The sequence below is a fragment of the Sus scrofa genome, chromosome 7 (genome assembly GCF_054392235.1).
Source record: "Sus scrofa isolate SSC_HxYL_T2T_F1_AM1 chromosome 7, Sscrofa_HxYL_maternal_Yorkshire_Landrace_v2.0, whole genome shotgun sequence".
Lineage (NCBI taxonomy): Eukaryota > Metazoa > Chordata > Mammalia > Artiodactyla > Suidae > Sus > Sus scrofa.
The window spans coordinates 120116387-120188475 of NC_139389.1; positions in this window are offsets into that span (position 1 = coordinate 120116387).

The following is a 72089-nucleotide window of genomic DNA, read 5'->3' on the forward strand; positions in this document are numbered from 1 at the left end:
AAAGAAAGAAAGAAAGAAAGAAAGAAAGAAAGAAAGAAAGGAAGAAAGAAAGAAAGAAAGGAAGGAAGGAAGGAAGGAAGGAAGGAAGGAAGGAAGGAAGGAAGGAAGGAAGGAAGAAAGAAAGAAAGAAAGGAAGGAAGGAAGGAAGGAAGGAAGGAAGGAAGGAAGGAAGGAAGAAAGAAAGAAAGGAAGGAAGGAAGGAAGGAAGGAAGGAAGGAAGGAAGGAAGGAAGAAAGAAAGAAAGGAAGGAAGGAAGGAAGGAAGGAAGGAAGGAAGGAAGGAAGGAAGAAAGAAAGAAAGGAAGGAAGGAAGGAAGGAAGGAAGGAAGGAAGGAAGAAAGGAAGGAAGGAAGGAAGGAAGGAAGGAAGGAAGGAAGGAAGGAAGGAAGGAAGGAAGAAAGAAAGAAAGAAAGAAAGAAAGAAAGAAAGAAAGAAAGAAAGAAAGAAAGAAAGAAAGAAAAAGGAAGGAAGGAAGGAGGAAGGAAAGAGAAAGAAACTAATATTTTTGAGAATCTCTTCCTTGAGTTTTTACTTGGAGTCACATCATGGGCCAACTACAATATTCCCCAGGAGGAAAAAAAAATTAGTAGTTATTAGGTATACATTTTAGTTCATATTCACAGATGCAAGAAGCTCTTATAGTCTTTTTTCCCCCTTTTTGCATGAAAATTCAGGAAACAAAAGAAACCCTATCTTTACCAACAAACTCTAGAGGAGACATTGTATTAAGTTCTGAGGTCAGGTAAAGTTACATAGGTAAATTTTTATGAAATAGAAAAATGAAAAGGAACATGTATTTGCACTGTAATATCCTATAATTCTCAAATGAAAAAGCTAAAAACATATTGATAAAGAACAAGGAAAATGAAAAATTATAAGCAGCAATACTTAATCTTTCTTTGTAGAAACAGTTCCTTTTCAGTTTCAATTGACACAAATATAAAATGCTTTTCTTTAACTGAGTATCCATATTGATTTTGCTTTATGATCCATGCATCTTCTCTGTGACTTCGTTCCCCTCACTAAGACCACAAATAAGTCAAAATCTATCCATTTTCTAAAGTAGTTTCAATTTTCATGATGGATCAACACAGTTTTTGACCAGAATACCAACAGTAATTCTCTTCTTTGTCTCTTTTGACAAGTAATTGTATTAGCTCTATAAAAAAACAACCCTCATTAATCCACATTGTTCTTTTCAAAACCAGAGACTTAAGATTTTATGTTAGATGTTGGCTGACCATGCATCTCAAATACCCTTTTATTATATTGAAAAGGTTCATAGGACGGTACTCATAAATGAACTCTACAGCTCAGAAAACAATGTGGCTAAAAAGATAGCATAGAAGCCTGGGTGAGACTTGAATTAACTAGGCATTTTAAGAATGCCGAACGTTTACATTTTCAGCACATCTAATTAACCTTGTAGGTATTATATTCCAGTCAATTCAGGGAAACTCAAACACAGGCATGAAAAAAATCATTGCCCCTGTGAAATGGTGAGTGTTTCACACTTAAACCCCTACAGGCAGTTTCCTTTTTTTTCAGAATTAATAGGCATCAAGCTGCATATTAGAATCCACTGGAAACTTTTCCAATACTTCTCCCTTTTCCTTCATGTCTTTTCACTTTTAACTCCCAGTAAGGATGGGGAATGGAGACTATGAACAATTATAGGAGAAAAATTCTCAACCACAGTCTTTTCACTTCATGGGCCTTTTTACATAAAATCCAATCACTTACAGATTTATTTCTCCAGAAAGCAACACCAGTGTTCATTTTAATGAGAAAAATTTTCACAGTAAAAATTTTACTCAACACATTTATCTTCCAGCAAAGAGTACAAATAATATCATCACACACTTATAGGAAGCATAATCTGGTACTTCCAAGATTAACTCTTGAAAACTTAAATGATCATTTGGAATATTTCTCTCATGTGTCTGTATACTTTTAAAATCAACTTGGAGTTAAAAATTAGACATTAATATGGCATTCATGGTTTATTATGTCATGAATTCCAATGTAAAGAAATGATATTTTCTGAAATTATATATAAAACTATTGAGTTTGGCATGCAAATAATTCAAAATAAATCCATTTCAAATTTAAAAGGATAATTTGATCTCTTCAAGCAAAACAGTAGCCCAAAAAGTCACTCTGATGCTTTTGACACTTTTATTTTATTTTTTTTCCTCTTTTTGTCTTTTTAGGGCCACACCCACAGCATATGGCACTTCCCAGGCTAGGGGTTGAATTGGAGCTGTAGCTGTTGGCCTTCGCCACAGCCCCGGTGACACAGGACCTGATCTGCATCTGTGATGGACACACCACAGCTCAAGGCAACACCAGACCTTAACCCACTGAGAGAGGTCAGGGATCAAAGACACATCCTCAAGGATACTAGTCAGGTCCGTTTCCTCTGAGCCAAGACTGGAACTCCAAATGAAAGAACTTTTTTTTTTTTTGGCCACCCTGCAGCATACAGAGTTCCTGGGCTAGGGATCAGATCTGAGCTGCTGTCCTGACCTAAGCTGCAGCTTTGGCAACACTGGATCCTTTACCCACTGTGCCTGGCCAGGGATCAAACCTGTGTACCAGCACTCCCGAGACACTCCCCATCCATTGCCCCACAGCAGGAACTCCTACTTTTGACACTTTATTTTATTTTTTTGTCTTTGTGTTTTTCTTGAGCCGCTCCCCGAGGCATATGGAGGTTCCCAGGCTAGGGGTCCAATCGGAGCTGTAGCCGCAGTTCTATGCCAGAGGCACAGCAACGCGGGATCCGAGCCGAGTCTGCAACCTACACCACAGCTCAAGACAACACCGGATCCTTTAACCCACTGAGCAAGGGCAGGGATCAAACCCTCAACCTTATGGTTCCTAGTCAGATTCGTTAATCACTGAGCCACGACGGGAACTCCCAGGAACATCTACTTTTGACACTTTAAAATAACCAGCTAAGAACAACTACATGACCGATTCAGCTGGCTATGCAAAAATAATTGTCTTTACAATGGTCAAAACTTAGTCACAAAATGCACCATAATGAGGATAAAGAGCCTCTGTGTACACAGCTAAATAAAATATAAAACAATTTTCCAAAAAGAAAATGCAGAATTTGCACATACGAGTAAGCAGAGGAGCCTACTTCCTCAAGACTGATTTGTTGTCTTAATGTTTGCACATTTTATCAGAGTTTTGGCATTGCTATTTTATTTTGCTTTTGTTCTGGAGGTTTTATTTTGATTTAATCATCAGTAGGGATTTTTTTAACCTCTTTGGTTACCTACAATTTAGTCCAGAATCTAACGTTACTTTTTTTTCTTTCTTCTTCTTTTTTCTCTAATTGACCTTAAAGATATCTAGGATTAAACATATAATGTTCACTTTTCTCAGAAACTGTGAATCACACAAATTCTTTTAGACAGAAACATAAAACAGAGGAAAAAGAAGAAAAGAGTGACTATATAAAACCAAAAGTGAGCAAGAATTTTCCCCCAATCATTATCTCTTTAAATTTTAGACAAAAATATTTTCTAAAAGGGAAGCTATGTCTGCTTCATCTCTTTGGCAAGAGTTTTCCTTTTCTTCTTCCTTCATTGTTTTTCTAACATCCAGAGTGCACATCAGAGAAGTAAACACTATATTCTGCAGATACCATATTATACACACAGTAATTTGTATGATAATTCTTTTCTTGATTGCAATTCACTCTTTAAAAATGCAAATTGTATAATTATTGCCAAAAAAAATGTTCTCCGTGTGTAACAACAACAAAAAAAGATGCACAAAAGTACAATAAATTTGTCAGAATAATGGATTTACAGATGAAAAGTATAGAACGTACTACATCAGACAAGTCCATTATGGAAGAAAAACATACTGGGTTGAAAATCTTTGGAGTTAGAAATTTTTAGATTGCTGATTACTCCCCAGAGCCCCACCACTACTCTTCAAAAACTGTTGTAGAGGATAACCACCCCCCAAAGATTATCCAATTATGTCGATTAGATCAAAGTAATGTCAGAAAATCTAAACTTGAAAAAGACAATAAAACAACAAAAAAAGGAATTCCCGTCGTGGCTCAGTGGTTAATGAATCCGACTAGGAACCACGAGGTTTCGGGTTTCGATCCCTGGCCTTGCTCAGTGGGTTAAGGATCCAGCGTTGCCATGAGCTGTGGTTTAGGTCACAGATGCAGCTTGGATCCCGCATTGCTGTGGCTCTGGCATAGGTCGTAGGTCGGCGGCTACAGCTCTGATATGACCCCTAGCCCGGGAACCTCCATATGGCGCGGGAGCCATCCAAGAAATGGCAAAAAGACCAAAAAAAAAAAAAAAAAAAAAAAAAAAAAGACAAAAATAACCAGATCTATGCTCATCAATTTTACATATAGTTGAAAACATGGATGTTACTAAATATATACACATACCTACTATATACACTGTATCTTTTCTTCTTGACAAATTTTTGGTGACTAGAGAGAAGTCGAATAATGAATATTCCTGAAGCACTAAAGTTAGTAATATAAGAACCACACTTTCCTGAGCACATGCTGAGTGCCAAGCTCTGTGCTCAGCGTGTTTTAAAGATCAGATCCTTTATAATTGGAAAGCATCCATAGCATCACTATATTACAGATAAGAACTTGAGATACAAAGAGTGATTAGATGTAAGCCACAAAACCCAGATTTAACTGTTTGTATCAGATCCCACAGCCTGAACAGATACTGTTCCAATGACCTCTTCTCTACGAAACTACTAGATTCAGTTACCACTTGGCTTGGCCAGGCACAAGAGCAAGTTCATTATTTTGTGTGTGCCTCAGTTGCCCATATCTGATAAATGGGAAATCTAATTCATTTGCTTGACTAATTCACAGAGTAGCTGTGAAAGGTTATACAAGTGAGCTTTGAAAATTGATGTATTATATATGTATAAACAGTAGAATCTGTTATAAATGATTATTTTGGTGCATAAAGTATGGATTAAACAATGTGTTTAATGAAAAATAGTGTCTTTGGAATCAAATGCTTATACACACAACATGAATCTATCATTTAATAGCCAAGTAATCCCAGAAAGGATCCTTAAATTTGATAAGATTAATTTTCCTCTTCTGTAAAATGGGCAGAGTGAATATTGCAGGTTTATTGGAGGAGCTAAAATGATGCTTGAAAAATAATTTGACATATAATAGACACTAAACCAATCATATCTATTATTGTTATTTTATGAATCAGAAAAACCTAAGTACCAAATCAGTACATGCTAACTGGTATGCATTCCCTATTTACATATTGCTTTTACATGTAAAATCATCTGCTGATTGAAAGAGAATTCTAAGTTTTAATAAGCAAGGAAGTGCATAAACATAGTCCTTTTCATGCCAATATCATATATATACCCTGTATAATATTATATATAACATAGTAATGCCTGAATTAACCATATTAGAGAAAGCCATCTGGCTATGGGAAATTTGCAACATACATTAAGTCTAACTAATGTTGCATGTATAATTGTATGTTAAAAGTGTGACTTCCTCTGTATCAGTTTCATGTGAAGGATCAAGAGGATAAGACATACCCTCATGTGTGTTGCCAGACCACCAATGCTGGATTGCAAAGAAATAAGGGAAAAAACAGTTCTGTAATACTTTGATGACAACTATTTCTAGCCTATAGGTGATTAAAATGTTTGAGAAAAATAGCAAGAAGTTAAAAGATAATTCTTTGGAAAAAGATGTGCTGTGGTTGCCATCACTTTTCTGGAGGAGTGGCAGGCAATGATATTCCCATATCACATCTAATGAAAAGGGTTTCCATGCAAAGAGCTTGATGTGTGTCTTCTATAGTTTTAGACAGTATTGATAGACAACTAAGGAGGATAGGGCCCAGAGATTTGTTTGATAACATACACATTTGAAGTTTCTCAGGTCAAAGGATGCCTGAGAACTTCCTATGGACTAGATGTGCATTATGTGTGCAAGAACCAGCCTGGGCATATCTTGAATTCTGTTCAAGAAGGACAACTTGACGGTAAAGAAAAACTAATAAAATAGGTACAGCTATCTTCCTTCTGGTCTTCGGACTAAGCCAAAAAACAGAGGATCTATAGATATGTAGAGCCAAGAAAATGATCAAAAAGTTGAACTAGGAAAGTAACACATTCTTTCTGATGCCTGCCTAGCCTCTGGTCGTATAAGAGAATAAGTGTTATTGCTACTTAAACTAGTTTTGGTCAGGAATTTTGTTTCTTGTAGTCAAGAGCATCATAACTACCACAATACATAATCTATAGGATTTTCGTGAGAATTAGTGTAGGAAATGCCATGAGTAATATAATTTTGCACATAGTTGACAGGTACTAGATGAATAGTAGCTGTTTTCTTAGGGGTTTTGATAGAAAGAAGGGATAGAAGAAATTAAGAAGATGCAAATTAATTGAAATACATTAAAGAAGATAAAACATGTATGCGCAAGGATATTGCAAACAGTTTAATGTGTTAAGGCTACACAAAACTATGCATTTTCAAAGGAAGGAGAGATTATTTCCAGCTGCAGATATATTTGAGAACATTATTTGAGAGAGAAGTTGCTTTCTAGCTTCTCCCAGGCACATTTTAGCTCACAGATATGTTTGCCCATGTATAAATTCAGGTTCAATCAGAGGAGCAGAACCCTATGAATTACATGAAATAAGTAATTCCTTATAGAGATTAGATGGTCCACAATCATGGGAGTTGGTGGGGAAATCTATGAAAGGCTATTAGCTTTGCATATGGTGTTGAATTTGAAGTTTCTGTAGGCCAACCAGGAGAATATTTGGAGAGGAAAGCTGGGACAGAAATGGGCTAGAAGAAGTATAAAATGGCATCCTTTCTGATGCACAAGAACACACAAGGGCAAACTAGAAAATGCAAAGAAAATAGCAATGTTTAATACTATTCTGCACTTATTAGAATGACTTAAATCTGAAACACTGACAACACCAAATGCTAGTGGAGCAACAGGAACTCCATTCACTGCCAGGGGGAATGAGAAATGGTACAAGCACTTTTGGCAGTTTAATTATTTTTTATGAAACAAAACATTCTCTTACCATGAAATCCAGCATTGGTATTGGTATTTATCCATATGAGTTGAAAATTATGTCTACAAAAAAAATGGCTGTTTATAATTATGAAATGTAATTGCCCGAACTTGCATACATACAACCCAGATATCCTTCAGTGGGGCAATGAGTAAACAAACTGTGGTACATCCAGACAATGGTATATTATTCAGCGCTAAAAGAGACAAGTGAGCCCTGACAAAATACAGAGGAAATTTAAATGCAAATTACTAAGTGGAAGGATCCAATCCACAAAGGCTACACACTTTATGCTTCTAATTATGTGACTTTCCAGAAAAGACAAAACTATGGAGAGAGTAAAAAAAAACAAACAAAAACAAAAACAAACAAAATTAGTGGTAGTTAGAGGTTGCAGGCTGGGGAGGGGTGAATAGGATGGGTAAGGTAAAGAGAATTTTCAGAATAATGAAAATACACTGATGAATAACCCATAGAACGCCCAACTCCAAGCGTGAACTATAATGTAAACTAGGGGCTTTGGGTGATTATGAGGTCAGTAAAGGTTCATCAGTTGCACAAACACACCACTCTGGTGTGGGAAAATGACATGCATGTGTGGAGGCAGAGGGTATATGGGAAATCTCTGTGCCTTCTCCATTTTACTGTGGACTTAAAACTTCTCTGAAAAACAAAGTTTAAATTTTAAAAAAAGAAAATAAGAAATTCCCGTCGTGGCACAGCAGAAACAAATCCTCCTGGGAACCATGAGGTTGTGGGTTTGATCCCTGGCTTCGCTCAGTGGGTGAAGGATCTGGCATTGCCATGAGCTGTGGTGTAGGTTGCAGACACAGCTTGGATCTGGAGTTGCTGTGGCCATGGCCTAGGCTGGTAGCTGCAGCTCCGATTAGACCCGCAGATGCAGCCCTCCAAAGACAAAAAAAAAAAAAGACATTGATCAGCTGGGCTGGCATTCAGACATGATGACATGTTGTCACTAGAGATGGGGAATAGTGGTCCCCCTACATGGGTCCTGACCCTCTTCTTTGCCATCATACTCATACTTTCCTATCAACTTTTATTGCCAAAACCTGTCCATTATTTTCCATCTCTATAGACTAAATGCTTGGTTGCCTCAAAATCCACACATTGAAACCCTAGTGCCCAATGTGATAGTATTCGAAGGTGGGGCCTTTGAGAGGTGACTAGGAGATCCCATAATGGGACCGATGCACTTATAAGAGAATTAAGAGACCAGAATGCTCTATCTGCCATTTGAGGATACCATGAGGAGCCTGTCCACAAGCCAGGAAGAAGGTTTTTAACAGAACCCAGCAATGCTGGCTCTTGATCTTGGACATCTAGCCTCCAGAACTATGAGAAATAAATCTCTGCTGGTTATGCTACCCAGTTAATGGGATTTACGTGTTATAGCAACCCAAGCTAAGATAATTGTACTTTTCTTTTTTTCTTTCAGTCATTAAACCTGGATTCTAAAGAGTTTTGCACTTGGAACCCCATATTTTGAGGGAGAGTTTGGACTGAGAAGGGTTTGTGTTTGCCACAGAAAGTCATAGATACATCAGGAAAAGTTATAACAAGAAATGTTTTTCAAGTGAGAAGTCTTAGGCTTGGTGAAGGTTAAAGTGTGAAGGAGAGTTTGGTGAGATGTGGTCTTTAGAAAGTGACTTAATGCCAGATGGCAAAGGGTCTGGAATGCCAGTTTTATTTAGTAGACATCAGGAAGCAATTGAAGCATTTTAAAGAGGTGAGGGAAATGGCCACAACTATGGTATAGGAAAATCAATCTAGAGGTTATATAATAGTGAATTAGGTGGGAACGCAGAGATGGAAAGTATATGTTGTGATGCAACAATTTTGACTTTATTACTAGTCTTTGCATGAAGACTAATCCAGTGAGCTATTTTTAGGGCCACTGGGCCATGGTCTTTGTCCTGTGTAAGCATGTCCCTGAGTTTGAAGCTCTCAATTTATTTACCACTGTGGTTGATGGATAGAACTCCAAGTTTTCTTTTGTTTAAGGGAAACACATTCAAGCTGGTATTCAAGTTCCTATCCAAGCTCCCCAGGCAGTTTGGTTGCCAAGGCCATTCTGGAAATCTTGCAAGCTCTGTTCTGTGGCATTTAGCACTGCTGCTTTCAATCTTGGCTGGAAACCATAAAATAATATTTCGTTCATTATGCTGTAGAAGAGGCTCTTACAACTTCATACTTGAAAAAGGGGATATACCAGAGATACCATCACATTCCTATGCACAGCAAGGTGCCAGATTGACAAACAGTTAAATTATGACTTAAAGGATATTAAAAAAGTTAACGTTAATTTATCACTGAAGAATTATAAGGTCTTAGCTATATCCTCTAAGTGATGGAATGAGAGGGAATTGTTCAAACCGGTAAGACCAGAAAGACACTTTAGTTCCCTCCCCAGCAAACCTGTGCTTGCTCCAGATAATAGATGGGGTTGGTGTCTTTCAACAGAAACATGCAAATCACAATGAACCAAGGGAATATTACCTCACTGATTATATTTCAGAACATAAAGTTAGAATTGAGAACTCAAAACCAGGCTGGTGAATATCCCCCAAATCTCAAATGCATTCAAGATACCCAACAGCTCCAATTGAGATGAAAGACGTGAATAAACAGAAGTCTTTGACTTACATGCTGCACATCACCCCTCTACTGCACACATATCCAGCTTGATTCCACTGAGAGAACATTAGCAATAAGGGGCAGATCTACAGCTAAAAGGACAATCAATATAAGTAAAATAAGAATGTTTCGGTGCTGAATCATATGAAAGAAGGACTCGTATCAGGGTAGGCTCTCTCCCCAGCAGTCCTCTGCATTGGAATTCTCTGTTGTCATCTCCGGCATTTCCACTACTTTTTTCCATTTGGGGGAATATGCCCTAAAAGACTGCTAGACTTCCCATCCCTCAGAGAGAAAGATATTTCAAGGTGGGACAGAGATCTTATCCTATAACCAAAGGCCAAGTTACTTTTATTTTCCCACTTTGGTGTGAACCAACCTACCAACACAAAATTCTATTCTGCAGTTTCCTGGTTCTAAGTCTGTTTGCTTTTTTCCACCTTCGTATCTCATTTAAATCACAAACACTGACCAGTATGTGATTCATAATCAGGGTATCTCTAAATCCACTGACATTGATATGCTATAATTCCGTCCATAGCATATAAATTTTGGAGGGGAAGGCATAATTCAGTCCACAGCACACAGGAAATCAGGAAACTGACAAGCCTCAGAGTCTTCACCTTGAAATATCACGATAATGATATCTTCTTACAATGGTTGTTATCCACAACAGACGAGAGGGTACATTTTAACAGTATAGTAGTTGCACAATAAATCTAAGATTCCCCCTACCTGAAACCACCTGGTTAGAAGTCCATAAGATTGCTGAAACCGTACTTTGCCTGCAGCCCTTCCTCAGCCCTCCTGCTGGGCTTGGATTTTTGACAATGTCTCTAGCCCCAAAACATCAGAAGGCCTACCCAAATCCCCTACTTATGCCTAGCTTTCTTTACCTGTTTGCTGGTGTTCCGATATGCCCTCAAAGATCCCATTATAGACAAAAATATGTAGATATAATTATGAGACATATAGATCTTAATATGTAGATGAAATCCTTGAGATTTTACCTTTATAGAGATTTTACATTTTCCTACCTATCCAGTGGCCACTTCAAAAGTGTCCTGTGGTCAGATTCCAGAAGGTCTAACTAATAGTATTTTAAAAAGAAAGGTAGGAGTGTATTTAACAGCACTCTTTCTATTTATCTGACCCGATCTTGCTTTTTATTTTCATCCTATTGCCTGCTGCTTTCGCCAGACCTCTAGCTCATCGGTTCTCTAGTGACAACATGAAGAAAAATGGTATTAATTGTTCTAAAGGTGCTTTTCAGCAATTTTTAAAATAATGCTTTATTTGTGAAGAAACTCAGCTCAGCACATAAACATGAAACTATCTATTTTCAAGAACTGCTGTACCGTGTCCAAAACATGAAACTATCTATTTTCAAGAACTGCTGTACCATGTCCATTGTTGACTCTTTCACCTTTCCTACTGAGACATTTGTGATGCCTGATATAGCAAGTGCTTTCTAGTAACTAAAGCATGTATAGTCTTATGATATCCTGGCAAAAATCTTGTTGGGGGGTGGGTGCTTAAGCATAGAGAGACAGTTGACCTGTCCAAGGTCACCCACCTGGATAGTAGTAGACCCAGAATTTGGACTCAAGCAGTCTCTTTTCTGGGGCCACTCTTAATCATTGTGCAACATCACCTTGAAATAGAGGGGAAAGTGAAGTCATGTAGCCAGTATCCATGGATCTGGTCCATAACCTTGGCTGTCTCTCCCTGGGATGGCATGCCACCTGTTATGTGTCATGTCAGCTGCTGAAGAATGAATGGTCAATGCAGCTATTTTATATTCTTGCTGGAGAAAAGATTGCATCTGCTAGAAAAAGATTCTGAGAGCATGATTGCCATCAGTCAGGTTTCTGCCCCATGGATTAAATCTGACCAAAAGCAGATTACAAAATCCTCTCCCCGAATCCTGAACCTTCTTGTCATTTTAAGATATAATTTGTTTCAAAGGGAAAAAGTCCTTTATAAAGATGCCCCCAAGCCAAAAATATTCAGAAAAGGACTTAATGTCTGCATTGGGACTTAAAACTTACATGATATAAACAAAATCAGAATTAACCTATCATATTTGTATTCACAAAGGAAAATAAGAAACTCTCTCTCTCTCTTAGATCTTAAGCACATTAGCCAGTAGAAAGGTCTTGGGTCCATCAGTGATTTGGCTGATCAGCTTGGGAATTAAGCCCTAGCATGCTCAGAATGAAAAAAAAAAATGCTGCTTTGTATAAATGTGGACAGATCTGCAAAGGGGAAAAGAAGAAACAAGACACAAAATAGACACAACTGGTATCTTGATTCAGCTTTTTTAGAGTCTGTCTTATTCACACAGTGTTCCTCAGAGATTTGATATTTGCCTTCTTATTGAAAGAAACACACACACTTATGAAAGGAAAAGACTGCCTTTTTTTAAGGAAAAAATATAGCAAGGAGATTTGAGGTCGGCTTTAGACTTCTAGGTGGCATTTTAAGTCATTAATATAATGTAAATGCCCACCATTATACAAAAAGTAAAGAGTAGCAGTATAATATAGCCAAAAACATATTGGTGCTGTTTATCATGCAGTCTTAATTAAATTTTAAGCTTTCTGAATCTGAGTTTTCTTATTTCTGAAATAGGTATTCATCTCAGAGAGTTCCTATGAAAAGTTCCAATACCCCCAAATCATCACGTGCTAGGAGAGGGAGCATGGTATAGATTAAGAGCAGCAACCTGGGAGAGGGACTGGATTCAAATCTCAGTTCACTCTCTTCCTAGCTGTGTGAGTGAAGGAAAGTGACTTCAGTACCCTGGACCTGTAAAATGGAGTTGATAATGATAGTGCCCAGAACATAGGATTATTATAAAGATTTACTGAGTAACTAAGTGTAAAGCAGTTGGAAAAGTGCCCAGGTCAGAGTAAATAATATTTAGAAATTGAAAAACAAAGCCAGGTCTAATGTGTTGGCTATTAACAGTCTGACATTCATTTCCTCTCATTCCAGATACAGCTCCCCATTTTTGCTTTCAGTAATGTCACCGCTTGTCTTTGAATACAGTCTTAACAATGCAGTCCATCCAAGTGCTTCAACCAGTTCTTGCTAAGGGGCTAATCAAATACTCTTTCCCTGGAATTTGACTCACTGGCAGGTACTAGACAGATTGTATTGAAATTTATTCCTCCTGACTATTGCACCCTTAAGGTACCCTCCACTAATTCCCCACTTCAAGATTTCAAAGGTTGCCCTGGTGTCTGCCCATTCTGGGGCATATTTCTCTGCCTTATCATCAGTTCTATGAGCCAACGTCTATCCTTTCAACAAATCAGCCCCTATTTCCTTCACTTTCTTAAATTATTTCTGCTGCTTTAAATCAAATGCCCCCCAAATGTGTCCAAGGGGTACACAAGAAAGTTGTGTTCACTTATAAGAATCAGATTAATCTTTGTAAAAGTTTCCTCTCTACTCAAGGCATTGGTTGTGCTAATTTAATCTGACGAAATAATTCAGTTTTGTGTCATCTCCATTCCCACTCGTGGCAAGCAAGAAGGCTATCTAAGTAATTATAATCTGACAGGGCTGGAATTGTGCATGGCTAGAGAGGGATGTCTCCTCAGTGACCAGTCCTAGCTGTGGATTCTAAGAGAGAAACCTAGCCAGTCAGGAGTTACCTTCGTGGCTCAGCAGAAATGAATCTCACTAACATCCATGAGGACGCAGGTTTGATCCCTGGCCTCACTCAGTGGGTTAAGGATCTGGTGTTGTGGTGAGCTGTGGTGTAGGTCGCAGACATGGCTCGGATCCTGCCTCATTGCTGTGGCTATGGTGTAGGCCGGCAGCTACAGCTCCTATTCTACCCCTAGCCTGGGAACCACCATATGCCATGGTTGCAGCCCTTAAAAAAAAAAAAAAAAAAAAAAAAAAAAGACAAAAAAAAAAAAAACCAAAAACAAAAACAAAAAAACTGGCCAAAGACCCAGCACTGTCTCTTCATTTCCTACAAATCTCAGAGGTGCATGGAACTAAAATCAATCAATCAATTTGGAAAAAATCATTCTTTGTGACTCATGTGCTCTCGATTTTGCTAATATGTCCCTCCCCTTCCAGCTAAGGGATACAGGGACACTCACCACAAAACAAAATGTAGTGTGCCTGTATAATTTGAGGATGGCTAGTTGGACATTGAAAAAATGCATATATATATATATATAAAACAGAATATAATTCTAATTGCTAACCTTTCAAACTGTTACAAAGTAAATAACGTCATGCCAAGAAATTAGAGATTGTGTGGTGAGCAATTTGGAGAGAAAAAATTAGTCTTTTCTGGACTGGTTAAATCATTTATCAAAAATTATAAGTAAATCTGTAGAGACAGAAAGTACATTAGTGGTTGCTGAGGGCTGAGAAATGGTGTGGGAAGTGATTGCTAATGGGTACAAGGCTGCTTTGGGGTTGATGAAAATGTTCTAAAATTAGATTATGATGATGGTTGCACAACTCTGTAAATATATTAACAATCATTGAATTCTGCACTTTTAACCAGTAAACTTTACAGTAGGCAAATTTTTCCTCAATAACCTGTTAAAAAATTAATTGTCTGAATGCTTATATTTTGAGGGATTGGTAATCTCTAGCTAGCCTGAATGGAAGTTATCAGGCTAGGGTGAGCAGTGTCGAGGACAGGGTGGAAAACGTAAAGATTAGTAAAATGTATACAAATCAAAATCTGGGTTCAGATCCTTTGGGTCCATATCAGATAGCTAATGGCCGGATTACAAATGAGAAATGGGCCTCGTTAGGAAGAAGATAGACATTGGATGAAGCAGGAGCAAGTTCAAGTCAGCTTGTCACCCTTATCATCTGGATGTCACAGTCTAGTGAGCATTTCTCAATGAGATGTAGTCCATCTATACTATCCACCTGTCTGGTATAGAGTCTAATAGCATCATTAAACCAAAGAATACCCAGGATCCTTAAGGATACCCTTTATAATGTTCTTATCTCCATGTCTCTGTCTTACTAAGTTGACAGCAGTAAATATGTTGAGTGTGGCTACACGGACCACATGCCTGGCTGCCAGGTGTGATTTGACTTTTCAATGGCTAGATGAGGTTACTTGATAAGGGCTTTCTTTCCTTTACGTCACTAAGTGTGCATGGCCAGTAGCTTTTATGATGATGAAATTAGAATCATGGCCAGTAGCTTTTATTATGATGAAATAAAGCCCAGCTGATTATTTATAAGTCATTTATTCATTGCATATTGAATGAAACCTAAGGCAGAACATGAAGGAGGATTTTTTAAAAAATGATATTCAAAAAGTAAACCATTGATATTATAATGTTCAATCTTACTACGCAGTATTGTCAGTTCTGCTTCTACACACTAGATTTTTTCCCCCTAGAGGTTAAGGAGGATTCAAACACAGTCCACTCCAAAAGTTCTCAGCCATTTTCTTCTGTTAGCACACTTGTGATTGATGGAACTTCACCAACTCACATTTTATGGCACATGGATAAATCAATTGCTGGATATTGGCAATTCCTAACTCTTTTCCTTTCAAGGAAGCATGCCAAGTGGCAAAAGAGACTAATATTGCAGAAATGTTCTAAACAAACTTATAATGAAATATGAATCATTAACAAAAGTTAACTCCCATCAGAAAAAATCAGTTTCAAACATCCCTCACGATTGATTGTTGCACACACAAATCACACATAAATGTGATGAAATCACTTCAGTGCACCTCCCAAATGGTTTCCTGTCAGAGATTTATAGATGAGGAAAAAGAAGATGCAGAATTTAGGCATTATGCTCAAGCATCATCAATCTAAATTAAAGTTGACTCTTTCCAAGATTAAGACTGTCTCCCACTGTACAACCCCTACCCCCTTGAGACCACTGTGTCTTCAAATTGAATGCGCATGTGAAATACCAATCACCCTGGGAATCGTGTGAAAATCTAGAATCTTACTTTGCATTATAAGATTCTACCTATATTTGAGAGCACTGCTATAATTTCCAAAGCACTTTACATAAGCTAATGGAATTTGGTTACCATGACACCTAGACAAACAATACATTGTATATGCAGTTTTATAAAAGGTAACGAAATATGCCTTATGGTGTATACTAAATGATAGAGCAGGAATTCAAACTACAGCTCTGGAGCCCTAGATCTTACTTTTTTTTTTTTTTTTTTTTTTTTTTTTTTAACCCCTGAACATTTCCTTCTTGGTAGAAACACATGTTCTATGAAGGTTTCCTTTTGAAATACAAGAGGGGACTTTAACTGTAACATTTCCCAATGTCCTCTTATGTTATTGCTTTTTCATTCTCTGTCTGTCAGGGATTTCCCTTGACATGTTTTCTATTTTTTAAATGTGACCCTGTTGTAACTTTTACACTTTGTCGCCACTGTGGACATTTTCAAGGTAAAGCTGTATACACTCTATTAGGTTATTTACATGTTTCTCCACTGATTTCCAACCTCTTCTATAGTCAGTCCTTTAGCCATGGTACATTAAACCTATTATATTTCCATATTTTATTTCTAACCATTAACTTGCATTTTAATCATATTTATTATTTCTCTAGAACTTGTCTGAACTTCTTAGCCTCGTCTTTGCATGAGAGTGACTAAAAGAAACATCAGTACCCACCGATCCAAGTTTCCTATATCTGAACGTTTACAGAAAAACATTTCTTTGCTCTTTTCAAGGCCCTTAAAAATAGCATATATTAACAGCCTCCAAATCTAAATTTGTTTGTTTAATTTAATTAAGAAGTAACATGGAAGAGTTCTCATTGTGGCTCAGTAGTAACACACTCAACTAATACCCATGAGGATGCAGGTTCAATACCTGGCCTCACTCAGTGGGTTAAGGATCTAGGATCCTGTGTTGCCATGAGCTATGGGTGTAGGCTGCAGATGTGGCTGGGATCTGGTGTTGCTGTGGCTGTGGCATAAGTCTGGCAGCTACAGCTCTGATTTGACCCATAGCCAGGGAACTTCCATATACTGCAAGTGTGGCAGAAAAAAAAAAAAAAAAGTAACATGGAGAAAAGCGAGAGGAAGGAGCCAATTTTGAAGGATGAGTTACTAGAATTACAACATTAAATATCATTAAATATTTAGTGACATGTTATATTAGTAGGATCCGGGATCCTTAAAAATATAAAAGATACACTACAACTGATTTTCCACGTGGAGTTCTTAAAAATTCATAGCATCTGTATTAGTTAAAAATGACTTTCCTATTATTTGCAGTAAAAACAAAACATTTAGTCATCCTATTCATAATAAAGCATGACTTTCTCTTTTTTCTAAGAGTGAAAGACCATTGAGTGGAATAATAATCATTCAAGAAGACACAGGGATATATCACAATGTTTCTAGGTTTGGGAATAATGTTTTCTTTCTGCTTAAGTTTTCTGCAATGATGTGAAACAATACCTGTACCATTCATTCTAATCCTGCCTGCCTAGCTGATTCAGACCGGTGTCTGATTTTTCCATTTATAGAGAGAAGGATGAAAGAGGAGAAATGTAGTTTCCCTGGAGACATTATACATTCTGTAGGTGTCCACTAGCTTATCCCGCCACATAATTGTCTTTGAATATTTGCTGCGTTGGAGGCTAGCTCAAAATGTATCACGGTATGCAGGGTTAATAGAATCAAGGCAAATAAGCCTTTGATTTTCACAAGTATGTACCAAATACTGATGAGAGAGCAGATAAGAGCACAGTAGTTATACAGCAGGTATGTTTTCATTTCGCACGCCCTTTCTTAGAACTAGGATATGATGCTAAGATCATTTATTACTTCTGAGGATTTCTTTGGATATCTGGGTGTGTGTCTGCAAGAGAATTCACCCTCCTTCCAAGTCAGTCTTGACTAATGCCTTTACTTACCTGGAGGTGTAAAAATCACCCACAAATTTGCAACACAAGAACAAACACCATTAAGAAGGCACAATCGTGGTCCCAGGAAGGTGATTCTCAACTTAGGCTGCATATTAGAATCAATAAAGAAAATTTTAAAAATTGCAAAGGCCCAGGTCCCAATCAATCCTGGATCAGCTCAAGAGGATCATCTAGAGAAGAAACGCCAAAAGCTTGAAAGCTTCTAAAATGATTTTAAAATTCACAAATTTTGGAGGCTGCTTTGGAGGGGTTCAAAGTGTGTATATTAAATAGTTAAAAAATAAAAATAAATCCATAATAAATTGGTGACAGAGTTAAGATGGCACCTCTCTAATCAGAACTCTTTTTGTTGTTGTTGTTCCAAGGAGAATTCTTACAAATAAAGGAGGATACACATTACATGACTCTTAATGGCAACTGAAGAAGACACGAGTCTATGTTTCTGTAAAGAAGGGCAATAGAAATCAAATTTAAAACCCCAAGGGGAGGAAATCAGCAGGGTCAGTGCAAGTTTGTAGCCAGGGGAGATTATGTCACATATTTACATTATTGTTTAATTGTATGTTAAACAGGATTTGTAAAATGAACTACAAATCCAAATACCCCCACAGAGGCAGAGTGCTAAAAACTTTCATCTCAGGTTGACGCAGATTAGAGATTTGAAAGCCCACTTCTCCTTTTACCATGTCAAATTATAAAAGGAAAAATAAAATGTTGATTTGAGTCTCTAATGAAAGGTAACTGCGCTGTTATTGGAAACATACTTTCGCTGCAAATGTGGATCTTATTACAGCACAGAGCAGGGCCCTGCGTCTTTCTACCTTTAGGTTTTGATGGTGAGATTGCTGTTTACATTCATCTGGTTTTCATTTGAAAAATCCCATCTGTGCTGAGCCTGAAAGAATTGTAAAAATACTAAAGTTACAAGCATTTAAGTAAGGTGAACAGAATTTCCTGGGTTTATTTTGCTAAAATGATGTTTAAAGATGATTTTGGTGATGTAGGTTGTGAGACCACTATAATATACCTGCTACAATTAATTATGTGTCTGAGATGAGATGCAAAACAGAACTTCCACCCCAGAAGAGAGGGGAAAAAAATATATCCTGGCAGCACGATGCACTTATACTAAGCATGGACATTTTCAAAATGGAATGTATTCTACTTAAACTAATTATGCAAAACTTTTTATAATAGCATATTTATCTGCCATTTTCTATTATAAGCCAAACACTTATTGCTACACACATAAAAGCTGGAAATAATGGAGTGGAGAAGAAAATGTTTCCATACTTCAAAAGAACTAAATATCAGATCAAATCAAATCAATCAGAAAGTTCTCCCTTTTATATATTGCTCATAAAGGATCAGGCTTGCTCTGAGAAAGCTTAGTTACTCTGGCATCAACAAATGAAGTGTGTCTCAGAAAAAAAGGAGGTATGAAAAGGGTGTAAATGTGAATATTAGATGTGAATGTTTTCAAAGGCATCTTGGGGCTAGACTTTCTAGAGGCAGAAGAGTATCTGAGTCGAACATAACATCTAGGCAAATTGAACACAGTTTTACTCCCCTCTCCCATTCCAGGTATATAATGTCTGTTAATTTCAAATGAGATATTTGAAAGGATTACCTGACTATTTCTAAGGTTCCCATTCTAGAGTTCAAAGGAAGCGCTACGCAACTATCTGGTCTTTCCCACTTTGGATGATCATTCCTTGAATGTTTCTATAAAGTTCAGACCAGACATTGATCCAAGAAACAACATCTATGTTTAAGTAATTTTAATACAGATACTTTAAATGCTTTGCAAACGCTGCATCACTGAATGTTTGCCTCCATATGACTTTGTAGGATGCTAACTATTACATTTAGAATAGAAAAGCAATGAAATCTTACTATACGGTACAGGGAACCATAGCCAATCTCTTGGGATAGAACATGATGGAAGATAGCATGAGAAAAAGAATGTGTGTATATATATGTGTGTCTGTGTGAATACATATATACATATGTTATATATATGTATGACTGGGTGAATATGCTGCATAGCAGAAATTAACACAACAGTAAATCAACCATACTCTAATAAAAATAAAATAAAATGAAAAAATAAAACTCCTAAAAGAGACCAAAGGCATTCATTCTCTAATTCTCGCCTGGTTGTGCAGTGGAGGATTTACAAAAATTCCTAGTTTCGTTTCTCATTTCTTTGTCACTGCTTCTGTGAAGGATTATTTCTGGAATGAGAAAAAACAAAACAAAACACTAAAACTACACTAAAAATTCAGAGCCAAATCAAAGGCTTCTGCTAGCTGAGAGTCTCTCTATGAGAAAAGAAATCATCACTGACATTTTTCTTCAATGGCTGCTACTTCTTACCAGTCATAACTCACTGTGTCACATCTTCCAGATAAACTTCCTTGACCTCCCGATTCTGATATATCCTGATGTGCATGTTTTCCCATTATGTCTTCTAATGATATGTGCATTGGAAATAAATCTCGGGATATTCCTTTATGATTACTTAATGATCTGTTTCTCCCCCAGCACTGTAAGTTGACAGTCATGCTCTCTTGATTCACCACAAGCAAGCATCAATAAATATTTTGTGAATAAATCAGGATGTGAATGAATATTTAAATTGCACTGATTAGGCAAATGTATACTATATTATATCTATTTGCAAGAGCTTTGAGATCCTCAAAGATCTAGTGGAATGTTCAGAATTTTTATTCTTTCTTCTCTATATTATTTTAGATTGAGCCTCAATTTTTTTTTAAAGCAGACCATTTTTAGAACAGTTTTGTCTTCACAAAGTAATTGAGTGGAAGGTACAGAGATATCTCATATGCTCCTTACCTCTGCATATACACAGCCGCTCCCACTATCAACCTCTCTTACCAGAGCAGTACACTCTTAAATAGATGAACCTACAGTAACACATCATGATCACCCAGACTCCATAGTTTACCTTAGGTTTCATTCTTGGAGTTGTGTATTTTATAGGTTTTGAAAACAGTATATTGACATATATCCATCCTTACGCAGTATCATACAGAATAGTTTCACTGGCCTAAAAATTCTACTTTCTCCACATAGTCTTCCTCTCCTCTCCTTAACTTCTGGCAACCACTGACCTTTTTACTGTCTCCATGGTTTTTCCTTTTCCAGAATGGCATATATTCTAATTTACACAGTACATAGCCTTTTCAGATTGGCTTCTTTCACTTCATAATATGCATTCAAGTTCCCTCCATGACTTCCCATGGCTTGATAGCTCATTTCTACTTAGTGCTGAACAGTATGCCATTGTCTGGGTGTACTGCTCTTTATTTATCCATTCACCTACAGAAGGGCATCTTGGCTGCTTCCATGTTTGGGCAGTTACAAATAAAGTTGATGATACATGTATTGATAGCCAATTTTTGTGTGGACAGACGTTTTCAGCTCATTTGAATAAATGCCAAGGAGCATGATTGCTGGATCATATATGATGCATGAATGTTTAGTTTTGTGAAAAATCACTATGGTGTCTTCCAAAGTGCCTGTACCATTTTATATTCCCACCAACAAGAAAGGAGAGTTCCTATTGCTCCACATCCTCAGCATTATTTGGTGTTTGCAGTGTTCCAGATTTGGGCCGTAAGAGTTGGTGCTGGAGTTCCCGTCGTGGCGCAGTGGTTAAGGAATCCGACTAGGAACCATGAGGTTGCGGGTTTGGTCCCTGTCCTTGCTCAGTGGGTTAACAATCCGGCGTTGCCGTGAGCTGTGGTGTAGGTTGCAGACGTGGCTCGGATCCTGCGTTGCTGTGGCTCTGGCGTAGGCTGGCAGCTATAGCTCTGATTCGACCCCCAGCCTGGGAACCTCCATATGCCACGTGAGCGGCCCAAAGAAATAGCAAAAAAAAAAAAAAAAGACAACAACAAAAAAAAACGATATATATATAAAAAAAAAAAAAAGAGTTGGTGCTGGTGCATGGTGGTATTTCCTTGTTTTTTAAAATTTGCATTTCCTTGATGACATATGATGTTGTGCACATTTTCATGTGTTTATTTGAGAATCTGTACATCTTCTTTGGTGAGGTCTTTGTTCAGCTCTTTTGCCCATTTTGTTCCCATCAGGTAGCTCATTTTCTTATCTTAATAATCAGAATAATTATTTTGTTTTGTAAGATTTATCTGAAGTTTTTCCTTAAAAATTTTGATCACATTTTTCATCAATAAACTGCTCAAACATGGTTCTCAGACATACTGATCAGTGGCATTTAGGTTTAATTTTCAGGTTAAATGTTTATAATTGGTACTGATTATCTTTTCTAAACTCACATTTCATTGCGAAACATTGTTTAAATAACAGTCAAACTGAATAGAGAATCTAATGATGAGCATCCTGCACTCTGATATACTGAGGAAAGTGAGACTTCAGGAAAATGAATAAATAGGCCAATAAAAAGTATCATAAAGCATTATTTAATTTGCCTTTATAAAACTGAATAAACAGTAGCATGAGTTTAATTCTGAGTGAGATCCAAATAGATCCAAATAATGTATAATAAAATTGAGTACAACAGAAGCCCACATTCCCCAGATCCACTCCCAGCATTATAATCTTCCAAGAGATATCCGTTAAGAAAAAGAAATGACAATTTTGTTGTCTTTGTTGTTCTTTAGGGTTGCAACCTCGGCATATGGAGGTTCCCAGGCTAGGGGTTGAATCAGAGCTACAGCTGCAATCTTACACCACAGCCATAGCATCATGGGATCCGAGCCGCATCTGTGACCTACACCATGGCTACGCTGGCTCCCAGACCCACTGAATGAGGTCAGGGATTGAACCCACGTCCTCATGGAGTTGGGTTCCTTACCACTGAGCCATGACGGGAACTCCAAAAATGACAATAATTGATGGCTGTATTTAGTCACACTCTAAGGTTTATAAAATGCTATTTCAAGTAATTTTAATAAGGCAAAATATATAAGTAATCGAAATGTCTTCACATTTGACCACTTTATATCCTTAGGTCTAATAAAATTTAGATTTCTAAAAAAATGTTCCTTTAGGGTAAGCCATGCCTTCTTGCCATGACCCTCTTGCTGGCACAATAGCTTGTTAGAGAACAAAAGTGGAATTCCCAATTAGAAATGTATACATAATGTTCAAGGTATGTCCAGTTCTGCAAATTGGAAGGACAGAAAATAGTGAGTGTATTCTATTTATATTAAAAAAAAAACAGATTTTCCTCTATAGGAGGCCTCTATTAAAGCAGGACTCTGCTCAACCAATTTGAGCCTCATACAAATCCGCATAAGCTAAGTGTCTGAGATTTCTAAAACTGATTCCTGGCTTCCATAATATGAACTTTATTTTTTTAACAGAAGAAAAAAAAATCAAAGTGTATCATTAATAAGAATTGCTTATACTACCTGAAAGTTAGGCAGTTCTTCAAATATTAAAACAAATTTTATGCATTAATACTGGGGATATTAACACACTCAAGGAAGTGTTTTCAAGATATTGATCATCTATCATGATTTGTGCACTGTGGCAAATTGACAGCCATCCTTTTTTGTCTTTCATCCGAGAGCATGTAGAATTAATACCAAAATACTGATCATGATGAAGGCAAATGATTGCATCCTGTGACTAACACTGAAGTCCAGCAGCTCTAGACCTCAATGATGATATTGCTCAAGAGCAAGTTCAATGTTTCATGATCTGTACATCCAGATGATCTATTCTGGAATCTTTTTCGAAGCAGCATTTTGACTTGCCTGCCATGACTGTTTTATTGAGTGCCCAGGATGCTTGGTGGAGTATGTGGTACTTGTCCTCAAGGGGCTTATAACATGTGATTGATTGTCTTGATTAATTTAACAGCTATCTAAACCAAGAGCTCCCCTTGACCTTACGCCAGTTCCACACGAAGCAGCACTTAATCCCCTCAGTGTTCCTAAATGGTGAATATTTTTATTGCCATTTTACAAACGAGGAAGTAAAAGCACAGAACTCAAGTTTTCATAATTCGTAATGCTGGAATTCAAGCCCCAAATGCCATGCTCCAAAAGCCTGTGTGATTAATTTCATGTACTTTCCTATAGTGGCTCCCCTTGTACTTCCAAAGGAGGTTTCCTCTTCCCTTTCCTTTTTTTAATGACATAAAAAACAGCTTTATTTGCCTTTAAAGTCCCTTACATCCATGATAGTGGTCTTAGTATATTTTTAGGCCATCATACCTTTAGATGAAACCAGAAAAAAATGAAGAGAATTATCGGCTTGTTAAAAATATAGACTCGATATGTAGTCAAGAGAAATTTGTGTTTGGCGACTATGTTGGGAACCTTAAATTTTTATCATGGAAATACACTCTGTAGTGAATAAAGACCCATAACAATAACAATGGCAGTAACAGAAATCGTTTACCCTGTAAACATTATTCTCAATGAAGACATGAATTTGGATGATGTGTTGGTCCCAGAGAATTAAAAATAATGTGTTTATGGAAAGAGCAATAGTATACTTTGGTATCTTAGTTTTAATCAAATCACTGAGCATATGAAAGCCAAGAAGCTAAGTAAAAATGTGTCATAGAAATAAAGATGCTAAGTTAGCATTCTGGGTTCTTTATGGGTCATTGTGTGTTCTTCAGAGAAAACCCTCAGGACCAAACACAGCTTCAAATGCCTTGTGCCTGTGTACGTGATTCAATGAGTTATGTCATATCAGAGAAAGCTATGCTTTATCAAAACATATTGACTGAAAATTCTCCAATTTGTTTTCTCTTCCTAAGAGTATTTGTTTTAAAGTAAATAATGACTGGTACAAGTATTATCCTATTTTACTGGGACACAGAAATGCTAAAAGCAGCCATGGTAAGTTGGTGAGTATCAGAAATCTGGTCTTAAAATACATGCTACTAATCATTATACTATGTACTTCTCATATTCTAAGTAAATTGTCTACATTATTTAGCTCTGAAGAAGTACATTAGTGGAGAGCCAATTTTTTGTTACGGTACAGTACAAGAAAAAGAAAACATTTTCTAGAAATAGTTTTTAAAATTCACATGAAAAATAATATATTGGGTTATATATAAAATATGTGTGTCCTTAATGTAATGAGCTATGGCCCAACCCTAGTTGGTCAGACAAAAGAATGTGAGAAAATCTGCACTTCCTTTAGCTACAGAAATGCTAATATCTAGGCATGTTTGGGGAAAAAATAGTAATTTGAAGGTTAAACTGTATTTTATTTCTTTATATCTTTATTTATTTTTGTTTTACATCTTTATTTATTTTTAGGGCCACAACCACAGCATATGGAAGTTCCCAGGCTAAGAGTGGAATGGGAGCTACAGATGCCAGCCTACACCACAGCCACAGCAACACAAGATCCAAGCCGCATCTGCAACTTACACCATAGCTCATGGCAACACAGGATCCTTAACCTACTGAGCGAGGCCAGGGATCAAACTCGCGTCCTCATGGATACTAGCAGGGTTCCTTACTGCTGAGAAATGACAGGAATTCCTGTATTTTATTTCTTATCTTGAACTTAAAATGTATGCATTTTGCAAAGCTCAATATCTGCCTGCACCTCTGTGTAATATTCATCACTAAAGCTATCAGGGGATGGACGTCTTGGCTGGTTGAGTTATCTGCAGCTATCTGCTCTCCACCTTTCCAGTAGCAATGTGGTCTGGACACTGTAGTAAAGACTTACAGAAGGAGTTCCTGTTGTGGCGCAGCAGAAACAAATCTGACGAGGAACCATGAGGTTGTGGGTTCGATCCCTGGCCTTGCTCAGGAGGTTAACGATCCGGCGTTGCCACGAGCTGTGGTGTAGCTCACAGATGTGGCTTGGATCCCATTGCTGTGGCTGTGGTGTAGGCTGGCAGCTATAGCTCTGATTCGACCCCTAGTGTGGGAACCTCCATATGCTACGGGTGCAGGCCCTAAAAAAAAATTTTTTTAAATTAAAAAAAAAAAAAAAAAAAAAGACTTATGGAAGACATTCTAGCCAACACTGTGTGCCATTTCCTGCCTGCTCTCTCCTTGAATGCAGAGGTGCCGGTACTGGAAATTGCTTTACAAGCCAGGGGAAGAGAGCATTGTTTTCATGTTATATGAGAAGGCCGTAAGAGCAATGGCACAAGTTAGATAGGCCTCGTGAAGACTTTGGTCATGTTTGACTAAAATCCTATGCTTATTTTGAGACTCTTGCCTATGAACATACAGATTTATTTCTGTTATCAAATTCGTTAAAATTCTTGATTTTCACAGTATCTTTCCAGTTGAGTCTGTCTACACAGATCCATGACTTACACACAAATCCAACTGGTTTCTTTGGCCCTCTCTTCTCTTTGGAAGTCCCAAATCTGTGGTTAATTTCCTCAAGCATAAAGCAGAGTCAGTTTCCGAGAATGGCATCTTGTGTTATTTACACACATCGGCATGTTCCTTATAAGAATGTCCCTGACATTAGAAGTGGGAAATGACTACCTTCTCACCCAATATTACTGTCAAAAATTATATTCAGAGGGCTAGGTCTCTCAGATGAGGGTTTTAAATAATGTATAGCACATGTGTGTACATACTGTAAACAGAAATATATTTAAAGGACATGAATAACATGTTAGTTTTTCATTGCTTTCTTTCCTCTTGAAGAGGGAACATGTAAAATCAGCCATGCTTCAATCTGAGGGAATTGGATATCTATTTGCAGAAAACATGTAATTTGGCTGATCATGTTTAATGAAATTAATCATGTGTGAGAGCTGGCATACTTGGTAAAGCTGTGTAGAAATGTGCCATCATTAGAAAAATTGAACATACTCTGTGCGGTCATTTTACTGTCCACTGCTTGCTGACCAGGGCAGACAGACAGACATCCTTCACGTATTCATCACCTCCTATTTTGGGAACTTCCCTTGTTATCCTCCTCTCCTGCTTTCTCCTCCTGATTTTCAAGTGAGAGAGGACAGGCCAGATTTTTGACATAAATGTGAAGCAAAAATGTGTTCTGAAACATACCCTTTAAAGACATGTCCGTGGTAAACGTAATCACAAGGTGGTTAAAAACCTCCTTTCTCAACTGTTTTTAACTTATTTAATAGCAATTCTCTTTCCTCTACCGCCTCCACCTCGCCCCTGGAGTCCTGATTCTTTTCAAACCGGTTTGCCGCAGAGGGAGAGAAAGATACAAAAACTGGGGTCTCACATAACAACTGAGGAAAGTGGTGGGAAATCCTCAGCTGTGAAATCTCTGAAACTTTTAATAGGAATCAGATGAGCAAGTGACATCACTATGGCTCAGTCCCTGCCTTGGCAAAAATCTGTTCTCAATTTTTGAGTTGCCTAGAAGCAAAAATATTTAAGCAAAATAGGTTATAAAATCAATATGTTAGTTGGTATCATGTACATTAGTCATTTTATCATTTTAAGTATCTAAAAACACTCATGTACATTAATGAGACATTGACATTTAGCGTGAGGGACAGGACATTGGGACATCAAAATAGACAGAGAAGAGTTACTGCCCTCGTTACTCCTGTGCTTTTAAGGGTAATGGCCATGGCAAGTTCCTCATAAGCACTTCATTATGTGTCTTGAACTTGGTGGGGCAGGGGTTGTGGAGGAAGCTTTAAATGCTTTCTAATTTTTCTTTACCACTATCTTCAATGAGTTACAAGAGACCTTCCTTTAAAAATAAATTGATGTCTTGGGTCAGTCTCTTAGTTCCTACATTGTTGAGCTACTAGAAGTGTATGCTATTAGAATTCAATTCTCACATCTCTACCTTGGCTGTTCATGTCTAATGCCAGCTCTGTCTTGGAACCTAAGAGTGAGTGTTTTTAAGCAAACTCTTGGGTAAGTCTCTATATAGCAAAGTTCTCCTAGCCTCACCTACCACAAGCTCCTATTTTTTGGTGTGATCACATTTTGGTGATGTGGTCAGTCTACTCACAAGCAACCAGCCAGCGAGTGGTTGGTGAGCCGTCTGCTACAAGGTCCATTGGGCCCCACAAGAGACTCAGCTATTTTTTGCCAAAACACAATGTGGAAATATTGATATCTTCACTATTGGCTCTCTGTATGCACAGGTGCCTTCTTCTGAATCTCTTTTCTCTAAGTCAGGTAGTTGCAGAGAGAATAAACAAGATTGCTACCTCAACTGATATTCTCTATCAGAAGGAGATAGCATTCTTCTCTTCTTGCAGAAATCCTCCATATTCGTCATTTTCTTGAAGCTGACCTCACTAGATATGGTGGTCGCCAGCATCGTCATCTCTGTAGGGGTCAGAGGGTAAGCGCTACTATTCCTCAGCTCAATGCCTCTAAAATCTGAAGATTCCCCCTATTCTTAACCTTATCAAGTCTGGGAGGTCAGAGGAAGGAGTGAGGGTTAAAGCACAGAGCTTTTTCTTACCAACCCTGAGGGAGGTATCTGACTTTGGGCATCTCCTTCTTTAGAATACGGACTAGTTTTGTGTTCAATTATCCTCGGCTTTCAGCTTTAGTCATCAACTCCAGGATATGTAGAAAGGTATTTCTACATACAATGTCATGCTAGCTTAGCATCACGTATTATGACTTCTCCCACAAGAGGTGTAATTTTCAGTAGCAGAACCAACTAAAATATTGTTGAGCATTGGAAGCAAATTGCAAACACTGTTTTCATTTTGGGTCATTTTATAAATAGAAGGTGAAGAAGTGTGAGAGCGTTTCTCACGCTATCATTCCTATCACCTTCTTTAGTTCCTTTCGTCCCTGGGTGTACTCCAAGTTAAAGAGAGCAATAATTCATTTTATTATGAATTTAATATATCTTTGAGGTATTTCCCATCCACGTTGAGTACCTAAAACAGTTTAAACATGAAAAATGTTCAAACGTGAAAAAAAAAGCTCACATAAAACCTGATATTCTGGAAAATCAATAGGTGTTTTTCAAATCCCCTACTGTATAAATAATCAAAAGACTGAAAAACCTTGGTTTATCAATTCATTTACTTGAATATGATTAAGGTAATAGTGAAAAGTAACACTATAATATAAATGTAAATATGGAGTTCCTCTGGTGGGGCACAGGGTGAAACATCCAGAGCTGTCACTAGAAAGGGTTGGATCAATGTGGCACAGATTCAATCCCTGGCCCTGGAACTTCCACATGCTATGGGGACAGCCAAAAATAAAAGAAAGAAAAAGAAAATATGTATGTCCTTTCCTCCAAAGAGCTAAAGGCTTTGTAAAAGTTATGATGCTTATTATGAAATATTTTTGAGATAAGTACTGTTCACATTCATATTTCATGAATTTACAAATTGATGCGTACAGTGGCTGGTTCTGATGTTCCTAATCTCAGCGGTTAAGGGGAGCCAAATTCAAGACTCAGGATTTTGGAAATTCAGGCAAGGGAGACTAAGCTACATGAGCTCTGCTTAAAATGAGGGATCTCGTTATCTTGTGGTGTCCCTTCCTGCTTAAGATCAGATTCCTTTATCCTAGAGAAACCTGGCAGATTCAAGAACCTCAAATTGCCTGGAAATAATTGAAGATGGCTTATTGTGATCATTCATATCATGTGCAAACCTTATGAGGTTGGTGAGCTATGGGAAATAGCACCGTTGTGTCCCAGCCACGGAAATTATCTGGATGAATGGTTAGTTGGCTGTGTCACTCCAAACCTCAAATATGTATAATGCTACTTTCATTCAAATCATATGTGTTCAGAGCCTTTCAACATAGTAAAAAGTCACTGTGAATGTAGAAGCTATGCATAAATTCCACACTCCACCCATTACAAACCATACTCGGGAATTCTTCACCTGTTAATGCAGATTCTTCCCAAGCGAGCATCTTGGCCTTCCCCTGTCTTGTTTGAGAAAAGCGATATTAAAACGAACCACGTCTCAAAACATAGTGAAGTGAGTTCTGACAGGACACATATTTATCTTCTGCCAGAATTATTGAGAGGACTTTAAAACTTGGCTTCTGAAAAAAGAGCAGCTGAATGTACATGTAATAGAGCGGTAATGATTTCTGAACAAGGGAACAAATTGCCTTTAAAGGCGTGGAACTATGTTCGTGCACGCAGACATGTTTATACCCACACATGCATGCATATGTTGAGACGTCATGTTTCTTCTTTTTCTCTTTAGTGCAATACAGCTCAGAATACAACTTGACCAATATTTTAAAAACGTTCTTTTCTTTGCTTTCAAACTTTTTTTATTTCAAAACATGAAAATTGTAATGCTATTGAAGGGGAACAACATATAACACCAGAAATATGCCTCTTTGAATACTGATTTTTTTTAAGCTGGTTATTAAAAAAAAATAAAACAAAAAAAGCAGACATGAGAGAAGCTTTGAAAACTGAGAAGTCATCCTTCTGTTAGAAATATCCACATTTTTAAGGCTACATTGAAATACTACTCTTTCCCATATCTCATGTTCCTAAATTCCCCACATTCCATCTCTGTCTAAGTAAAAAGAAGTCCTACGTTTTTGCGATGACATCAGATGTCACACTGTGATAGGCAACTTGCTGCCATTTGACAAAAAGAACTGTATCCATTTTTTGCTATTAGTTCTGGTTCTCTTGGTAACTTAAATCCTGGGGAAGAACTCGCTCTGTACTGATGAAGGCAGTGTTCTATCCAGAGCTGAACAAATTGTCTCTCTTGCTGGCACTGATGCTTCCACTATCTCGGGAACTTGTCAAGGACAAGGAGGGTCAGGAATAGCTTTCTCATTTTAAGCAACGTGACAAAACAGCAGAAAGTGTCCCATTTCAGCAAGTCTACATGAAGTTTATTCCTGTCATTGGTGCAATCGAATCAAATCTGTTCACCAGAAGTCAAATGTATTAGCTTTGTTCTCCTTGATAATTCAGGAATTAGAGAGCCATCTACTGGTCTCATCTTCCCAAGTGATTTTCTAAACAGACAGGGAAATAGCAGGAAGAATTGAATCATGAACCAACATTTTAAGCCAAACAAAAAATGTCCACCTTTCTTGTTAAAGTTGGGAAAAGGGAGTAATTTTTTTTTTCCAGAGGCTGAAGAGTAAAATAGAAGTAGAACTTCTATAGGGCAAATTAGGTAAATAGAGACTGTACCATATACATACAATTAAATAATAATTCATAGCAATTAAACAGTTAATCAGCAAGTCGTGAAAAAAATGTGCTACAGGTTTAGTTTTCTTTTCTAGAACTATTATGAGACATGATAACATCTGTCAGAGAATTTATATTCTAATCTGAAATAAAAGAAAAGAAAAATAGGACCCTGAATGGAGGATACAATATTTTGGCACCAAGATGAATGTACAGGACTTAGAACACCTGTGTCTAAATTCTGAATATTCCATTTATTAGCCTGACAATTGGGGGCATCTCACATAGTCTCAGTTTTTCCATCTGATAATTGAGGAAGATACTATCACCAATGTATCATAATAAAATGCTCTAAATTAGAAAAAGTTGTATTCATGCAGGGTATAAAAGGCTGAAATCATGGAGTCCAATGAAGTGCATGAACTGCTAAAATCTAGATGCTGCGGGAGGAGCAATTAAGGCCAGAGTACTTATGGGAGATGTTACAAAGAAGACCTGAATAATGGAATATTTGCCCAAAGGTGAAAGTGAGTTGAATGGGCATTTTATAATGTACTTATGTGATGTAAAGATAAGACACATCAATCTGAGGGGAAAATATGTTAACTCATGATTTCCTCGTGGCTAGTGACAGTTTAATTTATGTTGAAGTGCTTGAAAGATGGGAGAGAGGATGGACTTAGTTGAAATTTAATCTCTGGCTGCTGAACATAGACTTTAAAAAATCGAGGGAAAGAATAGAAACTCAAGTATTGAATAAAATGGAAAAAGAGGAAGTTGATGAGGGTAAAGGGTTCCCGAGAGCATGGCACTGAAAAGGGAGACTTCATAAAATATGAGTGGGAAATTTGGAAGACTCAAATTCACTTGGAGAGCAGAAAATAAAAATATTGGGAATCTAATATAGGCACAAATGAACCTATCTATAGAAAAGAAACAAGCTCATGGACATGGAGAACAGACTTGTGGTTGCCAAGGAGAAGGGGGAGGGAACGGGAGGGACTGGGAGGGACTAGGAGTTTGGGGTTAGCTGGTGCAAATTATTCCATTTGGAGTGGATAAGCAGTGAGGTCCTGCTGTGTAGCACAGGGAGATATATCTAATAACTTGTGATAGAACATGATGAAGGATTATGCAAAAAAGAATGTACATAAATATATAACTGTGTCACTTTGCTGTACAGCAGAAATTGACAGAGCATTGTAAATCAACTAGAATTTAAAAAATTAAAAAGAAAAAAATGATGACTAAAATCTTTGGGATTTCTAGAGGTTTGGGGTAAGCATTAGAACTCTAAGGTGAGTGTACTCATTGCAGACCCATGGCGGCCTTCTGTAACTGCTGAGTAGTGAAAGAGACTCCTGGGAGAACACTTGCTCCCTTCGTTTCAATGTTCATTGTGGGGGAGTTCCTGCTGTGGTGCAGCAGGTTAAGGATCTGGTGATGTCTCTGAGGCTAATAGAATTGCTGTGGAGGTGCAGGTAGGTTTTCCTTGTATGACTTCATTAAGGAAAATGTCTCATGTTTCTTCAGAATGTAATAATAAAAAAGACTTGCATCCTTATTTTCTTTTGAAGGATTTCATGATGAGAGTTATATAGCTCTTGTTAATTTTTAGACAATAAAGGTAAACTAGTACTGGGTAATCTTGTCTATTTTCCAAAGCCTTACATATTCTAGTAGCAATTAAAGAGAATATTTTTCCCTTCAATATTTCTAATTTTTTTAAAAAAACCATTAAACATGATTTATATTGACATTAATAGAATTAATGGAAAATGCTTAGATGCTTAAAGTCCTATTTTTTTTTTTTACCTTTTAAAAGTATAGTTGATTTCCAGTGTGCCAATTTCTGCTGTCTAGACACTTAAATTCTTGAATTCTATTTTCTAGATAAGACATTTAACCATCCATAGTCTCTATATCCATAGCACAGAATTTCATTTCCACTCCTTCTCACAGGTACCATCTTTAAAGGCTGAACACTCAGGATAGCTCCTTCCTGAAGTAAGTTAATTCCCAGTTCTGTAAAAGTCTGAAGGTGAAATTCACAAGTTCTGAAAGCACACTCAGCATATTTTAAATATCACAGCCTCCCACAATAAACTAAGCTCATGAGTGTGTATCTCTTATTTTGTTCCATTCCTCTCTCAACTGCATTGCAAAATATCTCTTTTGCGCATGGATATTTATTTCATCTCTCAAATGAAAATCCCTTCTTCCTGCTGCAGTCCCAGAGGTTTCTATGGATTCCTCACTTGCAGTATTTGTATTTCTCTTGCACTTTAATTATTGTTATCATTGTTCATCGATCCTAGCCATAAAGCGTTGCTCAAAATAGGAGTCCTCTTCTGGGAGGAGTTAGTGGATTGACAGATGGCCTTTCCCCTGACACAAAACACAAACATACAGGGATGTGGATGTAACAGGAACAGAAACAGGGCACATCATCCACTAGGAGTCCTGCTCTATTGCTTAGTCCATTTATGCTAGGAAAGGAATCACTGTACTTGATTAAAGGGTCTATGCAATAGTTGACAAAACTAGTTAGACATCCAAATTACCAGAGTTTGAAAGGGGGTGTGTGTGTGTGCTTATTTAGACTCCATATCAGAAATTCTGGATTATACATCCCTAGAACTTAGTCCTATAAATCATGTCTTTAAGACTCATTTAGTGACTCTTATGTAATCATCCTGAAATTAGCATTTGGAACCACTGGCTAGTACAAAAACACCTATCAAATTAACTCACTGCTGAGATGCACATCAATTAGTTTGAGGCATTTATAGCTCTACTGTCCAACATAGCCAACCAAAATTCTTTAATACGGTTTAAGGCTCAAATCAGATTTAATTATTTTTGCCTTCCTTTGCTTTGTTTGTGTGTTTCTACCTCAGAGGCCATTTAGGGCGGGATCATTTTTTTTGCAAGCAGAATTCTGGATAATGTGTTTGAATTCGGGACATCTTGACATATTCTGAATTACCCAGTCCCAACCCAGTATCCACAATACTTTTAATACTTACATATAAGTTTAAATTGGTTTAATAAATTGAATCAAATTAAAAACCAGTTTAGAATTTGAGGGATAGTCAGCCAATCACTAAGGTCAACTTTTTATCAGGGATAAGTTAATTATGAACTCATAATCCAGGAATGCTTTGGTTAAGTGTGTGGATTTTTCAAATCAAACCATTGGAGTTCAAAGTGCATCTTCCATTTACTTGCTTGCAATAATGAGAAAGTTGATCGTGTGCAAATCTTGCTGAGACAGTTTATTCATCTGTCAAATGGTGATAAGCACACTCTCCTCATCCTCTGCATGTTATAAGGGTCATATGGCAGAATCCATGAAATGTATTTAGCACAGTGTGCAGAAAATAAGTACAAATTACAAGCAGTTAACACCATTTTTACTGTGATGATTATTATCATCCTATTGCAAATTTAATAATAGTTACTTTAGCAGTAGGAGAAGTCAAGCTGGTTTCCTTAGTTTTGACCATTCCCTCCCTAGTATCCTTGGCAAGCTATTCCTGAGTTTCATTAAATCCAGCACAAGTGGATGCACTTACTAATTGGATCATTGCCTCCTATCATAAAATAAGCTCTTAAGCACATGTCTCTCATGTGTCCCTTTTTGCTCCTATTTCTTTCTCCACTGCACCATAAAATGTCTCTTACACATGAAGTTCATAGATACAAAATTAGTATGAGAAGCCTGGAAGTTTTGATTTTTGATTAGTATGAGAAGCCTGCAGTATCAGAGACTTGCCTTGGGATCATGGGAAAGTTGCTTAATCTTATTCTTATTCCAGAAAGCTTAAAGCGGAAAAAAAAAAAAAGAAGAAGAAGAAGAAGAAGAAGGCTCTCCAAAACTTACGTGTCCCTATAAAATTCCGATACGGAAAAAAAATATCTGTGCAGAAGCAGGTAGTTACAAATATTAAATGAAATGCCCCTTTGAGATAAACTGATGAAAAGCAAAATTATTCAAGAAAAAAAGATTAAGTATGTGTGTAACGACCCAGACTTTTACCTCCACCACTTGGCTAGATTTTTTTTTTTTTTTTGTCTTTTTCAGGGCCGCACTCACCTCATATGGAGGTTCCCAGGCTAGGGGTCTAATTGGAGCTGTAGCTGCTGGCCTACGCCAGAGCAACAGCAATGCGAATCTGAGCCACGTCTGCCACCTCCACCACAGCTCATGGCAACACCGGATCCTTAACCCACTGAGCGAGGCCAGGGATCAAACCCACAACCTCATGGTTCCTAGTCGGATTTGTTTCTGCTGCGCCACGACATGGACTCCCCACTTGGCTAGTTTTAATCACTGGCTTCTTCGTTGTAGTTGATTGAATAAATTGATCTTATATATGAGAGCTACAGTCTGTACCTCTCAGACAATATCTGGTTTCTGTGTGTTCCGTAGCCACTGCACCGTACTGTGGGGTTTTATCTGCCCATATTTATGCTTTTGAAAATGATCTCAGTATGAGATGTTAAATATTATTGAATTTTGTCAACATCCTATGTGAGGTGGTAGGTACAACTCAGCTGATTCACCTGATAAGACCTTGAAGTTAGGATTTAATTCATAACACATCTCAGAACAAGGGAATAAAAATAGCATACCACTTACATCTGTTACATAATATGTCTGTGTATCTCAATTCATCCTGAGATTGAAGCTGTTGGGTCACTGGTCAGTTGAGAGAGTCTTATATTTTCATAAATGGAGTATCCTAAAAATGTCCTTCCTCCCAAGGTGGCATAAAGATATGTCTTTTTCCCACTTCACACAAGCATTTCTTTAAACAAACATTAATGCATTTGCCATTGTCATGAAATGCTAATTGTACATGCCTCTTTCAGTCTAAAATGTAAAAGCATGTTTTCCGGAGTTCCTGTCATAGGTCAGCAATTAGCAAACCCACCCAACTGGCATCCATGAGGACGCGGGTTTGATCCCTGGCCTTACTCAGTGGGTTAAGGATCCAGTGTTGCTGTGAGCTGTGGTGTAGGTCACAGACACGGCTCAAATCCCACATTGCTGTGGCTCTGACATAGGCCAGTTGGACCCCTAGCCTGAGATCTTCCATATGCCATGGGTGTGGCCCTAAAAGACAAAAAAAAAATTTTTAAAGCATGCTTTCGGAGTTCCCGTCGTGGCACAGTGGTTAGCGAATCTGACTAGGAACCATGAGGTTGAGGGTTCGGTCCCTGCCCTTGCTCAGTGGGCTAACAATCCGGCGTTGCCGTGAGCTGTGGTGTAGCTTGCAGACGTGGCTCGGATCCCGCGTTGCTGTGGCTCTGGTGTAGGCCAGTGGCTATAGCTCCGATTCGACCCCTAGCCTGGGAACCTCCATATGCCGCAGGAGCGGCCCAAAGAAATAGCAAAAAGACGGAAAAAAAAAAAAAAAAAAAGCATGCTTTCTAAACATAAGAAAATCTTTCAGGGGTGAAATATAAAAATGTTTAGAGATATGGCAATTTATACAAGTGACTTATCAGTGGTTTGCCCAAGACAATTGGCAGGATATAGAAAAAATAGTAAAAGCAGGGATTCTGGAAGTTGGTATTTTAATAGATAATGCCTTTGGATGTGTCCTATGTGACTGAAGGAGTTTCTGTTGAATGCAGAACTAGTCAGTTCAGAGTGGGGAACACCGGGGTGATTCCCAGAGCCTTCTCGCTCCTACTAGGTCTCTTAGGCACACTGATGATCTTATTCTTAATATGAAAGGTATAGAGGAAAGAGGACCTGAAAAAATAATAATAGTAGTGATAATGACGACAATACCAATAACTGGCATTTATCGATTGATAATTATATACAAACACTGTTTGATTACTTCCCTTTCTTTATAATATTTATAAAACAAAAGAATAATTATAATCTTTAAAACAATAACAAACACACTAAGGGCCTCAGAAATAAGGCCTTACAAAAGGGTCTTTATTAACATTTGGTCAAAATATCTAAAATGAAGGGAATCAATGACTTCTGTTTATTACACCAAATAAAGTCTGGATGCTCAGCATGACAAATAAGACCCTTGGCATTATATGGCCCTTGTCTCTCCCTCCAGTGTCTTCTCAAATTTTCTAATTGTTATAATTCAGTTCTAATTGTTATAATTCAGTTCTTTGTTTTAATCCCTGTATTCTTACTGTGTGCATTATGCCTTAGCATAGCATAGTCCACCATTCCCAGTGTCCAGTGGACTTTCCAATCCTGTCTTATTTACCTGCCAAGCTTTGCATTGTCTTTTCTTCAAATACTGCAGCAGGTATTTGCTTCCTCTGTAAAAACTTTCATGCAGGGCTCAGAGGGAAGCGAGGCCAGTGAGTCTTGACACTAAACAAACTCAGGATTGAACTATATTTTTTCTTTTTCTTTCTGGCATCTTTTTTATCATTTTTTCCTTTTATTTGTATTGAGATATAGCTGGCATATAGCATTGGGTAAGCTTGAGGTGCACAATATTTTTATTTGATACATTTATTTATTGCAATATTATCCCCGTAGAATGAGCTAACACCTCCATCACATCATCTATTAGCCATTTTTTCTGTGTTTGGTGAGCACAATTAAGATCTAGTCTCAACCACTTTGAAGTATACAATATAGTATTTTTAACTCTAATCATAATGCTGAGCATTAGAACTTCAGAGGTTATTCATCTTGTAACTGTAAGTTTGTATCTGTTGAGAAACACCTCTCCATTCCCTCCACCCTGCAGCTCCTGGCAACCATTCTATTCTTTCACTATGAGTTCAGCTTTTGTAGATTCCACATGTGAGATCACATAGTATGTGTCTTTTTCTGACTTCTCTAACTTAGCACAAGTAGCGGGATTCCCTTTCATCAATGGCTAGATAACATACATACACACATACACAAGCCAAATTTTCTTTATCCATTCATCTGTTGAAAGGCACTTACCTTGTTTCTGTATGATTATGAATAGTGCTGTAAAAAAAAGGAGCACAGACATATTTTCAATATCCTGTCTTAATTTCCTTTGAAAACATATCCAAAAATAGGATTACTGGATCATTTGGTAGACCTACGGTAGAGATAATAATTTGAGAAAACTCCATACAGTTTTTCATAGTGGTTGGACCAGCTTAAATTCTTGCCAATAGAGTGGAAGTATTCCTTTTCCTCTACATCTTTGCCAGAATTTAAAATCTCTTGTCTTTTTGATGATAATCATTTTAACAGGTATGAGGTAATTTCTCATTATGTTTTTGATTTTAATTTCCCAGATAATTAAAGTTGAGCATCTTTTAATGTACTCCTTAGCCTTTGTAGGTCTTCTTTGGTAAAATGTTTATTCAGTTTTCTCTGACCATTTTTTTAATCAGTTTTTTTTTTTTTGCTATTGTAGTTTATGAACTCTTTATATATTTTGGATATTAACCCCTTATTATATATAACTTATAAATATTTCCCTCATGTCCTAGGTTTCCTTTTTTTTATTTTGTTAACTATTTATTTTGCTATGAGGAAGCTTTTAGTTTGATATAGTCCCACTACTTGATTTTTGCTTTTCTTGCTTGTGCTTTTGGTGTTATATCCAAAAAAAATCCTTGCCAAGACCAATGTTGAAAAGCATTTTCCCTATGTTTTCTTCTAGAAGTTTTGTGATTTCAGGTCATATTTGTAAATCTTTAATCTATTTTGATTTAATTTTTGTGTTATAAGGGTTTGGTTTTGTTTTTCTGCATATGGTTAGCCAGTTTTCTTGAAGAAACTGCTATTGAAGAAACCACCCTTTCCCCACTGAATATTCTTGATTCCCTTTTCAAGAATCAAGTTGATCATATATGCAAGGGCTTATTTATAGGCTCTCTATTCTGTAGCACTAGTCTATGTGTTTATTTTTATGCCAGTGCCATATTGTTTTGATGAATACAGCTTTGTAATATAATCTAAAATCAGGAAGAGTGATGCCTCCAAGTTCTTCTTTCTCAAGATTGCTTTAGCTATTTGTCATCTTGGTGTCAGAGGAATTTTAAGATTCTCCTGTTTCTTTGAAAAATATCACTGGGATTTTGATAGTGACTGCAACAATTTTATATATGGTGTTGTGTAGGATGGACATTTTTACAATATTAACTCTTCTGATTGGTGAAGGCACATATCTTTCCATTTGTGTGTGTGTGTGTCCCCTTCAATTTCTTTCATCAAATTCTTATAGTTTTCATTGTTCAGATCTTTCACTACCTTGGTTAAATTTATTCCTAACTCTTTTATTGTTTTTTGATACTATTGTAAATAGGATTTTTTAAATTTATTTTTCTAATATTTTATTGTTAGTATATAAAAATACAACTGCTTCTGTCTGTTAATTTCATATCCTGCCACCATACAGAATTTGTTGATTAGTTCTAACAATTTTTTGTTTGAGTATTAAGGATTTTCTAAGATCAAATCATCTGAAAATAAACACAATTTTATTTTCTTTTTGATATGAATATCTTTGATTTCTTTCCTTTTTTTCTTTTTTTGTCTGATTGTTCTAGCTAGCACTTTCAATACTATGTTGAATAAGAGTGGTTTGTGGGCACCTTTGCCTTGTTCCTGATCTTAAAGGAAAAGCTTCATATTTTTCATTATTGAATATGATATTAGTATGAGTTTGTCATATATAGTCATTATTACGCTGTGATGTATGCCTCTTCTCCCCAATTTGTTGAGATATCTTATCATGAAAATATGTTTTGTCAGATTTTGTGTGTGTGTGTCTATTGAGATGATCATATGACTGCTTTCATTCTCTTAATGTGATGTATCACATTTTTCGGTTGGAGTATGTTTAACTGTCCTTGCATCCCAGACATAATACCACTTGTTTATGGTGTATGGTCCTTTTAACGAGCTGTTGAATTTCATTTGCTAATATCTTGTTGCAAAATTTTGCATCTATATTCATCAGGGATGTTAGTCTATAGTTTTCTCATATTTTTCTTATCTGGCTTTGGTATAAGAGTAATGCTGGTACTGTTAAGTGAGTTTGAGCACATTTACTCTCTTTCAACTGTGGGGAAATGTTTAAGAAGGACTGGTTTTAATTCTTCTTTAAATATTTAGTAGAATTCACCATGAAACCATCTGGTCCTTTTTTTTTTATGTCTTGGGAAGATTTCATTACAGATTCAATCCCCTTGCTCATTATCGATATATTTCAAATATTAAATTTCTTTATGATTCAGTTCTGACAAGTTGCATATTTCTAGAAATTTAACCATTTCTTTTGAGTTATCCAATTTATTGATATATAATTTCCCATAATTGTCTCGTGTATTTCTATGGTATCAGTTGTAATGACTCATTTTTCACGTGATTTTGAATCCTCTCTCTCTTGCTCACTCTCTTTTACTTAGGCTAGCTAAAGATGTGTCTTTTTACCTTAAAAAAAAAAAAAAGCCTCTTAGTTTCATTGTTCTTTTCTATTACATTGATGGTCCATATTTCACTTATTTCTGCTTGATCTTTGTTATTTTCTTCCTTCTTACAGACCTGGGCTTAGTTTCTTTTTCTTTTTCTAACTCCTAGAGGTGTATAGTTAGGTCGCTTATTTGGGATCTTTTTTTGGGAGGTGGGGGTTGCACCTGCAGCATATGGAGGTTCCCAGGCTAGGGGTCAAATTGGAGCTGCAGCTGCCGACCTATGCCAGAATCACAACAAAGCAGGATCAGAGCCATGTCTGTGACCTACACCACAGCTCATGGCAACACTAGATCCTTAACCCACAGAGCTAGGCCAGGGATTGAACCTGAATCCTCATGGATGCTAGTTGGGTTCATTAACTGCTGAGCCATGACAGGAACTCCAAGATCTTTCTTTTTTCTTAATATATGTGTTTATCTCTGTAAACTTCCCTCTAGATCTTCCTTTGCAACATCCCACTAGGTTTTGATGTATTGTATTTGAATTTTGATTTGTTTTGAGGTTTTTTTTTACTTCCCTTTTGTTTTATTCTTTGACCTACTTGCTCAGGTGTGTGTTGCTTATTTTCTACATGTCAGTAAAATTTTAAACTTTCTTCTTGTTATTCATTGCTGGTTTCATTTCATTGTGTGTGGAAAAGCTACTCGGTATGATTTCAATTTTCTTAAATTTTCTAAGACTTGTTTTGTGAACTCTAATATGACTATCCCAGATAATGTATCATGTACATTTGAGAAGAATGTACATAAATGTATATTCCGCTGCTGTTAGGTGGAATATTCTATAAATGCCCATTAGGTACATTTGGTCTAAATTATGGCTCAAATCAAAGTTTTCTTTTTGATTTTCTGTCTAGATGATCTATCCATTGCTGAAAGCTGTATATTAAAGTCCTTCACTGTTATGGTATTGTTGCCTCTCCTTTCAGATCTATAGATATCTAATTAATATATTTAGATGCTCTACAGCCAGGTATGAATATACTTACAATTTTTATACGTTCTTGATTAGGTGACCCCTTTATTATTATATAATGATATTTTTTGTCTCTTGTTACTATTTTTGGCTTAAAGTCTATTTTGTCTGATCTAAGCATAGCTATCTTTCTTTCTTTCAGTTTCTACTGCATAGTTTCTACTTGCCCATCCCTCTACTTCGAGACTATGTATGCTCAAACTGAAGGGAATCTCTTGTATGCATTTAGGTTTTTTGTTTTTTTAGTCTGTCCAGATGCTCTGTACCTATTAATTAGAGAATTCAACCTATTGTATCCAATCTAGTTTGTCTTTAGTTTTATTGATGTGTAAATGGGAATAAAGGGAATGCTGCCTTATTGTTTTCTGCTGATTTTTAGTTTTACTCTTCTTTATTCTCTCTTGCTGCCTACCTTTGTGAATTGGTGTTTATCTGTAGTATGCTCTGATTCTTTTCTCTTTTTGTTTTGTGAATCTGCTGTAAGTTTTTGCTTTGTGGTTACTTATGAGGCTTACATAAACATCTTATAAATATAACAATCTAGTCGATGCTGATAGCAACTTAACTTTGATCACATAAGAAACTCTACCCTTTTATTGCTCCCAATTTATGCTTTCTATGTCACAATTTACCTCTTTTCATTATGTGTTAAGAAATTATAATATAGTTACTTGTATTACTCTTTTCCTTTAATCTATAATATAGTTATTTAATTAACACATCATTATATTACAGAATTAGAGTTTTCTGAATCTAACTATATATATATTTGCTTTTACCAGTGTGCTGTATATTTTTGTATGTTTTCATGTTACTAATTAGAATCTTTTCATTTGAGCTTGAAGACCTCTTTCCAGCACTTCTTGTAAAGAAGGTCTAGTGGTAAACTCCTGCTTTTGTCTGTCTGAGAAGTTGTTTACTTTGCCAACAGAGTATTCTTGGTGGCTATTTTTTTCTTTCAGTACCTTGAAAACAGCATTCTTCTCTTTCCAGTGCTATAAGTTTTCTGCCAAGAAATCCACTGATAGTCCACTGAAGATTTCTTTGTAGGTTATACTCTTTTTTTCTCTTTTTCTCTCTCTTGCTGCTTTTAAGTCTCTATCTGTGGTTTTTGACAGTTTAATTATAATGAGTCTTGGACACTATTATTTTGAATTGAAATAATTGGATAATCTAGTAGCTTCACGAACTTGAATGTCCACGGCTTTCCCCAGGTTTGAGAAGTTTCCAGCCATTATTTCTTTAAATAAGCTATTTGTTTCCTTTTCTCTCTCTCCTCTTTCTGGAATTCCAATGATTCTGATATTGGTTCTTGTGAAGATACCTCATAGATCACATTGGCTGTCTTTTAGGAGAAAATGTCCCAATAAAAAGTAGAAAGGAGAGACCCCTGCCATGATGACTAAGCAAAGTCCAGCCAAATGCCCCTAACCACCCCTCTCCCATGCATTTGCTTCTGTAAACTTGGTTCTCCATCTACTAACTTGCCTGACCTCACTCTGGTCCTCAAAGCAGGGACCCAGAAGAGCTAGACCATAAAAGCCTTGAGAAACCCTTCTTCAGGGCTCAGACTCTGGAGAGTGATCTCCGGAGTGTAATAAACCTGAGTTCCAACTCTCCAAGTGCTCACTTGGTTTCTTGCTGGGTAAAAGAGCTGATACACTGCAGCCACAGAGCTGCTGCAGCTGGTACTCTACAGCCACAGGGCTGTTGCTAGAGCTGATACACTGCAGCCCTGGGTCTGCCGGGCAGCTGCCTTAACAGTCTTTGTTCTTTTTCTTTCTTTTCTTTCTTTCTTTTTTTTTTTTTTTTTAGGAGCCACAACTGAGGCATATGGAAGTTTCCAGGCTAGGGTAGGAGTTCCCAGGCTAGAAGCCTGCTCCACAGCCACAGTAACACCAGATCTGTGCTGTGTCAGCAACCTACACCACAGCTCACAGCAAAGCTGGATCCTTAACTCACTGAGTGAGGCCAGGGATCAAAGGCACCATCCTCATGGATACTAGTCAGGTTCCTTACTGCTGAGTCACAACAGGAAGTCCCTTTTTGTTCTTTTTCATTCTATTTTCTTTGTTCTCTGACGGGGCTATTTCCAAGTTCTTTAAGCTTGTATGTCTTCTCTTGATCTTACAATGCACTAAGCCAGCAATGTGTAACCTCTCTTTTGTTTTCCTAGTTAGCCTCTACAGCTCAAAATTATAGTTTTTCCCTCGCCAGTAGACTCTAGCTTGTTTTCTGCATGCACTCTCTCTCTACCTGAGCTCTCTGAAATACTGCCCCAAATAGTAAAGGGGGTATATCAAGATATAAATCACTAAGGTGAATGGGGAGGTGCATGCAGCCATGCACAAATTTCACAGAAGTTTCCTGCTGGTCTTGTGTAAGTTACTACTAGTAGCAGACACCAGTCATCATTGAAGGATTTTAGTGTTTGTCTAGATATAAGGCGATGCAAGAACTGGGCTCAAAAGATCTTCTCTTAGAAAAAAAAAAATCTATCTGAAGACCTTTCTTCCAGTTTTCCCAGAGCACATAGTGCTTTACTTCTGGTCTCCACCCTGAGCTCCACTCAGGGTGCTGCTGCAGGTCAGCAGGTGCAGTGGCTTATGTTTTACTTCATGTAGAGGCTGATGGTAAGTGCCAAACTTCAGTTCACAAGCATCTGGAGACAATTCACAGGCTCTTGCCAATTCCAGAGCCAATACAGGGGGTTGGTCTTCCTACTGGCCAACACACAGGTAGGCATGACCCCTACTAGGCAGGTCCCTTAGTGCATGGTGCTGGACCCCATAATCCCCCAGTTTCCACAGAGACACTTGTGTTTATGGATTGATGTCAAATTTCATATGTTAAAGGAAGGAAAATATGAGATACATCTGATGCCACAATAATGTGGATATCACTCTGGATCATGTCTTTATCAAACTTTTTAAAATTTTGCTTATCATGGTTATTTATATTATTTTTTAGTTTTACAAAATATTGCATTAAGCTATTATCTTGATTAGTGAGGGTTTTTTTTATTCCCATTCAAATCTTATGTTCTAAATGACTGCCTTACTCTCCTCACCCTAGTTTTGGCCCGGCTTCTCTGATCACTCTCCATGCAAGATACACTCTGTCTTTTCTTTTGTACAGATTATATTGCTATACTTATTATTCAATGATGTTTATTTATGTATTTATTGTCTTTTTAGGGCCTGCAGCATATGGAAGTTCCCAGGCTAGGAGTGGAATTGGAGCTGTAGCTACTGGCGTATTCACAGCCACCAGCAACTCTGGATCTGAGCTTGTCTGCAACCTACACCACAGCTCATGGCGATGCCAGATCCTTAACCCAATGATTGAGGCCAGTGACTGAACCCAAGTCCTCATGGATACTAGTTGGGTTCTTAACCCACGGAGCCACAACAGGAACTCCTTAATGACATTTAAGTATCATTAAGCATTGCCTATACCCATGTTAAAAAAATTGAAAGTGATATTATATAAATAAATTTAAGGTAAATAATATTGTTTTCACCATTTCACAGATACAAACACTGATATTTGGAGGTAATATGTAATTATCCAATGCTATACACTGAGTGTTTGTCCAGGGATATAGAACCTAATCTTTCTCATCTCTCTAACTGCAAATTCTCCACTTTTAAGCAGAAGACTATGTTGAACACATTTTTAGCCTCTGGCAGCCCCTGAAGGAATGAAATGATGGAGAATGGATGCCTTTTTTCCTTTTTTTGGCAGCACTGGTGGCATATGTAACCAGAGCCACAGCAGTAGCAAGGCCAGGTGCTTAACCCACTGAGTCATAAGGGAACTCCAAGGATGGATGTTTCTGTTGCATTTGGGAAAGCCAAACTGTGAAGGCAGTGGAACTTCTTCTAGCCTAAGGAGACTGAACTGTCTTATTTGAGGAATTACTATGTTGGTTCTTACAGAGAAACCTAGAGTTTAGCCTCCCAAAACTAGTTTCCTTCTCCAAAGTTATGGGCACAGTCCTGGGCTCTTAGCATTCCACATTCCCTGCTACTACCTCTCATACTCAAGAGATATTTAACAGAAATCAATACGCACTTGTAACTGTCACTGACAAGGGAAGGTAGATTCTTGTTTCCCAATATGTCAGCATTACTTGCTCCTGCAAAATTATTAGGTCTGCGACTTGCTGGCCAACCTGACTTCAAATAAAGTTATTTCAATAGACAGTGAAATCCCTCCAAGCTTACAAGACAAGGAAGACCTTAATTAAAATCAATGAAGAAAAAATCTGTAAAAACAATTAAGCACTGAAGTTGACTCCTTTTAATTTGGGGTCTGAAGGTCTTCTTGGGAAATTACTGAATCCCTGGGCTGATTTAATTTGACTGCCTTGAATTAGGTTTTGGTGTACTAGAAATGGTCTCTCAGATATTGTATAATGTGCAATCCTGAGAAGTATTACAGGAACAGTAAAAATCATAAAAGAAAACAAAATATTTAGAGTCAATTAACTAGGTAAAGGAGTCACTTGTTTTTCTGAATAGATTTTTTTCAGTTGACATATTTTATGGGCTGTTCCAGAAACAAACTGAGAAATGAATGGCATTTTAATTGACATTTTTTGATAAGAAGGGTCAGAGACTCTTCAGTCTCAGAGTTTTTCTAGAATTCGGTGTTTATTTACATGAATAAGTCAGTGAACAAAATAGATCGGGGTGGCTACATGATAAAATTCAGTCCAAAAATTAACAAAATCAGGTCTAAGGCTTTACGTTTAAATGATTAGAGAAATATATGTTCGCTCTCTACCTTTCTTCCTTTCTTCTTTTTCTTTTTCTGTTTTCTTTTCTTTTCTTTTAATTTGAACCAAGAGAATATAAACCTGAGTCTAGGGTTACCATGTGAAGAAAAAAAAAAAAAGGAATGGAGAAAAACCAAAACTTTATATTATTATTATTATTTCGTCTTTTTGCCATTTCTTGGGCTGCTCTCGAGGCATATAGAGGTTCCCAGACTAGGGGTCCAATTGGAGCTGTAGCCGCTGGCCTATGCCACAGCCACAGCAGTGAGGGATCCAAGCAACATCTGCGTTCGACCTACACCACAGCTCACGGCAACACCAGATCCTGAACCCACTGAGCAAGGCCAGGGATCAAACCTGCAACCTTGTGGTCCCTAGTCGGATTCGTTAACCACTGAGCCACGAGGGGAACTCCTACTTTATATTATTTAGACTCCTAGATCAAACTGATTCTGAGGTCTATACCTAAGCTTTTCAGTATTGTTGCCCTTCTGCATAATACAGCTTGGATTGTCTCTTATTTGTGAGCAGTGAAGTAAATATTTGTGAGGAAACTTATTTTCTCTTACCTGACTCTGCATCAGGTGATGCCATTTCATGAAAGAAATACACAGTTTTACTCAGGTTATATTAATAAGAAATAATGAATACTCATTTTTTCGAGAATGCTTTCCTTCTGAGCAACATTTTTTCTAACTCCTAGAGATACTTGGTCTATTTGGAGAGTTTTCTAAGCTACCTCAAATTTGCATATGTAAAACCACTGACTAGGTTTTAAAAAAAAAAAAAATCAGCCTTTAAATTTTATGAGGCTCTTAGGAACGTAAGATTTAAGCAAATAGGGCATCATAAAATAGGCAATAATCTGCGATTTCATAATTTGCTATATAGGACTGATCTTACAGCAGTAGATATAGGCAGATGAGAAGAAAATAGAGAAGTGAATTCAGGCTTTTCTAAAGTGAATTCAGGTTAGCAAAGGATGACTAATGGATGAAGAACATTACCCTGAAACAAAGTAAGTTTAAATAATTTGAAATATTTTTAGTAAATCAATGTGACCTAATTTCTTAAACCTATAAACTATTGTCAAGTAAGTCCCTGTTGTACTACCACCAAATGGGTTGTTTCTGTTAATTAAATCCCCCCAAAAAAATGTTTATTTAGGGGAAAAGAGAGGAATGGCCAAGCAAATGATATCCAGTTGTGTGAATTTTCATTTCCCTGGTTGAGTCAGTCTAGTGAAAACATAAGTTTGTAGGAAATCCATGTTCAGATACCCTGGTTAATGATGAACTTGCTCTGCAATTGTTTAACTCTCTTTGGTTTTTCTTTCCCCATCTGTAATTGGTGACACATCCCCCACTGAGTCACTTTTGACTTTAAATTATGAAACCATGCCAAAGCTTTTTGCAAAAATAAAGTGTTATGTATGTGATTCATAATCAAAATAATGATGTTAACCTCTACAGAGTCTCCTAAAAATAATTATGCTTATAGACTCCAAATCAGTACAGCTGGCTTGAGTTTCATTTTTAAACCCATATTAAGCTACAAGAATTTGATCAAGTAAACTCAGCTTAAAAGCAATAGACAAGCTACAGAGGAGATGGGGTATCTCGTTTATGAAGAGATCACGTAGAAAGAGTCAGCATTTTTTTTGTTGTTGTTATAATTTGTATACAAAAACATAGATGATTTCCCAAAGAGGGGAAATAATTCCTTCTTAAAAAGAGAGAGAGGAAGAGAGAGAGTTTATGAAGCCAGATGGGTTAATATGCTTTGGAAGAATGATGGTAATGGTTTCTATTTATTGAGGATATTGTCTATACCAGAATATAGCTAAGCTAGGCAAATGTATTTTCCTAATTATTCCATATAACAACTTTAGGAGTTGTGTATTATTAGTTCCACATTTTACCCAAGAGGGAAGTAACTTTCAAGAGGTTAACTAGTTATACCAGAATTACAAATTAGGTATTTATACCATGCTTAGCAAGTTGCCAGAAACTACACTATGTAACAAGAAGCACCTTATTCCCTATTTACCAAGCTGTGTGTACTTAAAAACAATTTTTTGATCACACTTGAAATGAGCTCCATAATCTACAAACTTTTTTATTTTTTACTTTTTAAGGCAAGGAATAGACTTATTAAGATAGGATGCTTGAAAGAGACACAGGCAGGCAGGCAAGGAAGCTCTGCCTCTACAACCTTATTTTTAAAATTTTTCATACACTGAAGTTTTTTTTTTTCTTTTCTTTTCTCTCAATCTCTCACTCTTTTTTTTGTTATTTCACTAATCAATCCTTATTATGATGAAGAAAGATAAATTTTGATTAGAATCAGGTAAGAGAAGACATTTTTTCACAAATCCCAGTTACACCAAAATGTGGCTGATGTTTGCAGTAGAGTTCCAAGGAAGCTGAAAAATGGTGGGTACTGACTATATTAGCCAGAACATTCAACTGTCAGTGACAGAAAACCAATGTAATTAACTAAAGCAATGAAAAAGGTCAGGCAGCCTTATGGGATGCTATAAGTGATAATCCCAAGAGTAGATATCGCTTCCCACTTGAAGCCAGAACCGAAATGTGCAAAAGCCTTTCAATTTCTCTCCAAGCATACCCACCCATATTTCAATTTTCCCATTGTGTAGGTCTCTCTTTTGATGAGACAATGGTTGCCAAAACCTTCAGGATTGCAGAGCCAACTTAATAAATAGGTAGAGCAGAATGGATTTCATCTTCCTTCCCTGTAGCTATGGATCTATTTCAGGTAAGGAGTATGAATGATTTGCTTGGAACACATGTCCAAACTATGGACCAATCGATGGCTGCCAATAGGTCTCCACCTCTGGGGAGGTCCAGGACTACAGATATGTGCTTCCTATTTTAATCATAAATGGGAAGAAGGGATACAGAGGAGACGCAGTAACAAATAGTTATTAGAGAAGCTACTGCTTTCCTGTGTGTTATATAATATAATATTTCATTTAGCCTTCACAAATATCCAGTGAAGTAGTGTTATTGCCCTTATTTTAGAAAAATTGAGATTCAGAGATCTTAAGAATTTGGTTCATTTTAACATAGTGTCCACTGTAGGCACATGCTCTGAGTCACATACAGTAGACCTCTACAAAAGACTGATGTTGCTTACCTATCAAAAATGTAGATTTTTTTGTTCCTATATGCCAAAGCTATGAAGATATAATAAGCCATACTCGATACCTAGAAATTGGGAAAATCCTGTTTCCTTTAAATATGACCTCAGATTTCCCAAACTTTCTCAATAGCCAAATTTATCCACAAGGAGATGGAAATTGAGTCTGCCTACAACTTCACAAACTGTGATGGAAATCTCCTTGCTACTTTATTATCACATAGGGAAAGATTATACTGCTCAGTATTCCTGTTTATACTTTCCTTACAATGTGATTGGGGCTGATTAAATTAGACGTATAGGCTTGCAAGCTTTTTTTAAAAAAGAAGCTCATTTATAGGAAGGCAGAGGTAAAAATAAAGGCTATAGTGTAGGGTTTTCTTCAAACCTTTTCTACCCCTTTTCATCCCAGGTATAAAGACATCACTCTGGGATTTCCTATTGTGGCTCAGTGGTAATGAACCTGACTAGTATCCATGAGGATGTGGGTTCCCATCCCTGGTATCACTCAGTAGGTTAAGGATCCGGCATTGCCATGAACTATGGTGTAAGTTGCAGACATGACTCAGATGCAACGTTACTATGGCTGGCAGCTCCAGCTCCAATTGGCTCCTGGGAACTTCTATATTCCATATGCCACGGGTGCAGCCCTAAAAAGCAAAAAAAAAAAAAAAAAAAAAAAAAAAAAAAGACTTCACTCTGATATAAATTTGCAGGCATATGGAATCCTCTGAAGTAGAAATTGTGCATGTGATGGACTGAGCCCTTCCTCATGCTACCCACAGGCTGAAAATTGTTCTCCAGTTATTCATCTTAGGAAAGCAGAGAAAAAAATAGGGACAGTATCAGAAAACTCTATTTTAATAGTCTCAGGCCCTTTGGCCCAGCACAGAGTTGGGTGGCATTTCTTTTAGTGCTTACTTCCTGATATGGAAGGCAGTGGTATTATTTATTGTTCAGTTCTAAATCTCCTAGTGTTTTTGTTGTGTTTTAAGTGATCTCTTTTTAAATGTTTTTTGTGCTATTCTTAGTTTTGCTTACAAATTTTCCTTTAGATTCTAATGCTTATTTCTCCGGCTAATCTGTAAAGGTTGGACATAATTATCAGTACAAGATATTTTAGGGCGTATATTAGTCTAATTTCAATACCATTCCCAGGAGAAGCTTATGCATAAGTTGCCTTATGAGTTCATACAACCAAAGGCAACACTGTAGTAAATAAACAGTACCATTGTGAGTTTTTACCAGGAGTATAGGCAACACACTGTTTCATCCCAGGATATTTAGTAAATTCAACCCAACCAAGGTATATTAAACACAGGCTGAAAACCAAGCGGTATTTTTGGAAGTCCGAGACCCATTGGTAAAAGATATAAGTAACTATCCAAATACCAAGGAGGCCGTCGTGTTTTCTGTGCCAACCATAGCCTGCAAAGGGTAAATGATCACATTCTTAACTGTGTATTTAGAACCTGAAATCCCCAAGGGCATTCCAAGCCAAGGTATTTACAAGCACTACAATATCTCAATTTTGCAAAAGTATCATTTTCCAGAGAAACTCAGAGTAGAGACATCCTAGGATAGGGCAAATATTTACAAGTCTCAATATAGAATAAGCGGTAGGTGGTTATAACAAAATGCCATGTGAAATCCTAACCCTGCCATTAAATGACTGGGTATCTCATTGTCTGATGCTGGATTTGGTTTCCATCACTTCTGAGGGTTATGAACCCTTAAAGTGTTGTAGTCAGTATGTGCTATTCTTCTTTAGATGAGACCAAGGACCATTAGCTTGGCAATGAAGATCCTAAGAAATCCTTTCTACAAGTCACCAGACCCTAAGTATTAATTATACAGGGATGATGTCATTTTCATCTTGATCCTTTCACAGTTAATCTTAGAGCTAAAGACACTTCGTTAAAAAAAAAAAAAAAAAAAAAAAAAAGATTAACCTGCCTACCTGAAGATTACACAAAGATTAGAGGAGCAATAGTTTCAGCTCCTCTTTTCACACAAATCTTAGTAAGACCTTTTACTATGAATTATTATTAAAGGATTCCTTGCCCTCAAATAAATTGTTGATTTTGACAAGCACAATAGTTACTAACACTCAGTAACTTTATGCCAACAGAAAAATTAAACATCCAAATTTAATGGCACATAAGAAATAAGGAAACAGTGTTTGCTTGAGGTCACAACACCACTTTCTCCTTGGAACCAATTTAGAATATGACTTAGAGAACATAAAATCTACTTGAAAAATAGTTTCTTATTATTTTTCTTATGAGGTTATTTTTAGTGCATTTTTATTTTATTATTTCCCATTTTTGTTTTTAAGTCTGCTAGATTAAAGTATGATTAAGACATCGAACCAAGTAGAGTATGAGTTGGTCCCTGGTTGTGCACAGAATGAAGATGGTGTTTAGGAAATTTTCAATATTTATTGTAATTTTCTGCTGAATTAAATTAAGTTTTTAAGATGCCAACTATCTTGAAAACTACAGGATGATATTGATAACTATATATATATCTGTCTATCTATCCATCAATCTATTTATTTATGTATCTCTCAGGAATAAATTTACTCAAGCGCTCATTGTCAACTTGAAATATTATGGACTCTGTTTTTCTGAAAAAAATGCTACAGATATCGAGATGGGAAGGCAGCAGAAAAACGCAGTGGAATTTATTTCTGAGGAATTGTTAGCAATATAGACTCTCACTAGAGTCTTGCCTGGAGACACTCCCAGTCACCATACTTTGGGGACTATGAAATTGCTGTCAAAGAAGCTTAGTTTACTTCAACCCAAACAAGGTCAGACTTCAAGGTCATATAATGGGGAAAAAAAGTTTTAGAGAAGTTAGCTTATTCTCCCTGGATAAGTAATGAATCCATAATGATCTAACCTCAGTTTAAAACGTTGCATCTGAGCTGATGAACATTCATTCAACAACATCTCACACATAAAGTAACAGATCCACACAAAAAGAGAACATGACCTTATAATGAGGACATTAGTCAGTTTCTACAAAAATAAGCAGTAATTGCTCCACTTCAAACCCCTCTGAATGGGAAAGGGGGATGCAAAGATGAGAGCTGTTAAGATTGGATTTGCAGAACAAAAAGGAATATGAAGGGAAGAATAACTTTTGGAAACTGTAGCAGGGGTAATGGGGATAGCTTTTTAGTCATCTGAGATTGATTACAACTGGAATGCATCTGTCCGCAATACCTGCCTACCTGGGCAGTTATCTTTATTAAGGAAAGCCTATTTTATATGACTGTGAACCTCCAAACCTCCACGTGATCTTTTGTAGACAGATAATGCCTTCTAGTGTGTATTTACTAATGGATGGACTTAGCTTTAACTGTATCAAAAAACAATATTTAACATTTCAACTTATGTGGAATTTGTAATAATATCTGCATGAAGACGCCTCATGAGCATCATTCTAATAAAACATAAGATTAGCTGTACACAAGTGTTATTGAGTTTTCTCTTGTGTTGCTTGAACCCGCAATTGCCTTGTAAAGTAGGCAAGGGAAATGTTTTTCATTCTGTTACACAGAGGAAAAACATTGAGATTTAGGTCTTCAATAACTACCTCGATTTATATAACTTGTAAAGGGTTAATAAGGATCTTTGAAATGGAAGAGGAAGTAGACCAGTCCATGTTTGTTATCAGTCTCTAAGCAGTGGATTTAGTGCTGGAAATCTACTGGATACCTAGTTCCCATAAAACTGGTGAAGGAAACCCTGAGAAACCCACTCAGATAAAACAGGCAATTTAAATGTCCTATCTGCATTCATTCAGTCAGCCCTTCATTTATTTTTCTTTCTCTCTCTCTTTCTTCTTTCTTCTTTCTTTTTCTCTTTCTTTCTTTTCTTTCTTTCTTCTTTCTTTCTTTCTTTCTTCTTCTTTCTTTTTCTTTTTCTTTCTTTCTTTCTTTCTTTCTTTCTTTCTTTCTTTCTTTCTTTCTTTCTTCTTTCTTCTCTCTTTCTTCTTTCTTTCTTTTTCTTTTTCTTTATTTCTTTCTTCTTTCTTTCTTCTTTCTTTTCTTTATTTCTTTCTTCTTTCTTTCTTCTTTCTTTTCTTTCTTTCTTTCTTTCTTTCTTTCTTTCTTTCTTTCTTTCTTTCTTCTTTCTTTCTTTCTTTCTTTTTTTTTTCTTTTTTTATGACATATAGAGGTTTCCAGAATAGGGGTGGAATCAGAGCTGCAGCTACCAGCCTACACTACAGCCACAGCAATGCGGGATCCAAGCTGCATCTGCAACCTACACCACAGCAACACTGGATCCTTAACCCACTGAGCAAGGCCAGGGCTCGAACCCACATCCTCATGGGTCCTAGTTGTGTTCCTTAACCACTGAGCCACCAAGGGAACTCCTATTCTCCAATAGTACAGTAGTTATAGTGGAGCCATGCTCTAGTCTCAAAGCTAGAATATCCACACTGCATTGAATTTTGTGTGATATGTAAATATACATATAATATGTTTATATATGTATATCAATATGTGTATTTACCATACACATACATATACACACATGGATCTAAACTGGTTGGAGTTCCCTTGTGGCACAGACAGTTAAGGATCTAGCATTGTCGCTGCTGTGGCTCCAATTGCTGCTGTGGCATGGATTTGATCCCTGGCCCAGGAATTTCCATATGCCACAGGCATGGCCAAAAAATAATAAACTGGGTAAAATTTTATAAAAACAATAAAGTTAATTTTTTTTGTTTGTATTTTAAATTTTTAAATTATTCCAAATTTTGTTCCTCTGGGTTTTCCCCTTTTTGTTCATTTTTTTCACTACTGTATAATATATCATCGTGGGGATAGGTCACATTTTTAAAAATCTGTCTTCCCATAGAAAGTTATTCAGTTATTTACTATCCATTGTAAATATAAATACTATAAACATTTCTGGAAATACATCTTTACACATAAGCTAAAATTTATCTTGAGTGTATACTTAACTCTGGACTTGACAAGTCATAGATTAAGTGACTGTTCAAATTTATAAGACAATGCTAAATTGTTTTCAGAAGATGCTGTACCGATTTACACTTTGACCAGAAACATGGAAGATAGCGCTTTGACACGGGGTGTTGTCAGGACTCTTCGCTTTTTCCAAACCGATGACTGTGGAATGATTTCTCATTATATTCTTAATGTGCATTTTCCTGGTTACAGGTTAGATTGATATTTACTCATAGGGTTATTAAATATATGTTCAAATCTATAACTCTTGACCTTGCCTTTATTGATATGTGGAAATCCTTTGTTGATTAAATGTGCTGCAAATATTTTTCTCCTGGTTTTAGGTTATCTTTTCACATTCTTAAAGGTGCCTTTTGATGAGCCAAACTATTTAATTTTAGCATAATATTTGTAGTTATGGCCCAGACTTCATGTTTGCTTAAGAGATCCTCCCATATCTTGAGGTAAGAAAGATATTCATCTATTATTTTTACAAGTTTCAAATTTTTGTCAGGTAGTTAAATGCTTAATATATCTAGAGCTTAGTTTTGTGCGTAATGTTAGCTAGGGATTTGATTTTTAACAGAGGCATAGTAAATTTTTAATCTACATTTGTTGAACAACAGCCTTTCCTCAGTAATTTGCTGTGCTATCTCTTTCATATATCTAATTCTCCTTATGAGCCTGCTTCTGAGATCTCTATTCTACTCACTTGGTCGATGTTTGCTTCCCTGCATAAACACCACATTGTCTTAATTACTGGTACTTTGTCATCAGCCTTTGTATCTGCCCTGCCTAAATTGGCTTTTTCAGAAATATCTTGGATCTTCTTCCCAATTTACAAATCTATACACATGTTCTAAAACATCACTTTACTGTGAAATATCACACACTTACAGAGGGTGCATAAAATATAAATGAGCAGCTGCATAAAATATTAGAATACTTACACTAATAGAACATGGCCTTCTCCCCAGAAATCCCCCAAATGGCTTTTCTCAAACACAATAGCCTTCTTTCTCCTAAGTGTAAACACTCTGCCACTTTCATTGATAATCACTTGCCTGCTGTGCTTTATATTTTTATTATTTGAGAACGCACATCTTCGGATTGCAGTTTAATTTTGATTGCTTTTAAATATTACATTAGTAGAAAATATAGTCTTATTTTCTGTCTTGCTTCTTTAGAATAAAATGTTTGAAAGCCCATCCATGGTGTGACAAATCAGTATTGTTCATACATTTTTATTTGTATATAATATTCTACTATGAATATGTACCATGATTAATTTATCTTATGGAAACGTGAGTTGTTTCCAGTGTGAAACTATTAAGAATAGCATCTCCATGGACTTTTGTAAGTGTCTTCTTGGATACACACACGTTTCGCTAGAGTAACGCTGGGACTAAAATTTGTGGGTCATGAGGGATACCTGATTTAAAGTTTTACAGATGAATGCTGAATGAATAGACCAATTTGTACATCCATAAAAAGTGCGTAGAAATTCTCGTTACCATGTATTTTCACCAACATCTGACAGTCAACTTTTTTTTGTTTGATTTATTCATGTTTTTAGCTATTGTAGTGGATGGGTAATAGTCGACCAAGGTTTAAATTTGAATTTTTCTGATTATTCATAATTTTGAGTTAATTTCCACATGATTATATGATTATTGATCAAATATTTGTCCCATTGTAAATGTCCTTTTTTTTCTATTTGTTTTTTGGGATTTTTTCAATGATATTTTTTCCTTTTATAGTTGGTTTACAGTGTTCTGTCAATTTTCTACTGTATAGTAGTAAAGTGATACAGTCACACATACATATATACGTTTTTTTCTCATGTTATCCTCCATCACACTCCATCATAAATGACTACGTATGGTTCCCGATGCTATAAAGCAGGATCTCATTGCTTATCCATTCCCAAAGGCAATAGTTTGCATCTATTAACCCCAGATTCCCAGTCCATCCCTCTCTTTCCTCTTCCCCCTTTTTTTTCTGTTTGTATTGAGTTTTGAATTCTTTCTTGGTTAAATTTATAGTGAATATCTTCTTCCACCCTATTGTTTTCCTTTTTTTTTTTTTTCAGCTCTCTTTCTCCCACCTTTCTTTTATTACACAAACAGGAGCTCTATATATAACATACAATTTTATTGGCAGAGAATTTGAGAGATTTTGCTCTTTTTTCTAAAAATATGTTTTATCTGCTGTGATAGCCCCTTTTTATTCATAACACTCAGTTTGTTTTTTTTCTCAGTTGTTCTAGAACTTTGTCTATTTCATTAGGTGTTTCCAAAACCCACTTTTTTGATCACGGATCCTTTGTTTCTTAATTTTTGATTTTGCTTTCACTTTCATTTTCTTCTTTGTACTCTGGTTATTCTGTTGTTATTTTTCTTTCTTTCCTTTTCTTTTCTTTTCTTTTTTTTTTTGTCTTTTGTCTTTTGTCTTTTCAGGGCCACACTCGCAGCATATGGAGATTCCCAGGCTAGGGGTCTAATCAGAGGTACAGCTGCCAGCCTATGCCACAGCCACAGCAACACCAGATCCAAGCCTCATCTGTGACCTACACCACAGCTCACAGCAACACCGGATCCTTATCTCACTGAGCAAGGCCAGGGATTGTACCTGGAACCTCATGGTTTCCTCTGTGCCACAATGAGAACTCCTCTTTTCTGACTTCTTAAACTGAAAAACACCTATTTATTTTTCTCCCTTCTTATTTTCTCAGGTAAACACTTAAGACTGAAAATTACTCCTTTAGCCATACTCCTCTAGTTTTGATATGTATGTAATTTCCACATATTAAAATTAAAATTCCATTTTTTTTCTTGGACTTATGTATTATTTATCATTTCCAAGTTACAAGATAGATAAATAGGTGGATAAAGATAAACTTGTAAACTTTTATCTAAGTTTCATTGAGTTCAGAGAAAATTCTTTAAGATTTGTTGAGAACCACTTTATTATCTTAGTTCATAGTCAAGGTAAGTAAATGCTCATTGTTCTTATATCTGCCCGCTTTTGTTATAATAACAAATATTCCTCCTTTCCGTGGCTTGCCCCAACAACAACGAAAGCTTTTGTTCTTAACTCACATTAGAGAGAGCTCAATATCAGCTCCAATTGTGTTCAGTTCTGCTGGACTCTAGTTCCATGTCGTCTCTTTCCAGAACCTGTGGTGGAAGAGCAGGATCTGTCTGGGAGGCTAAACCTCACCCTACAATAAAATTATCATTCCTTCTTAGTTGCATTGTGCCTGAATGGCTTATACTGTCTTGGATAAAGCAAGTCATGGACCAGTCCTGACATTGGGGCAGGAGGACATTTCCAATCTTTCTGCAGATAATGACCCAGTTAGGAATAGCCAGTAAGGGATCATATAATTGGAAAAAATGGTAAAATCTGCCCTAGTGGTTGAAAAGAATGTCTGTTCTAATTTTTTCTTTGCAGAATCGGCATGTGTTCATTCATTAGATCATACTTTTTTAATGATTTTGTTAAATCTCTGTATGGGTATTGATCTGTCTCCTTGATGTAGCAGTAATTGAGGGAAGTTTACCAGGAAGATAAAATGCATATACTTGATAAAATGACCTCATACGTATGAAGAAAAAAATTATGAGACACATTGAAGAATTAAATAATCCAGCATTCCTTTATTTCTAGCTAAAAAGGGAAAATCTTATTGCTCATTTATTTGGTTGAGCAGTTTATTTTTTGCATAAATTTCTGCAAGTAACATTTGTCTTTTCTAATGACAAAAAAAATGTAAAAAATAAGAGAATATTTCATTTCCGAACCTACTTCTATATAAGTTAGCTCTCCAGACTTTTTTTTTTTTAATTTCTTTTTATGGCTGCACCCCTGGCATATGGAAGTTTCTGGGCTAAGGGTCAAATCAGAGCTGCAGCTGCAGGCCTATACCACAGGCACAGCAACACTGGATCCCAGCAACATCTGTGAACGGCATCACATCTTGTACCAATTCTGGATCCTTAACCTGCTTATTGAGGCCAGGGATCAAATCTGTATCTTCACAGAGACTATGCGGGGTTCTTAACCCTCTGAACCACAATGGGAACTCCTATCCAGACTATTTTTGGTGAAATGGTTTGAACTAAAGACAAACTATTTGTTAAGTTCAAAAAAAGAGATACGTTTTTACACTTAGAAGAGATTATTGAGTCTTAAATCGTTAAACTAGATTTTACATTTTCATTTTTTTATTTTAAAGATTTTTTTCCATTATAGTTGGTTTACAGTGTTCTGTCAATTTACTACTGTACAGCAGATTTTAATTTACATTATTAGTCATTAGTAGCTCATTTACATGCAAAGATGTAGATTATCTCCCAAAGGCTAAAACTCAATGATGCATGTGAGCCAAAGGCGACTAAGGAAGTTAAGAGAGATTTAGTTTTTGCCTAAATAAAACAGAACTGTGAGGTTCAGGGTACATGAGTGATAAGTTGGAACACAAAGTCAAAGATGACTAGTAAACTGGCAAAAAGGATAGTTGATCTGATTGGATGGATTGGTGTCTCCTACACAAATTGCTTTAATAGTTTCTAGTTAAAAGAAAAAGTGCTACTGCTAATTACTGCTGAAATTTACAGAGCAAGGCAATTGCTATCCCAAAAGAAAACATTTTTTAAATTGGAAATTCTTCCTGTGAGTGTGTATGTGTCTGTTAATAGTTTTGCCAATTTAGGAGTTCCCATCCTGGCGCAGCAAAAATAAATATGACTGGGAAACATGAGGTAGCGGATTCGATCCCTGACCTCACTCAGTGGGTTAAGGATCTGGCCTTGCCATGGGCTGTGGCGTACATCACAGATGCAGCTTGGATCCTACATTGCTGTGGCTGTGGTGTAGGCTGGCAGCTGTAGCTCCAGTTTCACCCCTGTCCTGGGAACTTCCATATGCTGCGGGTGCAGCCCTAAAAAGCAAAAAAAAATAAATAAATAAAATTTTGCCAATTTAGATAAACTACTTATGATCTAGTTATAATTTTTCGTCAACCCCCATCAGAATTTTTCAGCCAAATTCTCCAAAAAGTATAAATTTGGACTCATTTTGTTGAAAAGTACAGTTTTAGCATTTGGAAGATGGCAGGTCACAGGCAAAGATAAACTTTACATTTCCCTGTTGATAAGCTTCAAGTTAGACGGGAAAAAAAGTAACTTGAGTCCTTTATGAAACTGTGGCATACCACCTTGAACAATGTGGGAAAACAATGGGTTTCAATTTATAGAAATTTTCAGATCATATACTATCTCCCTAGGCATGAACACAGGCGCTTCCCTATTTCAATCTGAACCCACTGCGCTCGCTCAATCACATCCTGAACTACCCGAGACAAATGATTCAAAACAGGTCCACTGCACTGTTCTTTAATTTGTTCTGGCTATTTCCTAGATATTGTCTTCCCACAAATTATCTATTGGCAATAAAACAGAGTTCCAGTTGTGGCTCAGTGGTTAATGAACCCCAACTAGTATCCTTGAGGATGCGAGTTTGATTCCCTGGCCTCACTCAGTGGGTTAAGGATCACTGAGTGGGTTAAGGATCCAGCCATGTTGCCATGAGCTGTCGTGTCAAAGACGTGGCTCGGTTCCCAAGTTGCTGTGGTCGTGGTGTAGGCTGGCAGCTGGAGCTCTGGTTGGACCCCTAAACTGGGAACTTCTATATACCCCAGGCAGATGCAGTCCTAAAAAAGCAAACAAAACAAAACTATCTGCAGCCTCCCACTTATTCTACCTAACCAAGAACATATTCCTTCCTTCCTTCCTTCATTCATCGAGTAATCCATTCAATAAATTGTACCGTAAACACCTAATACTTGCCAGGGACTATGCTGGGCACTTGAGATACATCCTATGCAAGACAGTCACCATTTCTGTTTGAATGGAGATTGTTGAGAATGTTTTATCTCCTTTGAGAGTTTAGGGGGATAAGTTAATTTCATCCTGAATTCCATTGCATGATATAATGTACTCCAAGACTTTATCAAGAAATGCCTCATGACTGAGGGGTAGTGTTTGATTTCCTTTATCAAAAAGGGATGTTCTATGGAAACATTGGAGAAATATCAGAACACAGACCAAAGCTTGCTTTACGTGATTGTACTACCACTGCTTTCTATTAATTCTCACCTCAGAACTCAACAACTCTTGCAGGAGTCAGTTAGTCAACCTTCTTATCCAATCCGTCTTTCACTGGCTTCTGGTCCACAATTACATGACATGTCACTTCATGACGTTCCTCACGTAAAGAACCTATAGTTGCCAGCATTGTTGCTCAACTTATATTCAAGTCCCTTTTCATCTGTCCTTCCCCAATCTCTCTTTTTTTGTTAATCTTTAAATTAAAGTATAGTTGATTTACAATGTTTTGCCAATTTCCCAGTCTCTTCTAATCAGGCACTTTGTCACTCAGCAATGTCATCTCGTTTAGCTCCAGCCAGGCAAGATTCTTCTTACACTCTTGCATCAGCCCATGAACTTTTGGCTTTCTATGAGCTCACTTTAATTACAACAGAATAACTTTTCTTTTTTTTTTTTTTTTTTTTTTTTTTTTTTTTTGCAAGACCAAATGCATCCCAGAAAATGTACAGTGCAAAATCCCACTCTGTGGTCTTCAGAAAACAGGACGTTTTTCAAGACTGGTCTTTCCTTCAAATACAGACTATTTTCCATGAAGGGAGATTTTGTTTTCAAAATTCATTTGAACCGCTTTACCTCTTCTCAGTTTGAAATTGCAATTTATCTGGGAGTGGGGTAAAAATGGGAGACCCAAGCTGAGAAAGTAGAGGTTTCATAGGCACTGGATCAATAGAAAATGCATTTATGAAGGTTTGGATTTGTTTTCAGAAGCTGAGAAAGTTGAAATCCCTGATTTATGAGCTAAGAATGAAGGTTGAGTTATGGGCAGTAGGAAAGACAATGTTAGGCACTTATTTTTTTCAAAATGACTCATCTCTAAACCCAGAGCAAAGAGAAGCTTGTCATTCAGATTAAAATGAAGAGTTGCTTTTGAGTTCTCTCATACCCTTTCTAATTTTATTACACAATATTTTGATTTTTAATGTGAGATTATAGCCATGGATAATGTGAATTGCAGTGTTCCAGAGTGATATATAAATTACAGTTAGATTCATTAAAATTGAAAGAAATTCTTGTGTGAAATGAGAGAGGATTTTACAAATAGAGATATCATTGCCAACACCTTAAAAAAATCAATTAAGGAAAATTTTTCCTTGCAGAAGTGGAAATAATATTTAATAATAATAGAAACCCTTGCTTTTGAGAGTCTTAAGAAGCATAGTTAAAGCAATTATTATGCCACAAAATCCCTTCACTAAATCAACTAATTGTAAGCTTACTCTGCCTTTTTAAACATATATTGGTTATGAAAGTATTAAGGCTATATATCCAGCAAAACCAACAGTCATTCACTAGTTTTTAGGTTTCTAAATCAAAATGGTAAAGAAAAAGGTCTTGATTCTCAGGATTTTAGAATCTGATTTTTCCAGAAAGAAGGTAGAATGAAGGAAAGCCCTTCCAAATTCTGTTTTCTGGCAATAACTTGATTGGATTGGTTGAAGGAAAAAGAGGAGATTTCTCATAGGTGAGGAAGAAGCATATAAAACTCATTTCAAACTACATTTTTCTAGTCAGCAGGGAACACGTATGACGTAAGCCATCTAATCAGGAGAAGTACATGTATACTGTATAATCAATATTTATGCAAAGCGAAACAGTATGGTTTTGGGAAACAATCATCCATCAGCCTCTGGTTTTGTTCCTAGCAAAATTATCCAGTGGACCCCCTCCAGCGAGTGCCTCCACCATTTATGACAGGCTGCCCTGGTTTAATGCGAAGTTGACTTATGGTCATCTTTATGAGATGATTGACTGTGGTATGTCTTCACAAAGCAAGTGACACATTTATAGGAGGGAGACAGTGTTTTCCTCAGATTACAGGTAGAGTGTATATGCTTGCCCCTGCCCGCCTTACTAACATTTTTTTTTTCTGATTATGATTTCTAGAGAAGAGTGCCAATACATTTCTAACTACGCTGTTCACACTGTAGTGAAATGTGACCCATCTGAGAGAAGAAAGGATGCAATTTGGGGCATCAGAACACCAGCAGGCAAGTTAGTGTTAGACGCAGAAGGATGCAGGGTTTGGAGGGTATGGTTCTATCTTATACTAGATATGTAACCTTTAGAGAGAGTTACTTCTTAGAGAAGACTACTTACTCAGGTTTCTCATCTTTACAGTCAGGAAAGTGAGCATCACTGTGTTTTAATCCTTGAGTGTGCCTATAAATCTGTGGATATACTTTATATGTATGTTTAGTTCTTTATTTCCAGTTGCCAAAATGGAAACATTTCTCTTTTTTTTTTTTTTTTTTTTTTTTTTAGGGCCCCACCCACAGCATATGGAAGTTCCCAGGCTAGGGGTAGAATTGGAGTTGTAGCCAGCCTACGCCAGAGCCACAGCAATGCCAGATCCGAGCTGTGTCTGCTACCTACACACAGCTCATGGCAACACCAGATCCTTAACCCACTGAGCAAGGTCAGGGAGCAAACCCATGTCCTCATGGATACTAGTCAGATTTGTTACCACTGAACCACAATGGGGACTCCCAGAAATGTTTTTCTATGGCCCTAGTTCTTCCCTGAATCACCTCCACACAGTTGGGCGGCATTCTTGATAGCTTCCCACCTTCCTTTCAAACCCTGCTTATTCCTATTGTGATCTCTCATTCACAGAACTTCCTTTTCTTTCTTTCTGAGTCTTCCACTTCCTTCTCCACATTCTCCTAATTGGTCTCTATTTCTGTTCGATTTAGTCAAATTGTTTTCTGTTGAACAAAATTTCCCTATAAAAAAAAAAAAAAAAAAAAAGGAGTTCCCGTCGTGGCGCAGTGGTTAACGAATCTGACTAGGAACCATGAGGTTGTGGGTTCGGTCCCTGCCCTTGCTCAGTGGGTTAACGATCCGGCGTTGCCGTGAGCTGTGGTGTAGGTTGCAGACGCGGCTCGGATCCCGCGTTGCTGTGGCTCTGGTGTAGGACAGTGGCTACAGCTCCGATTCGACCCCTGGCCTGGGAACCTCCATATACCTCGTGTGCGGCCCAAGAAATAGCAACAACAACAACAACAACAAAAGACAAAAAAAAAAAATAATAATAAAAAAAATTTCCCTATAAAATATAGCAACACAAATTAAATGCTAAAAACAGCATGAAAATAGTGCATTGCCCTCACATAGAATTATTTATCTTAGTTCAAAAGTTGGAGTCATCGTTTCCCCTCCTTAGTTCCTGGATCCTTTCTTTGCAAAATGAAGTCCCAATATTTTGGGCACAGAATTATTGACTGGTGTTCAGCTATTGACTTACAACAACTATGAAATGTTTCTCTAACCCTGTGTTCTTCTGTAGGAGTTGTGACATCTGTTTGGTGTCTCTTTCAATCTGTTTTAATTGAGGTAACTATCTTCCCTGATTATATTTAAGGAAAGGAAAGATGAGACTGAAACAAGCTAAAAACTAAGAGTACTTAATTCTGTGTCTACACTAATTGTATGCATATAATGTCAGTCTATATAGATCAAAGAAGCTGTGGAACCAGTGAGATGTCCTACAGAAATGATGACCTTTCAAAAGCCGAAGTCCTCCACAGAATTCCTCTTGTGTTTGTCTGAACCTTCCAACTCTCAATTCAAAACATTGTCTATTTGATTTCCCTCTTATTAAAAATAATTGTATGGCATATATTGACAACCAAAAGAGGTATTTTTAAAAGGCAACACCAATATTAAAATTCAATGTTAATTGAATTTTCCATAATTGTAATCTTAAAATAAAATTGTGATTTTAGGAATGAATAAATAATCATAAAATTAAAAAAAAAATCTGTACACTGTTTTTAGTAAATAACTTATTACTCATGCTATGGTATTTGAGTGCCCAGAGTCCTGGCAAATATACTCCAGGGAGGAGTTCCCTTGTGGTGCAGCAGGTTGAGGATTTGGTGTTATCACTGAAGCAGATCCAGTCCCTACTGTGATGCAGATTCGGTCTCTAGCCTCAGAATTTCCAATTGTTGCAGGAGCGGCAAAAAAAGAAAAAAAAAAAATACTCCAGGGAATCCAAGCTCAGTATTGATATATCCCAATGATGAGTGTAACTTTTCTAAGACAAATAAGATCTGAGAATTTGGATTTATCAGAAGGTTGTATTAAAACTGTAAAGTATTTTGATCCAAACTATGACCAATGTGAGATTTGGTAAATCCAACATAAAACCCAAATTGACAATTGAATAAATATGCCAAGTGTTATATTGACTATTGAGAATTATTCTTGTAATGCACTGTAGGTTTCAAGCTTTATTTTTCTTTTAAGTGTGTATTTCAGATCATAGTTATGTAAGCAAGGGCAACACCCTTATTGGCTGATCATCCAGCCCCTAGATTGTGTAATCAATCTCTGAAAATCAGTGCTGAACATACACATGCATAAATCACATTTGATCAAGCATAACAATTAGTACTGAGCCGCATGGCTGAAGACTTAAAAGGAAAATCATGAATTATAAAATTGTGGCAGCCAGATCAAAAGAAATTGAATACTCTTACACTTTTAAATCTTCTTTACTTAAATTTGTTATTTATCACTACTAGCAAAATCTACTTCAGAGCACAAATTAAAATAACAGACTAACAACATTTCTTTAATCTTTACACAATTTTTGTATATGTGTATTTAGTGAGATTCAAAAGAGTCTTAAGAGCAGAATCTTGTTCTAAAACAATTTATAATGCAAAAGACTGTTCTGATTTACAACAGGAATAAATAAGCTGGAGATGTTACAGTAAAGATGAGCCAGTTGAAACAAAGGCATAGGCATTAACACGTACCCTCCAGAGACTTGATGAGGCCTTTCTTTCTTTCTTTTTTTTTTTTTTTTTTTTTTTTGACTTTTTGTCTTTTCTAGGGCCGCACACGAGGTATATGGAGGTTCCCAGGCTAGGGGTCCAATCTGAGCTGTAGCCTCCAGCCTATGCCACATCCACAGCAACGTGGGATCTGAGCCACGTCTGTGGCCCACACCACAGCTCACGGCAACACAGGATCCTCAACCCACCGAGCAAGGCCAGGGATCGAACCCACAACCTCATGGTTCCTAGTCGGATTCGTTAACCACTGATCCACGACGGGAACTCCAGTCAGGAACCTTTCTTTTAGAGAATCATTAGGACTCTGTCTAAGCTAATTTTCAGACCACTGTGTTGGAATTTTTTGATCTTAAAAACTACTCCAAGAGCAAGTGTTATTATCTTAGAGAGAGCAAAGCCTGAATGATATAGAAATTTGCCCAGGTTCTTCTGCTAGAAATACTGAGTTTTACAAATCCTAAATGTTTGCCCATTACATTTGTCTAGAGGAGAATATAGTAGCTACATGCTAATAAAATAGAGATTACTATAGAAAAGGGGTTAGTATAGATGGGTGCTGAACAAACATAATGAATTTGGTGTAATGACTACAGAAACACCAATGAATGGTTTTGGACCTGGGAAATGCTGCCAGTCAAGTTCCTACAAGCAAGCCCATAATAAATATCACAGGCTTCTCTGAATTATTTCATGTGAGGAAAGGTGATTTTTCGGTGTTGAAAAATGTCGGAGTATGAATAAATATAACATTTTTCTAACTGGAGTCTGATATCCAAGTGTATTGATCAATTTCATTGGTTTTATGTGAACTGTGAACTTTTCTGCTTGTCGCCGGTAAATCTATCCTTTATTGACCTAGCTATACACCTATATAACTCCCAGTTAATGAGCATTTTAAAGCCATTAATTTGTGGGAAGAAAAAAATCAGTATCTTTAATCGTTCATACTTACATGGAAAATTCAATATATGGGGAGGGTTTAAAAACTTTATTTCAGTGGTTTTTTTTGTTTTTTTTTTTTAAATGTAGTAGTTTGTTTTGTTTTGTCTTTTTTGCTTTTTCTTGACCAAACCTATAGCTTTTGGAAATTCTTGGGCCAGGGGTCAAATCCATGTCACAGCATGACAGCACCAGATCATTAACTCACTGAGCCACAAGAGTGCTCCAGTGTGGAATTTTGGTTGAAGGAGGTTAAAAGAAAAAAAAAAAAAAAAAAAAAAACAATTTTCTTGAGACCTAGATAATGTAAAAACTTCATTATTTGCTTGATTTAGGGACTCTAACATCTTATTTAGAAGAAAGGAAAAGTGAAGATAGAACTCCCTGCACTTTAGTTTTTGTGTCCCAATTCTTATGACTAGTCCTACATGCTGTTGTGAATGAGACTAACCAGAATATTTAAGATTATATAAACTCCTTAGTTGTAAAATATTTGCTAATCATCAATAATTCTTTAAGTTTTTTCCTTTGGCAAAATTATGTTTTTAAAAATTTATTTAGTGGGGGTTGGAATAAATTAAATTATTCAACACATGGAGTTCTTGCTCTGGCACAGTGGGTTAAGAATCTGACTGCAGCAGCTCAGATTGCTACAGAGATTAGAGTTTAATTCTTAGCCTGGTACACTGGGTTAAAGCATCTGGCATTGACACAGCTGTGGCTCTGATTCAGTCCCTGGCCTGGGAACTTCCACATGCCATAGGTATGGCCATTAAAAAAATTACTCAAGGAGGAGTTCCCGTCATGGCGAATCTGACTAGGAACCATGAGGTTGCGGGTTCGATCCCTGGCCTTGCTCAGTGGGTAGGGATTCAGCGTTGCCGTGAGCTGAGGTGTAGGTCTCAGACACGGCTCGGATCCTGCTTTGCTGTGGCTCTGGCGTAGGACAGTGGCTACAGCTCCGATTAGACCCCTAGCCTGGGAACCTCCATGTGCCACGGGAGTGGCCCTAGAAACGGCAAAAAAAAAAAAAAAAAAAAAAAAAAAAAAATTACTCAAGGAGTTCCCATCATGGCTCAGTGATTAACAAACCTGACTAGCATCCATGAGAACAGGGGTTTGATCCCTGGCCTCACTCAGTGGGTTAAGGATCTGGTGTTGCCATGAGCTGTGGTGTAGGTCAAAGATGCGGCTCAGATCCTATGTTGCTGTAGCTGTGGCATAGGCCAGCAGCTACTGCTCCGATTCGACCCCCAGCCTGGGAACCTCCATATGCCACTGGTGCAGCCCTAAAAAGACAAAAAGGCAAAAAATAATAATAATAACATTAAACACATGTTCATAAAAACCCAGTTGTGCATCAGGCAGTTGTGTGTCAGTAACTTGGGGACCAAGAAAGGAGAATTCGCTCCCCTAAGGTCTAGTAGGCTAGGGACAAGTGCCCCAAAACAGTAACACTGGAAAACTATGACTAAATTAAAAGAAATAGCTATGCATCTTTCCCTGTGTTTTTCTTTCCATCTAATTTCAAGCAGAGGAGGCAGGTGGTTCCTAAGTCATTGGAAGGGAACCAGGTTTCCCCCAATAGCCATATTCTCAGGATGTACCCCAGGTAATGATAAGACCTGAGAGGGGAGTAGCTGTGTGGCAGATGTGGGAAGGTTGTACCCAGTCTTCCCTCAGTTTCTCCGTGGACTTAGCATGATGCGGAAGAGTCTGGGGAGAGGGCTGTCACCTGGCATGAGGGGTCTTCCTAATGTGCTGTGCTATGTGTCACCCCAGGGATTATCTAGAGCGCTTGGGGCAAGACGTCTCAAAAATGACAATGCCAGTATTTCCCATTCTCCTAGAAGCATGGATATTTAAGTTTAGAATTAACTTGATATAAAGAAAAACAAATGTGATCTTTTCTTTATACACCCGGAATGGAGATGCAAGGCTATAAAGCAGAAAATTATTTGGAAACTCTTTGGAAAAATAAGCAAATAGTTCAATGAAAGAGGTCTCTCTGTGGAGGTGATGACTAACCTGAGATTGAGGTGCAAGAAGAATTGCATGGAGAAGCAAATATTAGATCCATGGGGTTATACTCATCACTTCTCCACCCATAGGTGCCCTGTGGTCCTTCATGTGTGATGTGATGGCGTTACTTGCCAGTGTGTTGCCATTACTAAAAAATAAAAGACCTCCTTCTGTGCTGGGCTTATAAAGCTCTTGAGGACTTGCCTCTTTCTATCCCTCCATGCTCATGTATGGATGTTCCTCACTCTCAATCTGCATCCCATCTACACTGAGATAGTGGTAAGGAAGGTCCCCAAACACACAACGCTCTATCCCTTTTCCACACCTTTGCAGGCTAATATTCTCTTTGCCTCAATGACTCATCCCGTCCCTATTCACTCTCTTGATATGGTACCTTGAACTTCCCAAGGTAAATTGAGCTCTCTGCTATCCCACTGTGACATGGACTCTGTCTCTTAGCCATTGGTTCTATCACATTGACTCCAGATATCTCTATTCTCTGTTTGGGAGAAAGACTATCTTTATATTGGCAAAAACGAGCCCAGAGTATGGCACCTTTTGGGAAATGATTACATTTAATTAAATCCATTCTTAAGAAAGCCAGGAACAATGTTTACCACCTACAAATTACCTAGACTCTGCCCAACCTCTTATAAATTGTTCCTTTGCATCAGTAAAAGCTGATCCTGATCCCACATGGATACATTGCTTTCTCACAGTCTTAAAACAAGAGATACCCTCTCCTCTTTTGTTGCAAGGGCATATGCATCCTCTTCTGCCTCCTCTTCTGCATGATCTAACTACTCATTCCTTGGTCTTGCAGAATGTGCCAGGCACTGTATGGAGTAGTTTACACCCAGGGTGTGGTCGAGCCCGCTCACTCCAGCTTCCTGGAGCCATTTGGGTACATTTTGTCCCAACTCCACATTCACTGCCTCCATCTGAGTAGCTAGATGTCTGCTGTTATAGAATTATTACACCATGGAAATTGGCAAATGCTGTTAATGACACACAAGCTGAGATGATGGAGACAGAGATGGGGGGGGAGAGAAAGAGGAAGGGAACAAGAAAGAGGAGGGCACAAGAGAGAGACAAGAAGTATGAAAGAGTTTTAAACTAAGATTCAGAGAGGTCAGAAAACTTGCTCAAGGCTATGAAATGACAGAGCCAGAATTTACGCACAGATGTGTCTATTACCTTAACATCACGCAGACTTTTTCTCGTCTCTCAACCAGATGCCTTATAAATGATTTCTTTCTTAGCCACCTCAACTTTGAGGTGACAAACTGCCCAAGCCTGAACAATGCTAATTTGCCAAAGATATTTCCAGAGTCAGGGCTGAATCCTAAATGCTTTACTAAACATATCTGAAGACAGTAGAAGGAATTACCAAGAAAGATTGCTTTGGTGATCCTTTGCCCAGAGCCTTTGGCCTGATGGTGAGTCATCACTTTGTAATAATCTGATATATTACCCCAAGCAAAACTGCAGCTGTGTGTCTTTACCCTCTATATGAAGCCCTATGGGCTGGTAGGTGCCCCCAGAATGGATGGGGGTGTTCTTAACTCTAGATCCAGGATTTGACTCACTATGAATCCCAACGGGGACACACAGGTGTATAGAAGCACAAAGCATTGCAGAGTATAACGTGAGTCTTATTTCTTATGGACCGTTTGACAAAAGGGAGTGCATGTATTTGATTGACCGTATTACACAATTCATTTATCTTGAAAATTGACCTGAAACAGTACCACTTTGGATGTACCCTAATGTCCCTGTGGCATTCGTCAGAGCAGAGTGGCAGGAGAACCTGAGTACATGAAACCTTAAAGCTTCTCTCAGCTTCCCTTTTAAAGCCCACTAAACTCTCCATGTGCTTCTAAATCAAGTCTTAAAACAGTGACTTAAGGCAGGTGTCAGGGAAATGCTTTGTACGTTTAAAGATAAGAAGGTAGAGACTCTGAGGTAAGTGGACATCTGATGCCCTCATGAGTCAGTAAAATTAGCCACCAAAACAAATGGAGTTCCTCTGCTAACACCAGCTGAAGCCTCACTGTACAATGAGGACTGAGGTTTTTTATTGTAGCCATTCAGAGGGACAGATTTGCAAAAGCAGGACATAGATGCCATCTTCTAAGTTTCTAAGTTTCTGGTACTCTCCTCAAACATCAAATTTGAAAATTTCCAGGAGTTCATAGGAGAAAAAATTATGATAAACATTTTCATATAAGAAAGTTAAATGTGTATCATAATGCTAAAATATTAGCACAGTGATCTTTCTCTGGGATGAACATGATTTTGTAAGGTCCTTCCTTAACCAAAAGATAAAGAATTTCTTCTCATGCTGCTCCAGAGATTGAGATCCTGGCTCTCTACTTGTCCACAGAGACTTATAAAGTATCTTGATGTATTTTAAATGGGAAAAAAATACAAATACTCTGTCCGCAAACCCTTTCTCATTTCATGTCAATATCCACCCCTCCCGTCATCCTGTGTTGACAGGACCAATTTGCCGAAGGAGGGTTTAACATTACAAACACCCTTTCATCAGCTTAAAAATTGAGGCAAGTCAATATTTACATCATGTTGCTGATCTTTAAAGTACATGCCCTGTTTTCTGTCCTAATAAATAGCCATCACTCTGGCCTCCATCAGAGCTTAGCTGAGAGTGGGTTGGCATGTTCAGTGGTCCCTGCATTCCCGCAACAATCTAATATTTCAGGTCTCTCATGTGGCAGCAGGTCGATTTCTTTCTCTCGCTCCTTCTTATTGGTTTCCAATGACAGACCTTATAAAACCATTTAGGTCTGCTTAAAGAAGAAAAAAAATCCATAAGCATGCAGGGTTTCTCGTTCAGCAGAAATGCATGAAATCTAATCCTTCAGGAGAGAAGATAAGCAGGATATTTGCTATCTGTTTTGCAATGCAATGTTCCTGACATATTTTTAGCCTAAAACACTGGAGGAACTTCTCATATTGCTAATGCTTACCAGCGATAAGGAATCATAACAAATTGGAACAATGAAAAACTTTCATCCTTTCGCAGAATTCCTGACCATGGAACACTTTTTTCCCCCGTCATATCTACCACTAACTCCCGGGTAAGTTCAAGTGGGGTTTACTCAGGCTGCAGCTCTTCTAATGTACCCACACTGATCACAATGGAATCTCATGATTTCTTTATTTTTCTTTAAATGTTATTTTTGTTGGTTCAAGAACACAGAGGCGTCTAGAACAGAAACGAGTACTCTCTTTTGTTTTAAACCATTTGCTTCTCCAACTGCAGAAAGCTGACCTCAGAAAAGCATGGTAAGTACACTTAAAAAAATAATAAGCAAAAGGAACATACAGAGAGGTAATTTGAGGAAATAGAGATGTCTGTAAATATTTGAAGGAATGTTTATTTTACAAATGTTTATTAAGAACTCTGTCACTGAGAACAAACGAGGGTAAGAACTCCATCCCCCAAATTCACACAGCATCTCTGGAGACAAAATAAGGAAGTCTGACACCAAAGCAGATGTTCTTTCCTGTATTTTGCTGCCTCCCTCAGGCGATGCAGTAAAGACGTGAACTATGCACACTCAATGGACATGATCCAGCAGGGACAGGAAGGGAATTTGGACACAAGGCTGTAGATAGAGATGTGACCCTTGCCTCAAAGTGTGTGTGTGTGTGTGTGTGTGTGTGTGTGTGTGTCTGTCTGTCTGTCTGTTGTCTGTCTCTAGTGTCAGAGTCTGTCTGTAGAGTCAGACACAATTCCAGCTTCATTTTTCTATTGCAAAAATTTGTGCTGCCTAGCTTATAAGAAACCATCTTCATTCCCTGATGAAACACAATGATATATTTACGTGGGCTATTTGGGTAAATGCTGTTTAAATCTCAATTTGTGATTATTTAGACCAGATGCGTGCAAGGGTTTTCGAATCCACAGGTTCAAAGAAAAGAGAACTAAATAGATGGTAAGAAAGGGTCAGCCCTTGACA